Raw genomic sequence first — 72,089 nt, forward strand, 5'->3', positions numbered from 1 at the left:
AAAGGAAAAAAATCATTTCAATACATTCAGAAAAAAATATATTTGACAGAATAGAGCATCCATTCATGAAATAAACCCTCAACAAAGTACATTTAAAGGGAACATATCTCAACATAATAAAGACCTTATATGAAAAACCCACACTGAGCATAATACTCAATGGTGAAAAACTGAGAGCTTTTTCCCTGATATCAGGAACAAGACAAGGATGACTACTCTTACCACTTTGATACAACATAGTTCTGGAAGTCCTAGCAACAGCAATCAGACAAGAAAAAGAAATAAGGTATCCAGATTAGAAAGGAAGAAGTAAAACTTTCACTCTTTGCAGATGACATGATACTGTATACAGAAAACCTCAAGACTGACCAAAAAACTATTAGAATTGATAAAAGAATTCAGTAAGGTTGCAGGATACAAAATCAATATACAGAAATCTGCTAGAAGAACAAATATGGTTAAAATGTCCAGCACAATCTACAGATTTAATGTGATCCTTGTCAATATACCAATAGTATTTTTCATAGAACTAGAGCAAATAATCCTGAACTTTGTAGGGACCCACAAAAGATCCCAAGTAGCCAAAGCAATCTTGAAAAAGGAAAACAAACTGGATGTATCACCCTCCCAGATTTTAAGATATACTACAAAGCTATACAAAATCGTATGGTACTGGCACAAAAATAGACACATAGACCAGTGGAACAGAACAGAGAGCCCAGAAATAAACCCGCACCTATCTGGCCGATTAACCTGTATGGCTGATTAATCTTCAAAAAAGGAGGCAAGAATGTGCAATGGATAAAAAACAATCTTTTCAACAAATGGTGTTGGGAAAACTGGACAACTACATGCAAAATAATGGAACTGGACCCGTTTCTTACACTATACACAAAAATGGATTAATGACCTAAACATGAGACCTGGAACCATAAAAATCCTAGAAGAGAGCAAAGGCAGTAATTTCTTAGACATTGACCATAGCCACATTTTTCTTTATTTTTTTTTTTAATTTAAAAAAATTATTTATTTTTGAGACAGAGAGAGAGCACAATCAGGGGAGGGGCAGAGAGAGAGGAAGACAAAGAATCTGAAGCAGGTTCCAGGCTCTGAGCTGTCAGCACAGAGCCTGACGCAGGGCTTGAACCCACCAACCGTGAGATCATGACCTGAGCCGAAGTCAGACACCCAATCGACTAAGCCAGCCAAGCACACCTTCATAGCCACATGTTTCCACATCTGCCTCCTGAGGCAACGGAAACAAAAGCAAAAATAAATTATTGGGATGACATAAAATAAAAAGCTTCTGCACAGTAAACAATCAACAAAACTAAAAAATGAAACTGAATGGGAGATCTTTGCAAATTATATATCTAATAAAGGGTTACTGTCAAAAATGTATAAAGAACTTATACAAGTGAACACCAAAAAACCAAAAACCAAAAAAAAACAAAAAAAATCTGATTGACAAATGGGCAGAAGGGGCACCTGGGTGGCTCAGTGGATTGAGCATCCAATATCACCTCAGGTCATGATCTCACGGTTCGTGAGTTTGAGCCTCATGTCGGGTTCTGTGCTGACAGTTTGGAGCCTGGAGCCTGCTTCAGATTCTGTGTCCCGCCCCACCCCCCGCCCCTCCCCCACTCACACCCTCTCTTTCTCTCAAAAATAAGTAAACATGATTTTTTTTTTAATGAGCAGAAGACATGAACACACATTTCTCCAAAGAAGACATCCAGCTGACCAGCAGACACATAAAAAGATGCCCCACATCACTCATCATTAGGGAAATGCAAATCAAAACCACAATGAGCTATCACCTCACACCTGTCAAAATAGCTAAAGTCAAAAACACAAGAAACAAGTGTTAGCAAGGATATAGAGAAAAAGGAACCCTCATGCACTGCAAATGGGAATGCAAACTGGTGCAGCCATTGTGGAAAACTGTATGGAGTTTCCTTAAAAAATGAAAAACAGAATTACCATATGATCTAGTAATTCCACTACTTGGTATTTATCCAAAGAATATGAAAACACTAATTCAAAAAGAGATCTGTATCCCTATGTTTATGGCAGCAGTATTTACAGGAGCCAAGACATGGAAACAACCTAAGTGTCCATGACTAGATGAATGGACAAAGAAGATGAGCGATATATATACACATAGATAGATCTCATATCTTCTTTATATATACATATCATATATAATCGAATATTACTGAGCCATAAAATGAATTAAATCTTACCATTTGCAACAACATGGATGGCTCTAGAGGGTATAATGCAAGGTGAAATAAGTCAGTCAAAGACAAATACCATATGATTTTACTCATATGTGGAATTTAAGAAACAAACAAAGGAATGAAGAGAAACAAACCAAAAAACAGACTCTTAACTATGGAGAACAAACTGCTGGTTACAAAAGGGGAGATGGGTGGGGGGATGGGTGAAATAGGTGGAGGGGGTTAAGAGCACACTTGTCATGATGGGCATTATGTATAGAATTGTTGGGGCACCTGGTTAAGTGTCTGACTTCAGCTCAGGTCATGATCTCGCAATTCATGAGTTCGAGTCCCACATCAGCTCAGAGCCAGAAGCCTGCTTCAGATTCTGTCTCCTTCTCTCTCTGCCCCTCCCCTGCTCATCCTGTGTCTCTCTCCCAAAAATAAATTTAAAAAACATTTAAAAAAAAGAAAGAATTGTTAAATTACTATATTGTACTCCTGAAACTAATATAACACTGTATGTTAACTATATTGGATTAAAAATTTTTTAAAAAAGTCTTTCATAAATGATGGGCGTATGAGTATTTAAAGAAATTATATGGAATTTTCAGCATATTCCATAATTTATTCATATTTTTTAATGCAAAATAAAGTTTTAATGACTCTCCAGTTTAAAAAAAATTGTGACATAACCATTTTTGGAGGCTGAGAAATGGGAAAAAAAAAATCTATGTATAAGAGCCAAAACCTCCTCTACTATAATGGTAATGAAAAATGTCTAAAATGGATAAATCATGAAATGGTAATATAAGTGATTTATTTAGACATATAACGATCAATACCGATGACAACAGATGAATGGTTCAAATATGTGTAAGTGAAAAAGCTGGGGGTGAGGTGAGACAAAGTATAATTCTTTTTTGCATTTTAATCCTCTCAGTAGTATTTAAATTCTTAAATCATGTCCACACGTCCATGTAGCAATTTTATGATAATAAAAATGAATTCAGAAAAAAATAAAATAAAAATGTTCTCTATCCGAGAAGCAAAAAAATATATTGCTATAAAATTTGGTTATTAAACTAGGGTTTCCTTCAGCCTGCTCAAACTACACGAGCCATGGATTATGTGCACAGAAGCAATGACTTCAAAGGCCATTGAACATTTCAGGGTTTAAATAAATCTTCCACAATCAGAACCTCCGTACAGTGGGAAGTAAGTTGGTAAAGATTATTGGGATGAAAAACCTGAACTTTCTTTAAAAAAAATATTTATTTATTTAATTTTAGGAGGGAGGGAGGGGCAGAGGGGGAAGGAGAGAATCCCAAGCAGGTTCCACCCTGCCAGTGCAGAGCCTGATGCAAGGCTCGAACCCACGAACCATGAAATCATGACCTGAGCTGAAATCAAGAGGCAGACACTTAACTGACTGAGTCACCCAGGCATCCCAAACCTGAACTTTCTAATTGTTGCTGTTCATCTTGGGTACATGCCAGACTAGTTTCTCCCTTTTTAATTATTTATTTTGATTTTTCGAAAATCAGAAGACAATTAAATTTTCAAAGTAATGATAATGCCATTTTGAAATAAAGCAACAACCTGGAAGGAATCCAAGAAAATGCTTTTCTATGTATAAACCTGGAAGACAGGACAGTAAAGGATATTAACAATTACTGAGTGCTTACTACGTACTAGGCTTCTCCAAGCAACTCATTCTCTCTTCTCAACAGCTTTGTGAGACAAATCACCATCTTGTTTTTAGGGATGAAGAAACTGACCAACAGAGAGGTTAATAACCTTCACGACAACACAGTGGTGTGCCTCAAATGGGCTACTGATGTGAGAGGATATTGACCTCCTCAGTTCTCAGGGGAGGTGGAGCCCATGCCCTTTACTCAAGTGTTTCTTTCAGTTAAGTGTCATTATCTAATGACTGTCACTATCTATCTATGGACAAGGTTGGAAACACTGCTTGAATCAGAAGTAAATCAGCCCTCTTAGTCTTCAAATTTCAAGATCTCTCTACTCTGAAAAAATCATTGTCATGGGCAGGTAACAGTTTATTGAAATAAAACATTTTGATTTAAGGCAGGACACATGTATGAACCATTTCAATATCCTCACTCTTCAGGCAAGGACATGGGTCCAGACAAGTAAGATGACCTAACCTAGAGAGGGCTCATTCGTCTGCTCTTCACCGATCCTGGGGAACAGGAAAGCAGGGATGCTTAGGACTGTGCTCTGTTCTGCCCTATTATGGCTCTGACCAGATGGCATCACAATGGACACTTGCTAGTTCATCTTGTCCCTTAGCTAGGGAGATCTATTATGTATGTTTGTGTGCCCAACACTAGAACATTGTTTGGTATACAGCAGGCACTCAATATTTGTTAAATGGCTAAGTGACTAATTAAAACTTGTGTTCACAGGATGCCAGTTCAAGCTCTATCTCCCCAGCTTGTTAGCTTTCTGACCTCAGGCAAGTCATTTATATTGGTAAATGGGCATGAAAGGTGTTAGGTGATTGTGAATATTACATAGGATAATGATAAAAATGACAAGACACTAATATCAGCTAATAGTGAACATTTACTATGTGCCAGGCAAAGTCACAAGTGCTTTGAAAGTATTAACTCATTTATTTTAAAATACATTTTTAAATTGCAAATTGTTTGGCTACGTGAACAATCATTAGAGCTCCTTGTGTAGTGAGTATATTTCCCACTGGATTAAGATCTCAGTGTGGGGAATACTTTGTTTCGATTTGTAGTACTCCTCTGGAAGCAGATGCAAAGGTACAGATGACTTAGGCCAAGACTAAGAGTCAGAGCTCTTATCTCACCACTCTGTGAAAATGGCACTGGGCAATAGAGGAAGGGGTGGGGATCACATTTCTTATAATGGGTGGCTCTCTCTGCCTTAAGAGAGAAAATTAGTATTCTCCTAATAGACAGAATGTCACAGAAAAGTTCAACCTTCTTCATAATACTGTAATTAGTATTTCATATACTATAATTTTAGTCTTGATGAGATAAGCACTTTCTGAAGAAATTTCAATATCTATATTGCTAGTGCTAGCAAAAAAAGCAATTTAAAATGACACATTTTAATACATAATAGCTGCCCCAACCTTTTGATGTAGCAGCATGAATATCAAATTCTCTGAGAGAGAATGAGGTTTGAGGTGCCTTCAAGGGGTTGGTGCCTTTATAACGAACGCGACATGTGTCTGCTGAATGGCACCAACCTCAGCCCCCTGGGTCTTTTGCTGATCAGGCTGGTGAGGAAGTTCCCGTAAGCTAGTCTTGTCATAATTCAAGAAGACTCAACCACAGGATGTGGTACGAACCCGGTGGCATCACTTGTAGGTTAGCAGAAGGCAGAACACTAATAACATTGAATCACCTACCATGTGCTAAGGATTATGTGTTACAAACACTGTATCATCAGTCCTCATGCTATAGATGAGAAAACCGATACTCAAAAAAGCAAACTCACTACTTCATATGTAACACTCGTAGGTATTTGAACCCAGATCTATCTAATTAGAAAATCCATGCTCTGAATATTGCAATAGGCCGCCTCACTGGAAACAGGTTATTTATCAAATAATTCTTTGTTGGGTGATCAGATCCTTTACGTTACACACACTGAAGGGAAAAAAATGGATACCAAAACTTTCCAATATATTTAAATAGCATTGATAGGAATACATAAAATACTTGAGCTGCTATGACAGCTAGGAGCTGGAATAAAGAAATGCTATCATCTGGCTTGCTAGGCTTTCTGTGGCCACCGGGTTAAGACTGCCTGCAATTGTCATGACAGAGTGTTTTGTGATTACAAAAGCTCATAAACATCTAATGCATACCTTCTCTGAAAGGGGAAATACAGTGGTTTTGCTTTGGCATTGTGCTGTCTTCCTGTGAGTTATTTCAACAGGCAACTTTGATCATTTTCCAAAGAACTGTGAGAGATGTACAGATTGAGCCATCTACTGGGAACTGCAGGTGGGGGGTAATTAAATTGGGTTCCTTCCATTTGGACGGTGCTCCTGACCAGTGTTAATGATTACCATCACTGCAGGGACAGCACAAATGTCACTACTATTATCACTCATAGTATGAGGGGAAAGAAAAGACATGAGAAGAGGAGGAAGGACTAGCAGAAGGAGAACAAGGGAGAGAATAAGACAAGGATCTTTATATGTCATAGATTATATATAAATATGTGTATAGATATTTGTAATGTACTGTTGGAACCCAGAGGATAGAGACATTCTAATGGTAAGACTCAGAAAATAATCCACAGTAAAGATAACATTGAAACTAGAATTGAACTATATGATGTTATGAACTGAATTGTGTCCCCCAAATTCACAGGTTTAACCCATAACCCCCAATGTGACTATATTTGGATACAAGGCGTTTAAGAAGGTAAAAAAGGTTAAATGAGGGATATATTTTTATATCTTCTTTATTTATGTGCCCCACCATGTAGCCCAGTTGCTGGCAAATAACTAATCCTCAATAAAGAATTATTGAATGCGTGGAAGGATTTATGGATTGATGAACAGATTACTAAAAACTAAGAAATACTCACATATCTTAGTCTGCTAGAGTTGCCCTAACAAATACCACAGTCTAGATGGCTTCAACAACAGACATTTATTTTGCCACAGTTCTGAAAGCTGGATGTCCAAAATCAAGGGGCTGGTTGGGTTGATTCCTCCTGAGGCCACTTTCCTTGGCTTGCAGGGTGTTGTCTGTCTGCTCACTGTGTCCTCACATGGCCTCTTTCTCTGTGCATGCACATCCCTGGTGTCTTTTGCTTTTCAAATAAGGACAGTTCTACTGGATTAGGGCCCCACTGCATGACTTTACCTAATTTATTTACCTTCTTAAAAGTCCTATCACCAGGGGCACCTGGGTGGCTCAGTCAGTTAAGCATCTGACCTTTGATTTCGGCTCACGTCATGATCTCACAGTTCGTGGGTTTGACACCCTCATCCAGCTCTGTGCTGACAGTGTGGAGCCTGCTTGGAATTCTCTCTCTCTCTCTCTCTCTCTCTGCCCCTTCCCCACTTGCTTATGCTCTCACTCTCAAAATAAATGAATTAAAAAAAAAGCCTATATTCAAATATGGTCACATTCAACTTATGAATTTGGAGGGACACAATTCAGTTCATAACATCATGTAATTCAATTCTAGATTGAATGTTATCTTTATTGTGGATTAGTCCCTAATTCTTACCATTAGAATTCATGTCTCTCTCCTTTGGGCTCCACTGCACTTTACAAATATCTATGCTTAGAACCTATCAGATTGCTCTTTTCTTGGACATGGAAATCTCCTGGCTGGTCTCTGCCATTGGTCTTACTTTCAATCTGTCTTTCTCAATTTGTAAACCTACTAAAATGTTCATGGAACCTTGTTACTTCCTAGCTTTAAACTTACCAACGGGTCTGTGAATATAAGTAGAACTCTTCAGCATGAGTTTAAATTCTTTGCACAATCTGAGACCCTGCCTATGTAATGAACCTCAGCTTCCAAATCTCTTATCATCCATCACCCTTTAGCCACTCTATCCCACTGGAATCTCCACTGTTTCAGATGTCCTGGCTATAAGAATGTTGTCCTTGCCACAGGCAGATCCCTAGCCCAGAGCTCTATGCATCTCACTGTAGTGACCCATGGCTCTGCACAGACACATACTGCTCTACCCTCTCCAGGGCTATGGACATCCCCGGACTCCTCTACTTTAACTCCTCTTATTCTTTCCTCGTGTTTTTAGTGTTTAAAATTTTTCTTCAAAATGTGCCTACATGGGAATCATAATAAGATGTACCTAGAAATAATCACACACATTAAAACAATGGCAGGGACAACTCCCACTGCTGATAATCAAGGAGTAGCTCCTATCAGATAAATATTATTACATAATAACTATAAACTCTGGAAAAAAATACCCTGAAAGTACATGAGAGCAACCAAAAGGACTCAGAAAAGGAGTGGGTGTTTATTTTTGAGCCATTTTTAAATGACTTTTTGTCTAAGAGCAGGCCATAGTCAGCGCCACAGCAGGTAGGTAAAATTCAGTTGGAAAACATGTAGTTTGGTGGCTTGAAGACTCAGTGGAGAGATGTTATTGTCGTGACAGAAGTGGAAAAATGAGGGAAGAAATCCAAGAAAGGAAAAAAGGCAAAGAAGCAGACTGCTAAATTCTGCATAGAAAGTCTGTCCAAATTTCCGGCTGCCCTCCAAACTTTGCTGGCATAGGGTAGGTCCCAGTTCCCAAATAAGGTAAAAGAAGCAAACAGAGATTTCAGTGCATGGATACCAGAGGAAAGCCAGAATTTGGAGTTTGGGTCCAGTCAAGGTAAACTGTCAGTTAAAGAAATAAACACATGCCGAAGGAACATAACAGAATCTAGAGTTTCTACAATGCGTGAGCCACAATGTTCAAGGCACAATACTTACGGAGGGGGGGAACCAAGAACCTATTATCGAGAAAACAATAATATCCTCTTCAAAATGAGGCTGAAAATAGACAACAGATAAATGCAAACTGACAGGATTTGCTATCAGCATACCTGTGTCACAGGAAATATTGAAGGGTATTCTTCAAGATTGAAGGGATATTATGACAGTTGGAAAACTGTGAAAGGAATAAAGAGCACTGGAAATGGTAAATATGTAGATAAATACAAAGACTATATGTCCTCTGAAATACATATGACTGTTCAAAAGGGGGAAAAAACAAAACATAGCACTGGATTGTGGATTTTATAACATACATAGATGCAATACATATGATGACTCTATCATAGAGGAAATTAAGTTGTTAAATGGAATTACATAGTTACATGGCCTTTACATAATGTGGAACAATTTTAACTCTAAGTAGACTATGAAATGTTTAGGATGCATATTTTAATTCCTAGAACAACCACTAAAATATAAAAAGGTATAGCTTATAAATAAAAAAAATTAAAATGAAATTCTAAAATATAATTTTAGTTAACAAAACATTAGGTAGAAGGGACAGAAGAAGAAACAAAAAAAATAGATGAGACAAACAGAAAACAAATAATAAAGTGGTAGCCATATTCATATTACTTTAAATTTAAATGGACTAAACATTCTAACAAAAAGGCCCTGCTCACCTGAATAGAAAAAAGAACATGACACAACTCTATGCATTTTAAAAGTGATTGCCTTTAGATATAAATCCCATAGTCTTTATCCCTTTCATATGACTTCATAAATGGGCCTAAGACTCCAAATTACTCAAATTCTTAGAATATTAGGAAAAACAATTAAAAATATAAAACCCCAACAAAAGTTATGATTACATGGATAAGTTACCTCTTTCTGATAGGGTGCGTGGCACAAATATCTATGAGTCTATTTCACACAGGATCCAAGAACAATCCTGAAAGCTAAGCTTCAGAGTCTCCATCTTCCTAACCACAGTCTGAGTAAGGTTCCAAATAGGAAGTTGGAAGCAATACCTCCATCGTTGATACAGCTAGTACATGGACTCCTTCCTCAGCTTACATCCAGAGGGAGGAAGAATGAGGCAAACGTTCTCTTTTCCCTCCTTTATATCACATCCCTTTCAGTCCCTAGAGCAATAGAGCTCCTGGCCTTGTCACAGGTGAAAAGAGGGCTCACTATGGTGGACTCCAAGTGGGTCCCCTACACTCAGCTTTTGCTATGTTAAAGAAAAAATAATTTATAAAATATCTACTCTCAAAAGGCTTAGATCCTATTTTTCACACCCGAGGCTAAAATTTTGATCATTCTGTTTTCCTCATTCTTTTTTTTTTTCAAACTTCTTCCATTAGGAATTCTAAATTTTGACTAGAAAAATATATCTCTTTCAACCAGCATAAATATCATGTATTCAGAAATGAAAAAAAAGCACAATAATAATCTTAAAAATATTCCTCCCAGTAGAGAAGCGTACTATAGGTGCCAAATGAATATAATAAAACACTAAATATGCAAGTATTTAAGTTTCACAAAGAAAAAGTCAAAACTGTAAATTAAAAAATCTGTAGCATTTTATACATTTTAATGAGCATTATAAAATTAATTTGTATTTAGTACTCATGATGTCTAGAAATATTTCAGGATCATCTACAATTATTACAAGGCAATTATAATTTAACTTTTATTTTTTGTAGGCTATTTGTATCCAGTGGGACAACTGTGTGTGTGTGTGTGTGTGTGTGTGTGTGTGTGTACACATCAATGCCCAGTCCTCTGTATAGATACTGAATGATTTTCTGGTCTTATAAATCAGAATCTTTATGTCATGTAGAGCTATTTATGAATCATGTCTGTTTAATTAGAAATTCTTGTTATAGTAGAAATTTTGAAAAACACAATAAAAGCAATAATTTATAATTGCCTTTTAGTATGTGCTAGATAGTGTGATACACAGACATGTATTTGTTTGCTCTGACAGCTGACAGGGCCCAGAAGCAAGGATATCCTACCAACAATCTACAAAACTAGCACCTAGATCTTAGTTTCTAACACCATTATCCAATAAAAGGAACCAGAGCTCCTTGGAGAAATGGCTGATTCTAGGACTAGGGTAGGAAATACACAAGATGAGACTGGAGCATCTTACAGTGCAAGAAAGTACAGAAGTACTCAAAGCTCACATGTACACACACACACACACACACACGCACACACCTGCACACACACATACCCCAAACAAATCTCAATATTGAGTGAATGTCAAAATCTCAACATTGAACACAAGAGCCACATGGAAGAATTCCTAATGGTCAAAGCTGGAACACTTTGAACAACAAAATAAATAAAGTGAGTATTGGATTGTAACCCAACGTACAAAGTAAATATCCATGAGTCCATAGTGATTTAAATAAATGATTGAATAAATAAATGGGAGTAGGCAAATATTACATGCAGAAGGATTCCAAATAATTTACGTAGATACCTATGTCTTACAGAGATGGAACACAATTCCTCCCTCTGTAAGTGTGCACTACACACAGTGACTTTCTTTTAAAGAGTAAAAGGCAGAAAGGGGAAGAAAAATAACTTTACATTAGTTAAGCCTGGAAAATACTATCTGGTGACACATGATCAAGACTAACAACAGTGGTAAGTAATACTGATAGTATGTACCTTTGATAAGATGGGATGTAAATAGTTTTTTACTTTGTGGTCCTCTTTTCCAAAAACCATTAACTGACTTTAATTATGAAAAAAATATATATATATATACATATAGATAGATAGATAGATAGATCCCACTTGAGAAGTTTTCTACAAAATCCCTGACCAGTAATCCTTGAAATTGTCAAAGTTATTAACACCAAGGAGTCGGAGAAACTGTCACAATCAAGAGGAGCCTGGGAGGTATGACTTCTAAATGTAAAGTGGTATCTCATATGGGATCCTATGACAGCAAAAGGACATTCAGGAAAAATGAGGAAATTGCAATAAAGAATGGATGTCAGTTAAAAATAATATATCAAGATCAGTTCATGATTTGTGACAAATATACCATAGAGATATAAGATATTAATAGTGGAAGAAACTGGGTGTAGAGGGTGTGAGATACATGGGCAATCTGTGTCATCTTCACAGTAATTCTGTGAAAATAAAAGTGTTCTCAAATTTTAAAAAGTTTATTTAAAACATGTTTCTCCTCTATTACCAAATATACCACTTGTATTTACAAGCTTAGATAAATATACATTCCCAGAAGGTAGAATTTCATCCCCCCTCATTATTCATTCATTGAGAAGGCTGGCTGTAGAAGAAAGGGTATTTGTGTCTGGGGATGAGGTCCATTTCTGCACTGGTCTCTTCTCTAGGGCATTGTGGCCCCACAACTCACTGGAGTCATGTAGATGCTAAAAGAAAAGGTCCATTAGATCAATTTCATTTGCTATAAGACCCAGCACTGCCAAGAGAGTAAGGGTTGTGCCATGTAAACCAGCATGGTCTTAAGTACCCAATATGACCCTTGTCCCCATGTAGTTCTACCCGGTTACCATATGTGTGTCCGCATGCTTTCCCAGCATTGCACTAGGCCCATCACTGGGGGGCAGAAGTCTGAACATGGCCATAAAAGCCTCTGCTGCCCTTCTTATCTATAGGTCAATGTCATCATTCAGAGGCCCCTTTCTGAACCCTGTGGCTTAATTCATGGACACTTATTGCTGTTGCTATCATTAGTTCATCTTTTATCACTTTCTAATTAGTCCATAAACCTTTTGCTCTAGAATTAGACTCTCTTGTTTTTCCTACAAATGTCCCCTTTTTTCTCATACAAGAAACCCTATCAAAAACCTTGTGATATGGATTATGGGGAATAAAAGGCAAGGTTGGGGAGTTAGGTATAACGAAATTAGGTGGATGCAAAGGCCCAAAATGGGATTTTGTGTATGATTAAATGAAGAATCATACTCTAAGATCATCTACTGACTTTTAAGATACCCCATTTCCCCTAAATGCAGAAAAGAAGCTGCCATGTTGGACTAGAATAAATGTTATTTTTGTCTTGTCTTATTTCTGTTTGGGGGAAGGATCCACACTTGCACAGTGTTATTTTAAAAATGCAATATTAATGTATTGTTACTCAAATGAATGCTTCCATCTAGTTCTTGGCAAGAAAAAGAAATCATATGTTAATATGTGAGTTGGCTCCTCCATGGAAACATACAGTATATAACAGGTTTTTTTTTTTACTAATAAGATTTGAGGAGTGGTAAGTTTTCTTCCCTCAATTTCTTATTTTTCATGGTGAGACCCACTGACATTTACCTTTTATTTAGGGTTGTGTTTAAGCACAAGATATTACACTGTAAGATGTCAGAGAAGACAGAAAAGGCTTAGATAGAGATTGCATTTGCCAGTGGGTCACAGATGGGCTCTTAAATGCTTATTCTTTTCTTCTAACTGTAGCCGAGTACCAAAGGATAGATCCTAGTCCAACTATTAGACATATTCTCTGCTCTTCAGATGTGGTGTGGGCCAAATTTTTTCACAACGAATCTGCCAAAATGTAAAGTAACAATACCACCTACTCTTACTTAAACACATGGGAATAAATTGTCCTTTTGCCAAAATGATGCATTTTATATTGGGTTTATTATGTTTGCTATGTGAAGATGAATTCCCAGTATTTAGTTGGCCATGGGTTGGCCTCCCTAAGCGCTTCCTCTTACATGGCCAGGAACCCAACTTCCAGAGTTCAGGCAGAAATGGAAATCAAGGCTGGTTGTCTACCAGGTAGTGACATGTATTCCTGTATTCTGACATCAGGGATCATACTGTTTTTTTTTTTTTTTCTTTTCCCTCTGTAGATGAGTTTTATAGTTTCTACAGATCTAAGATCTGGCATGGAAAACAGCCAAGGGCCACCCACTATCACCGAGTCTCAGATTTCCTCCTTCCTTCCTTCCTTCCTTCCTTCCTTCCTTCCTTCCTTCCTCCCCTTCCTTCTTTCTTTCTTTCTTTCTTTCTTTCTTTCTTTCTTTCTTTCTTCTTCCTTTCTTTCATCCAAGTTAGTTAACATATAGTGTAGTAATGGTTTCAGGAGTAGAATTTAGTGATTCATCACTTACATATAACACCCAGTGCTCATCCCAACAAGTGTCCTTTTTAATGCCATCACCCATTTAGACCATCCCTCCACCCAATTCCCCTCCAGGAATCCTCAGTTGGTTCTCTGTATTTAAGGGTCTCTGTTTCTAGAGAGGGAAGCAAATCATAAGAGACTCTTAAATACAGAGAACAAACTGAGAGTTGGTGGAGGTGAGAGGTTGGGGGCGGGGAATGGGTGATGGGCATTGAGGAGGGCACTTGTTGGGATGAGTACTGGGTGTTGCATGTAAGTGATGAACCACAGGAATCTAATCCTGAAGCCAAGACTATACTGTATACACTGTATACACTCTTATGTTAGCTAACTTGACAATTTATTATAAAACAAGAGTCTCTGTTTCTTATGGTTTCCTCCCTCTCTGTTTTAATCTCATTTTTTCTTCTCTTTCCCTATATTTATCTGTTTTGTTTCTTAAATTCCACATATGAGTGAAATCGTATTATAGTTTTCTTTCTCTGACTGACTTATTTCACTTAGCATAATACACTCTATTTCCATTCACATTGTTACAAATGGCAAATTTCATTCTTTTTGGTTGCTGAGTAATATTCCAGTGTGTGTGTGTGTGTGTGTGTGTGTGTGTGTGTGTGTGTATCACATCTTTATCCATTCTCATATATTTTTCTATAGTTTCCTTTAAACTTTAGAAATGAAGATGTAGAGGGAATGGGGGCTAAAATCAGGATTGTCTGAACTTCAGAGACCTGGGAAGTCTAGGGTTAGCACTGCAACTGCAACCCTGAATGGTTTCACAAAGACAGGAAGTAAACAAAGGTGAGACTGATCATAAGCATCAGGAGTCCTCGGACACTATGTCACCATCTTCTTCTTTGTAAGAATTCTCTGCTAAACTAGTTGTCCAATCAAGTCCCTTTCCTGGTTAAGAACGGAGAAAGAGAGAGAGAGAGAAAGACAGAGGAAAAGAGAGGGAGACAGAGAGCAGGGAGAGAGAGATAAAGAAAGGGGAGAGAGACAGGAAGGAGGAGAAGAGAGGGAGGGGAGTAAAAGGAAGGAGGTAATGGGCTGGATGTTCCTTGGGATTACTGCAGGGAATATATAGAAAGGTAAATCTTCTAAATTTTGTACTTATTTGACATGATAATGAGCTGTCTGACATTAATAGCCAACAAAAGAGGAAGAGGTAGTAATGCTTAGGAAACTGGAGAAATAGGGAAACAGGTATCTATAGGGCTTATTATATAACAGACCTGAGGCTGGACACTATATAAATTAGTCTGTAATCCTCAGAACGACACTGTAAGGTAGGTATTATCCCAATTAACTGATGAGGACAGTAAAGTGCAGGAAATCCAAAGTAATTTTCCCATAGTCTCATAATTAACAAGTGATAGAGATAGGATTTAAACTCTTATCTGTCTAAAGAAAAATGCTAAAATATTTCCAAGCTCTACAGTAACTATTTGGTACTATATTTAAAAACAAATAAAGTGATTTTTAAAAATCCTTAAAGTTTCCATTTTAATAATAATTTTTGGAAGATCTCTACAGCATGCACACCATTCAGAAAACTTGAGACTCAAACCCAGGAGTGCTGGTCCAATGTGACACTCTTATAGAGCTGGGACTTGGTTAATTCAGCAGGTAAGACCAGAATTGGATGGCCAGTAGGGGAGAAGGACACTTGGAAAACTTTTAAAAGAGTTGAGGTTATTGTTGCTTTCCTTCTCAGTTACTCTGAAGGCTAATTTCCCCCGGACCAAAATCAATACCTCATCTTCTCCTCCGCGGTCACTCCTCTCTTAACTCTTTCACTGTTGGATATTCCATTAAACAGGAGGAGGCAGAACAGGTTAACTAGATCGTTTTATGCTGAGGAAATACATAAGCAATCACCCATGCTTTATAATATATAAACATTCTATTCAAATAATTTGACTAATAGAAAAATATCATGATTTTGTTAAAGTTTCATAGAAGTCCCCAAAGTTTAACACCCTTCCTTCTTTCCCTGTCTGTTCTTCCTCTCCCCCTTTACTGGTGATTAACAAAGAGAGAATACTGGCCTGGCCAGTCATGTCTGAGATATCCTGGTGATAAGAGGATGACAGGTATCACACTCAAGTGACTCTCACATGTCCCCCTTATTCTTTACAGACAGATTTTCTGTGCTGTCATACCTTCAGCCTGCAAAATGACTACCCAAGGAAATTCTTGGTTTCCTGGACAGTTAAGAAAATCATTATGACTTGACTTTAATAAAACAAAAAATTGGGGAAACAACATGTTCGCCTTTGGTTGAGTATCTGCTCAAAACCAGTGTGGTGTTGGTGGGCCACAAGTCCAGCATGGTATATAACAACTATTCTACACACAGGTGGTTCTAGGGCTTCATAAAAATGAAGGCTTGGCTAAATTCATGTTAAGTGTTTCTCGTTTAATTTTTTAAAAATTTTTAAAGGGAAGGAACTTTGAAATGATTCTTTCTTTTTTTTATTTTTAGTACTTTCTACACCCAATACGGTGCTCAAACTCACCACCATGAGATCAAGAGTCACATGTTCTTCCGACTGAGCCAGTCAGGTGCCCCAAATGTTTCCTTTTTAAAAACAACTTTATTGAGATATAACTGATACACAAAGGACTGAACATACCTAATGTGGACATTTGGATGAGTTTGAACATATGCAAATTTCCATGAGACCATCACTTATAATCAAGGTAATGGGCGTATCCAACACTCCCAGAATCTTCTTGGGTCCCTTTGTTTTGTTTATTTGTGGTAGGAAAACCCAGCATGAGTCACATGTAAATGTTTCTTTATTGCAAAACAATTCATTTTGTAGTTTTGATGGTGCTAATATGCGTATCAGTAAATTATTTGACTGCTTACCTTTTATATTTTTTATTTCACTTAATGTTAATGGAACATATGACTGGACTAGTGTTCCTAGAGCACACTAAGTGCTAGAGTAAGAAATGCTGCCTTGGGGTGCCTGGGTGGCTCAGTCAGTTAAGTGTCTGACTTCAGCTCAGGGCATGATCTTGAGGTTCATGAGTTAGAGCCCCTGTGCTGACAGCTCAGAGCCTGGAACTTGCTTCAGATTCAGAGTCTCCCTCTGTCTCTGTCCCTGTCCCACTCACATTCTGTCTGTCTCTCTCTCAAAAATAAAAACTAAGCATTAAATTTTTTTTTAAAAAATTGTCTTAAGATTCCTTACCATCCATCTTTGTTTTCTGGAGATTTGTGCCAACCATAAGTTGTAGGCTGAAGAAAGGAAGGAACTTACTCAGCTATTGAGAGGAGATGTTAAAAAATAGAGTGGCAGAATAAATTGCATTGTGTTAGATATTTAACATTTTTGCAACCCTCCTGATTATTACTAGTGGGTTTCATCTTCACAATTACCTGAGGAAGAGGAAAAGGAAGGTATCTCTATTGCTTCTGTCACTAGTAACACTTATCATTAATTGAGCATTTACTATATGCCAGATACTTATTTTGCTTTTGAGAATAACTTTCAAAAACCACTATGATCTACTATGCTAATGAATAAAACAGAGGCTCTGAAAAGTATAGTGATTTCTGCCTACATCCTCAGTCCACTAGAAGGGTTCAAAATTTTGAGGTCTAAGAAAGTCCCGGGACTTGTTTAAAGTTAAGGAATTGTACTCAGCACAGAAGAGTTCTTCCTCTTGACTTGACACACTTTATTATGTGATTGTCTTTCTTTACTCTCTATCCCTACCCCAATAAAGGGTCTAATGAAAGTGCATTGATCCATATAACAGACCAAGCATTGAATATAGTTAAGGGCTATAAAAAATGAAAAGTATCATGGTTGGAAAATAACTCCACTAGGATTTAAACCCCAAATGGTCTCATAGAATGTGGTAGTCTAAGAAGTGGGAAGATCCAGATTCTCATCCTGGTTCTGCTGTATAATATGCAATATAACCTTAGTTTTCTTAACTGTACAACGGGGAGAATAACTCACTTGGGATGCTGATAAAATTAGATAAGCACATGTTACTAACAGGGCATTATTAACTGAGTGGGATTTTTGCAGTTTGAACTGTTTGAATTGTGTGGGCATGTTGCTTTGGAGTGAGTCAAACATTTCTACAGAGAAGAGTTACACAAAAATGACTTGTCTAGAGCACTCTGCCCATTGAGAAATGGTCCTGTGTAAAAATATGAGTCTATATTATCCCAGCCTTGGGCAAGCTGGCCAAATGTTTTTAGAATTCTCGGTTTCTTTTTTAATAAATGACTTTAAAAGTATCTACAAATATATTTTTTAGAAACAAACTAAATTACATATATCGAGAAAGGAATTGAATATACATTTCTTGAATTCTTCCTAAGCCTATTGTATTATAAATTTCACTGCAAAATACACTTATGAGACAAATATACTTTTTAAGACAGTAAAACAAAGGCTTATCAACTCTAAATATCTGGGCCAGTGAAACTGAGAACAGTTGTCGCCAGCATCTGAGCTTAGGTTGCCTAAAGTCAAAGCCCAAGCTTTGTCCTGCTGTCCTACACTACTCAAATTCTCTCCCCTTCTCCTTCTCTTTAATGAAACTTCTTTCCAATAGTCCTTTATCTGGCTGTGCCTCTGTATTTAGGAATATTTGCCAATGTGCCTATATACAGTCAAACCCTGTGTGCGTATGACTTTCTAGAATGGATTATGGGATCCCTAAAAACTAAATTATGTCAAGGTGTCTTATCTGGCACACAGGTGTTAAGACAGCCCCCACCAGCCTGTTGAGACATTCACAACTACCCTATAATTTAACTTTAAATACCTGCAGGAGTCTGGGAATTACAAATAATATGCAAATAAAATTCCCATGAAAACCCACACTGCCTGCCATTGTAATGATTCCATTACTTATGATAATGGCAGTTGTATGTCTGTGAGCTCTAGTCAAACCTTCTAGCATCTTGTAGAAACATGTGGCTTCTGGATTGAGATGAGACATAATCCAAAGTAGACCTAAAACATGAGATTTCCTTCCTTTTCTTTTCTCGTTTTATATGGACCTGGACAATATTATAAATTTATTTCCACGAATCAAAAGAATTTACCTTATCACTTTTGCCTTTGTTTAACTCTCCTTTTACCTGTTTAGATCTACTTGACACATAAAATTCATATTAACAGCATAAAATTACAACAATCCCTAATGAAAGGTGTCAGTTTACTGGCTTATCAGAGGTATTCTCTGGAGCAGGCCTTGGTGCAGGATTCCACGTGGTAAGGGCTGTAAAGCGCTGGTGTTTATTTTCCCCGCAGGCATCTTCCCCCTGGTCCCACACAGCTCTGTGAGAAGTCCACGGGAGGATTGGGACTTAAACACACCTTATTAAACAAACTGAGTTGCACACCAAATGGATTAGCGTTTGATATTCAATTCTTTTGTCTGACTGCAGTATGTTTGGAGGGGAAGAGTCAATCCTACCTTCACTCGCACACATCATTGCTTCTTAGGCTGAGCCATATCAGAACATCTCCATCTATAGCTTCTGCCCACCGCTCAGCATGGCGGGGTGCTGATGCCTACATTAAATGGTGATGGCTTCGTGCCTGCTGCAGTCCTTGTGATCTGGAGTATATATTAAGAAATTAGGCTGGGCTAGAGTGGATCTGAATTACAGAGTGTCATAGATAGAGTGCAGGCCTTGGATCTAGTAGCTGTGTGGAAGTCGGCAAATCTCCCAACTTTTCTTGATATTAGTTGATGCATTTCTTTATCAAATGGGCATACTTTATGGACCCTTTGAAGTATTTCTCAGCATTAAATAAGGAAATGCAGGTAAAAAGCTTATACCTGGTATCGTATAGTTACCCACCACATAATAAGTCCCTCTCACTGGATAGAAGAATTGACAAATGCTCCTTTATCTCTATTTTTGTTGTTCTTTCAATTTGTATCTATGATCCTATAAGTGCTGCCGACCTATGGGAAATCCAGTCTAGGGCTTCCTGCACATGCATTCTTTCAGCAAGGATGCTGCCATGCTCATGCAAGACTGCAATTAACCCAGGAGCTGTGCTTACAGGAAACTCAGAGTTTTATTTGATGGAAACAAGCAGTAATGTGATCTTTCAAAGAAAAGCAATATTAATACAGGGAGATCCTGATACAACATGATGTGAAATTGCTAACATAATAAAGCCATATGACATTTCTGCCTCAGTGTGAGTTCTGTCTGAGAGCCAACCTGCTAAGGAAAAGGATGCAGGTTAAGTGAATGAATAGGCTCCCCACCCCCTGCCATCTTGGAGAGGTTCGGTATAGAAGATGGCAATATCCTCTACGATTACAGCTGCCATATCAAACCCTGGCTCTATCCTTTATCAGGCAAGAGACTGAGGAAGACAAGGGGATATATTATCCATAAACTCAGGATGTTGCATCCTGAGAAATGCCTGAGAAATGGTGCAGTGTAGTGGCTAATAGTGCAGTTTCTGGGGCTGAATTATCAAGGTTCAAATTCTAGCTCTGCCACTTAGAAGCCATGTGAATTTGGGCCAGTCATTTTACTTCCCTCAGCCTCAGTTTCCTCACCTGTGAACCTGGAAAAGATAACAGTGCCCAATCTTTAGGGTTGCTCTGAAGTCCATACTATAAATCACTTTGAAAAGAGCTTGGCACATTGCAAGTGTTTAATAAATGTTGGCAATCATGTCTCAAACATGTTAGACTTCTATTCTTACACACAATAATAAAATTTGGCTCATCAAATTGGGTGTAATTCTTTTGGCATTAGCCAAATATGCACAACTGATCAATGTATGGGAAACCTGAAGAAATGCTCTTTTTATTATAGCACTTAATTGTGGTTTGTTTTTCTGCACATGCTTCTTTATTACAAGGTTGTGAATTTCTTGAGGACACCATCTGTATGGTTTTCTTTTTTTTTAAGTTTACTTACTTATTTTGAGAGAGAGAAAGAGTATGAGCGGGGGAGGGGAAGAGTGAGTGGGAGAGAATCCCAAGCAGGCTCCTCACTGTCAGCATGGAGCCTGACGTGGGGCTCAATCCCACAACCCTGGGAACAGGACCTGAGCTGAAATCAAGTGTCAGACGCTTAACCAACCAAGTGCCTAGGCAACCCTGTATGGTGTTCTTCTGTATTCAGAGTGCCTGCCATCAGGTTTGGCATAGCAGGTAGTCAATAAAATTTGTTTAAAAGGTTAAGTAAAGAAATTGACCAGGTAATTTCATGAATGAAGCAAAGGATGCCTGGAAGATTCTAAACCATTTGCAATGTATTCAAACCCTTCCTCTTTCCTTATGTTTCCATGTATGTGTGGCTTTCAGAGCTAATTCATTCTGTGTTGGTGGCTAATGATAAAAAGGGCTGTTATGAGAAGGGGCCTCCTCTTAAGCCCAGACACTTCTTTTCTCATCGCATCTGCCAGTGTTTATGTAAGCAAAAAAAAAAAAAAAAAAAAAAGCATGCATTATATTTTTATGAGCCTTGCGATTTATTCTGTTTTGTTGTCAGACCTTTGGGAATGCATTCTATAAACTTTATTGAGACAAAATATCTAGAGACGTTTGCATATGTCTGAACTCAGCACAATATTACTTTTTAATGCACTTTTGACTTTGCAGGCAGAGGATACAGTAAAAAATGTAAAACAGCGGTAGTTGGGGTTTTTTATTACCCACGTTTTGCCTTCCTGGTTTGAAAACAAACAAGTGCCTCATTCAAATGAGATAAACTAATACGCATTAGTTTGGCACAGTTACAAATGGGGTATTTCTGCTGTTGAGTCAGAGATAGAGTTCTACTCCATGACGACAGGTACAGGGCACAAGGTGGAGAGCATTCTTGTCAGCGGAGGTCAGTACCAGCTCCCTGTTCCCCATATACTAAGAGAACAACCGTGGAGGATGATTGCAAGAATAAACTCACAGATTCAGAGACGGAAAGACCTTACTTCCATCGTGGGAAAGAAACGGAGTCTCAGGGAGGTTTAGATGTACCAGGTCACATGTTCAGTGTTGTGTTGTTAGCACAAACTTCAGAGAGGTAATCACGGCTGAAATCAAAGTGTGAAGCCTGAGCTACAGGGCCAGGGCTGGGACAGTGAAACAGGACAGAAATGGAGTCAGATGTGGTCAAGCACAAAGAAAATACACTAAAATGATGACAAATTTGAGCAAAACCAGCATAAGGGCCAAAGCCTGCGTGTTTGTCTTGGGTCAAGCAAGATGGGTCTTAATAAGGAAATATAGCCTGAAACAGTCACCCTGGGAGACAAGTAGGTGAGAAATAATTAATTACTTTTAAGTTTTTTTTTTTTTTTTTTTTTTGAGAGAGAGAGAGAGAGAGAGAGAGAGAATGAGAGAGAATCCCAAGCAGGCTCCTCACTGTCAATGCAGAACCCGACATGGGGCTCAAACTCATGAACTATGAGATTATGACCTGAGCCAAAACCAAGAGTCAGAGGCTTAATCGACTGAGCCACCCAGGTGTCCTATAGGTGAGAAATAATTCGAGGTACAGGGGCTGCTGGTGCCCGGCCTGGCCTCATAAACTTGCCTCTCTGTGAGGCAACTCAATCCTAGCTAAGAGGAGGCAGCGTGGGGACAGCGGGGACCAGAGCTCGGATTCCAACAGTGATCTAGCCCTTTGCCTTTCTCCTCAAACCAGACCACCCAATACGATACGAGAAGTTATTTTTGTCTTTGTTGGAAATTACCCATAAGTGTGTGGCTAAATGCAGGTTAACTGACAAACCTGTCCAAACAAAAGCACTGCAGAAAAGTCACAGCGAAATTTTCACTTCCAGGCTGCTGATTATAAACAAATCCTGGGCCTCAAAGAAATGATCAATATTTGGGGCTCGGGTAGTTTTATGGTAAAGTGAAAGGAACTGAGATATTAAAATGAGGGCCTTTTAGGAATTTCAAGTAAAAGAGGGGGAAAAAATCTTCAATATTAATTTTTATTTCTTCATGTAAGGAACTTTAAAGTTTACAAAGTATTCCTCCTTCTTCACAACAGCCTTTGATAGGAATAAGGGAGGTTAATTGGCTTGCCCACAATTACAAAGCTGGGAAGCAGCACAGTTAGGATCTGAACCCAGGTGCCCTGCACTAATTTGGAGGCTTTTTCTTCTCATTCCCAACAACATGTGTGTTTCTACTAATGGGGTATGGGGGAATCTCATTGTTCATAAAAATAGATGTGATCTTCTCTTAAGTCAGATGCATAAATGTGTACCTCCATTTGAAAATCATTATTCCCGCAAATGTGGCAGAGATACACGTGGTTTGTGGACAGCAACAGCTAGCCCAGACCGCTGAAGATGAAGGCGGGATGGTAGAGAAGGGCACAATCACAACCATCCAAATAGTCTGGGTTTTAGAATTAGACCATCAAGGTGAGTATCTGGGCTCCACCTATTAACTGTGTGTTTCAGAGAGTTAACACCAGGAATCCGTTCTTGACCTCCCTATGCCTTCTTCCCCATCCCTGCCATGAGTGCGTAAGGAGGTCCCTCTTTCTGCCCATAAAGCATCCTATATTACTCTTGTCATATGATTTATCAAGTACCAGAAAGAGAGTTTCTTAAGGACAGGGGCTGGGAAGATTTGTGCTTATATCACCAAGGCCTAGCATCATGCTTAATGTATGGTAGGCTATTGGTCGGTGTTCTCCAGAGAAAGAAAATCCATCTCTCTCTTTGTATAGGGGGAGAGAGAAGGAGGAAGACAAAGAGGGAAAGAGGAAAGGAGGAAGGGAGCAAAGGGGAGAGAGATTAAGAGTGGTTTATGTGACTGTTGTGGCTAGAAAGTCCAAAATCAGCAGGGTAGGCTGGCAAGCTAGAAACCCAGGAAGAGCTGATATTGCAATCTTGATCCTGAAGGTAGTCTGGAGGAAGAATTCCTTCTTTCTCCAGAGAAGTACTTTTCTCTTAGAACCTTCAACTGATTAAATGTGGCCCCCCATTTTATGGATTTTGATCTGTTTTACTCAAAGCCTACAAATTAAATGTTCCCATCATCTAAAAAAATACCTTCACAGCAATATGTAGATTGGAGTTTGACCAAACATCTGGGCAACAGAGCCTAGCCAAATTATATATAAAATTTACCATTACCATAGGCTCTCAATAAATACTGGTTTACATGTCTGATATCTTCTGTTTTCTTCTCAATTATATCCTTTCTAACCCTGGTGCTGTCCTAGGAAGCTCTCTTGTATGTTCTATATTAATAGGGCTCTTGTGCCTTCTAGCTTCCATTGGACTCAGCCAATGGGGAGCCCCAAGGGGAGAGAATAGTGGGAGGGAAGAAGGTGAGGTCAGAGTGTTTACTTTTCTGTTGCTCTCCCTGGAAGCACCTCTAGGACCATCTGTGTGCCTTAATTAAGAGTCACTGTACTTTTCAAGATAGGCTACTCTATGTGTCTCTCTTATTTAAGGCTCCAGTAACCTCTTCCCACCCCCCACTAATCCTTTCAAAACTAGGTATCAGCTTTCCTTCTGCTACACCTAGGTTTCTACACTGTCCTTTGTGGTCCTCTTATATTTTATCTATATTTTTACAATAAGTCACCTTAAAATTAAACCCTCTTTAATTAAAGTATGCATTCATTTATTGATTGATATCATTGACTAAATAAATTTAAATTGTTCTTCTTAACCTCTCCTTAGTTATGATTTCCTCATGTATAAAATGGGAATCGGATGCCTTAAAACATAGGGCTATTGGATGATTAAACCAAATAATTCAGGTACCATGCTTATTGGACACATGGCAAGTTCTTCACATAAAATAAACAGTTAACAAGTATTCAATCATAAAAGTAGTAATAACAGTAATAAAAAGGATAGCTGATTTGATACAGTCACCCAACCTAATTACAAAGATACATGATAAAATGAGAGCTGACAGGCTGAGAGCTTAAAATGCATCATTAGTCCATTCATTCACTTATCAAACATTTCCTGAGCATGCTACCGATAATAAGTGCTGGGAACACAAGGGTCAACAAGATGGATTCTGGGTACCCTCCTTACCATCGCATTAGCCAGAGTCTCTGTCACCCTACCTTGACAATGGTAACACCCTCGTACCTTGTCTCCCTGCTTCCACTTTGCCAAACTCCTATGCCTCATCTGTCATCCACCTAGGGAGGGGTCACGTCCCTCTCTTGCTTAAGACTCTGCCATGGCTTCTCAGTGTTCTTGGAATCAGGACTACAATGTGGAAGCCCCACATAAGTTAGTCCCTGGTCATCTCTGTGCCCATCTCGAGACACTCTGAGTTACTTGCTGAACTACAGCCACAGTGGTCTTGCTTTGGTTCTTAAAACCACCAAGTTGTTGCTTCACCTGTCATTCCTTATGTTTGAGCACTCATTTTTCCCTAGCCCATTTACTTCCCAATCTTTCCAGCTAGTCAGGATCCCTGTCACAGCCATAGAGTACATGTTCCTCTTTGCAATGGAATTCTTGTCATTTATTGATTAATGTGTTTCCCCCACTCTTTTTTTATATTTATTTATCTATTTATTTTAATGTTTATTTATTTTTAAGAGAAATACAAGCACAAGTGGTGGGGGAGGGGCAGAGGGAGAAGGGGACAGGGGATCTGAAGCAGGCTCTGTGCTGAGAGCAGAGAGCCCAATGTGGGGCTTGAACTCACGAACCATGAGATCATGACCTGAGCCCAAGTCAGACGCTCAACCAGCTGAGCCACCAAGGTGCCCTTCCCCACTCTTAAAGAGTAAGTCTTATGATGGCAAGAACAGGGACATTTTGTTCACCACCATATCCTCTATCACCACATAAGTGTTCAGTGCCCAAGACAAGGTCCTGACCTCAATCAAGTTCATCATTTTGTTCTAGTGGTTTGATTCCTGTAAGAAATGGGAAGAAGTGAGGATTCTGCTCTATTTCTTGCTTTTAAGTAGGAAGTTCCATGAAATGTATTGAACCTAAGACACGGTGTGAGGATGCTGAAGGGATACGACATCCAGAATTAGATCACACAAATTTAAACCCAGCTCATCATCCTTAAGACAAAGACAACATAGGCAAGTGACTTAACCTTGGAGAACCTCAGATTCTGCCCTTAAAATGAAAATAGGGGGTGCCTTTGTGGCTCAGTTGGTTAAGCATCCAACTCTTGATTTCAGCTCAGGTCATGATCTCATGGTCAGGAGATGGAGTCCCGCATTAGGCTGTGTGCTGACAGCATGGATCCTACTTGGGATCCTCTCTCTCCCTCTGCCCCTTCCCTGCTCATGCTCTCTCTCTCTCTCTCTCTCTCAAAATAAATAAATAAACTTTAAAAAATGAAAATAGTAATTACTGCTTCACAAATTTCAGGAGGATTGAGTGACATAAAATACTAAAAGCACGTAGTGCAGTGCCTGGCACAGAGTAGTTCAATAACTTTTATATTTTTATTTGTTATGATCACTAGTATTATCATCCTTACCACAATAATCCCTTTATTCTGTGAAATGAAGAGCCTGTGGAAATGTGTATAAAAATAAGTGGATGAGATAGTTATAAATGAGGCAACCACCCACTATATATCTCAGTGAAATGTCAAAAGCAAAACATAAGAAGTTATATAGTATGGTTAGAAATCAGCTTTTCAGAAATTTTTCAGAGTCTTCCAGCATTAATCGAGGGAGTAAATTTAGAATTGGATATAGAGTCGATAACTCTTACAGTAGGAATGTATACGGTGTCTGTATGTGGGGGGGCGGGGTGCAGTGTGGAGTCAGAGCCGGATGGAGAGGCGGCTATGAAAGAAGTAAATTATGGGGAACATTAGGCCTTTGAGGTGGAGGAACCTTCAGTGATGCCAAGCTGTGGTGTGGCCCACAGCAGGTGGTTAAAGAAGGGCCTGAGCTACAGAAATGTTATATGTGTGTATATGTATATATATGGACATACGCATATTTACACATGTGCATATATATACATACATAATTTTTTTCCAAGTATTCCCTCTAAAGCCAGTATTCCTATAAATGAAAACCACCATCTAAAGGACTTCATTCTGGCGGTGCCTCCCTGGACTTGTCAATGACATTCAGGAGAGAAAGCAGCAACCCTGAGACCACCTCATAGAAGCCAAGAGATACTAGTCTCTGAGCCATTTATCCAGTTCCAGCAGTAATCATGCAACCAGTACGGAATGGTTGATCGCCTTTCCATAGCCGAGAACCGGGAGGGGGCTCAGAGTGGGGTTTCTGCTGTTAGACTGATGCTGTAACATTCCTCATTGTGAAAATTCATCCACATATGAATACAATCTAAGTCCTCAGGTATTGAAAATCATTCAAACATCCAAGTAGGTATCAACAATACAAGGAAAACACATGGTGAATTTTATATTCCAAAGAGCCTCTTTTTATGCTCCCCTTCTGTCACGTTGTCCTCCCCAATGTAGGACCCACTTGTTTACACTGTTCTCAGTGTGCTGGTAAAGAGAAGGGCCTTCAGAGGCTGTCAGAGCTGGGCATGGAACCCAAGCCTACTTTTAACTAAAAGGCCACCTCCCTGGTCTCGGTATTGGTCAATGTTTCTGTGACATTGTATTTAGTCTTATCATTCGTCTCAAATCTTTAGTGGACTGAGACAGAGAAAAAACAGTATTTATTATATGACCTTGGCTTATTTTCTTAACTTCTCTGGGCCTAAGTTTTCTCATATGCAAAGTGGAGATAATAGTACATTCCTCAGTGGATTACATATTAATACCCTGTCTTATTACAGAAAGAATTCAGGAAACAGAGGCACTTTGGGGATGAAAAAATAAAACAAAGAATGCAAACTGCCTATCAAAGTATCTGCAATGAGATACACAATCACTTCCTGTTAATCCTCTTTGCTCATTTTATTTTCCTTTTCTAGTGAGAAAAAGAAAAATTAACTTCCTCTCTTCATCTCCCCTCCGTTCCTTGCCTCTTATAGCTTTGTACTGAAATGAATGTGTTGAGCCACCATTGTACACAGAGACCAGTGCTGAACCCTGGGGACATAAACATGAAGAGAGGAAGGCAGATCCCTAACCTGAAGACTCTCAGACCAATGGCTAGGAACAAATGTGAATGCACACCGTTGTGTTTTGAGGTTAATTAAAATAGGGGTATTGCAAAGGAAAGCTTCCCTGGGGAAGTGACATGTGAGCTGGCCTGATGTCCCTTCTGCTCCAAGATAGTGTCATCCCGGGCTGCTTCTTTTCAGTTTGGGGCACCTATATTTGCATGCTGGAGAGAGGACCCATCTAAAGCCGATTTGATTCTGGACACAACCTATCTTCTTAAAGGATGACCAACTCCACCTGAGAAGTAAATGTTTGGAGATTTGTCTTCAACTTGGCAAAAGGAAGACTTGGATGGCCCTCCAGGGAAAGTGGCCCTGCAATTCTATTGCTGTTAAGTGGCCCTGCAATTCTATTGCCAGCCCGGCCAGCCTGCCCTGTCCCATGGAGGAGCAGGCATAGCAGGGAAACAGTTCATCCTCACACTAGCCCCTTCTTGTCTCTCTTTTGTTGTGTTCAGAGCTTTCTTAGCAACCAGAGAGGAAGTTAGCTCTGAAGATACTGCAATCTGCAATATTTGGGAAAAAAAATATCAGGTCATTGTTATTTATTGGAACAGCTCTTCCGTGTAAGTCTCAGTGATACCTGGATAATGAAAGTTCTACTGCTTGCATATCCACATCTATTCAAAAGAGTTCTTGCCAGCCACTGGCCCTTTTGAAAAAAAGTCTCATATTAGATTCTAACATCTTTATTGACACTCATATTGAGTGGCTTGGAAACATATAGTCACTAAGTCTATAGTTTGGCTTCACTCTTTTTGGCCTTTTCCAAGCAAAATCTTATCCAAGAATCTAGCTGAGTATAATTTACATAGAAATGATCTACACCAATATCTATGTCTATACCTTCCTCAGGATGATAACATCATACTTCTTGGGGAAAAAAAAAAACGCTCCTTGTGTCTGCTATTACTGCATAGTCCTAGTGGGAAGAGTAGATCTCAGAGCTCTGCCTCCTTGACATGAGTGTGAGCATGTGATCCAATTTGGGCCAATCACAAACCTTCCCAAGGAAATTTTAAGTTGGAAATAAGGGAAAAAATCTCTTTCTACATGGTGTCTAACTTGGCAAGATGGGAGCAACAGATATTTTTTGCCTCTCCACTGGCTGAGATGAAGTTCAGCTAGAAAGGAAAGGAGGGAGGGGAGATGGAGAGAGAAACTTCTTGGAGCTCCAGACCCTGGTTCCTGTCATATTAGGGGCCCCCCTAACTCCCTGTTTTTCTTCCATTTGGTGATAGGAGTCAATAAATTCCCCCTCCTAGATATTCTAGTTTAAGTGGAATGTCTTCAACTTGCGACCAGAATCATCCTGAAATATTTCCCTCTATTACGCTTACCTCTTTTCAGGAGGAAGTTGGCGGGGGCCAGGGGGGGTGGTGTCTGTGTGTGTGGCATTTTTGAAAGTCCAAAGTGAAAGTTAAAAGATCACCCTTATATCCTAGGACAAACAATGGTACAATCATGGAATAGAAAGAGGTTTAAGGAAAAGAGTATGGACTTTAGAGCTGCCATAACAAAGTTGCACAAGCTGGGTGGTTTGAAACAACAGCCATTTGTCCTCTGAGTTCTCCAGGCCAAAAAATAAAAAACCAAGTTGTCAGCCTGGCAACAATTCCTCTGGAGGCTCCAAGAGAAACACCTTCCTTATCCCTTCCAGCTTCTGGTAGTTCCTAGTGGTTTTTGGCTTATGACAGCATAGCTCCAGTCTCTGCCTCTGTCTTTACATGGCCTTCTTCCCTTTGTGTCTTTCTGAGTTATCTTTCTGACTCTTATTCTCATTGGATTTCAAGCCCACCTTAATCCAGTATGACCTCATCTCAACCTTTTTTATTTTATTTTATTATTGTTTTTAAAGTTTATTTATTTTTGAGAGAAACAGGAAAGACAGAGCGTGAGCAGGGGAGGGGCAGAGAGAGAGGGAGACACAGAATCTGAAGCAGGCTCCAGGGCCAAGATGTCAACACAGAGCCTGACATGGGGCTCAAACTCACAAACCGTGAGATCATGACCTGAGCCGAAGTCAGATGCTTAACCGACTGAGCCACCCAGGTGCCCCTCAACCTTTATTTTATCTTCAAAATCATTATTTTCAAATAAGGTCCCATTGTAAGGTCCCAAGTGGACATGAATTTTGGGAGGACACTATTCAAAACGCTGTAACATCCAAACTGAATTAAGGTTGAGGCCTGCATCTTACAAGACACTATTAAGTATGTAAATCTAGATAAAAATCATTTAAACTCTGAACCTCAGTTTCTTTTTCTATAAATGGATGCAATATTAACTATCTCTAAAGAATTTCTGTCAACATTAAGGGAAATGTAGGAACCTTATCTTTCCTAGTACGTGACACAAAGTAGGTGCTTAAAAGTTAAATTTCTAAAACTACTTTACTTCACTAATGATTGCCATTAATTATATAAAAAGGAAGAATTAAATACATGTTTAAGTTCATTAAACAGAGGTAAAAGCAGTCTACTGTGGGAGTTTCACCGAGGAGATCGAGGAAGGCTTGTGGTTCAGGTGCCATGTTTAACTGGATTTTAAAAATGAATAATTTCATTAACTGGCAATGTTATGGGTGCACAATTAAAGTCAATTCAGGAGAGGGTCTCTGCAGATAATGGTCAACATGAAGTATAGCCCTCTAGTGGTCCAATTCACTCCACATGATTCCTTTAGGAGTGGACAGATATCACACACTTTAGACAAAACATCAGTTTGATAATTTGGGCTTTTATAATTTCAGTAGGAGTAATTTCAAGATGGCAATCTATGATGATAATCTGTGAAATAGATATTCTATATTATAAAAAACAAATTAGGGGGAGTAGAGTTTCATATTTTGAAAATAAGTGCATGATCAGGTCAACGTTTTACAATGAATACTGAGAAACCAAAATTCTAACACTACCCCATTTGGAATGTATGCTGAAATGTACATGTTATATGTCTTGTTCCCCAGCTAGATGGTAAGCTCCCTGAAAACAGAGGTTGTGGCTGCCCATCACAGTGACTCTCGTGCTGGAGTATGATAGGGTCTTGCTCCTATTTGGTAAACAAGTAAATGAAATTACGTCACATATCGTATCCCATATGAAAAATTGGTCAATGTGCAATCCCGAGTCATGTGCTTTCATTCTCATTATTATATTTTTTTGCCATAACTTTGCTAATGAGATCAAGAGCCCCACAAGTGGAAATACATTAGGATGAAATGTGGACAACTGATCTTCCAGCTTTCACCTTTGCACCCTCCACTCCGCAATTTGTTATGTATTTAGTGGTCACAGTGAGCCTTTTAAAACGTTAGACCCTGTGGCTGCCTTGCTCACATTCTCCACAGGTGTCTGTGGTAGATAAAGAAGACTGTACATTCTGGCTACCTCTCTCTTTGAAAGGTGAAGCCCAATTCTATTTATTTGTCCTCCCACTAAATTTTCTGGCCTCAGTAACTTACTTGACCAATGGAATGTGGTAGAACTTATTTTTCTTCACACTTGCCACTACTAATACCTTATGTATGTGTTTATTATCAGTCCCAGGCTCTCTCATAAGCTTCATGAAGGTATAGACTTTGTCTGTCTATTCATAGCTTTAGTTCTCAGTGCCTAGAACAGTTCCTGTCACATAGTAGGAACTCAATAAATACATGTGGAATAAATGAATCAAATGGGCCTTACAAATTTCAGTTGTTTACACTGCACTGGTGACAAAGTGGTGCTCTAAAAATGTTCCCTTTCCTTGGCAGGAGATAGGCTGACCAACTTAATTGTTATTTCCTCAGCTTGAATTTCTATGATTTAACTTAATCTTCCATCCTTGCCCTTCAAACCTATGTGTTCTTGATTTAATCAGCAGGATCAGAACTATTGCACTTCCCGTTGCCCTTCAGCCACTAACAGAAAAATGATTGACAGTTAATCATGTCTGAAGGAGATCTCTTCCTCTCTTTTGCCTTTTTCCATATTAGGGTTGAACTAGGTTACTCACTTGAATAAAATAACCCATATTAATACATATTTTCAGTCTTATTTCTCATAGTCTTCGTGTATGTGTTTTTGCTTCTCCAGGTTTTAAACCAAGTGGCAGTACTCAGTCAATTTTATAAGGAAAAAAATGCAATAGAAGAAAAAAAAAGAAGCAAATTGACATTGATTGAATATCTACTATATATTGGGCTCTGTACTTGAATTTTTCAGTTTATAAAATATCTGGCCCTTCATTCTGGTCTTGGAGCACTGGGGTCATTTCTGAAATTTGAATCTCTATCATTTTCATGCAGGCATAGGTCAACAGAGGTCATTGTCAACATTAAACAGAAAATATTGTCAATTTTCCAATGTTAGTGCAAATATATATGATCTTCTTCTTCTTCTTCTTCTTCTTCTTCTTCTTCTTCTTCTTCATATGCAAGTCAGGTAGGCTGGGAGATTTATATTTACAACAAATCCACCAAATCCCTAAATGCAAACTCCATGGAGGTAAGGGACTTAGCTTTGTCCATACTTTATCCCCTGTGCCAAGAATAGTGCCAGTTCCACAGTGAGTACCCAGTTGTTGTTGTGGAATGAACACTATTAATAGTTTATTGGTGGGTCTGCCTATCATTGCTGGTCGAATACAAACATTCAAACCTACACAGCATGTTTCTCTTTTTAATAAAAGAAACTTTCTCCCCAATGCCCTGAGATGTCTAACCCCATTGATTAAGCTCTACATGGCCTCATTTATCTAGACTTGATGTAGTACTTCCATGTGCCCTTCAAAGTATATTCTTTTTTTGTTTTGAAAAACTTTTAACGTTTATTTATTATTGAGAGACAGAGACAGACAGAGCATGAATATGGGAGGGGCAGAGAGAGGTGGAGACGCAGAATCTGAAGCAGGCTCCAGGCTTTTGAGTTGTCAGCACAGAGCCCGACACAGGGCTCAAACTCACAAACCAGGAGATCATGATCTGAGCCAAAGTCGGACACCCAGCCTACTGAGCCACCCAGGTGCCCCCAAAGTATATTCTTAATGTCTACAAGTGCTATTGCCAAATCTTATTATTTCCCTTCTTCTAGACCCTTAAATACAATGATCACCTACCAGAGATTATCAAAAGCTAATGAAGAGAAAACAACTCAGTTTCAACTACTCAAAAAGGATTGCCTTATTCTGTTTCCTTCTCCCAAGCTCTTAACTTTCTCCTATGATATGATCTTCTGGTTTGATCTTATATGATCTTTCCCAATTTGATGCCACCCTTTCCTCACACATACACATGTACACTTACAAGCAAGTACCACTGGACTCTAAGCTCTCCATCCTCTCTTGCTACTAGTGGGAGATGCAGCTCCTATAAGAGACCATGTCTTTATTCATTTGTGTATGAATATTTTTTCAGCAACTGCTATTGGTCAGGCATACCTATAGGTACTGTAACAGGGATGAACCTTAGCCTCTGTCCCTTAGAAGTCTAACTGTCTGAGCCAACCTACTTTTTATGCTATATATCAGCAACCGGGATTTCCCGCTGGAGCAAGTGGCTAAACAACGATAATCCTCAAAGGCACAAAAATTTTTATAAAATTTCTGTTTCTTTTTTTTTAAGCAAAGCGGTAATAGGTTGGAGCAAATATAAAAATCATGTACTATTTTTCCAGGACAAATAGTGTTAACATATAAATAGGTCATACATTATAAATGATTACTTTTAGATAATACAAAGAAAAAACACGGAAAACAATAGCAAATGTCTACAGTATTTTTTCTCAAGAAATTCTCCATTGTTAAGATGAAGCATATTTTTAAAATTCTCGATCACGCTTTGTTTGGATTTTCTTACACATCAGCTTTGGCTCTCTTTAAGGTTAATGCATGAGGTGGCAGTAGGAGATGCATGTATTAAAGGCATAAATCCATAATGACTCAACAACTATTTATTCAGCACCTACTCAGTTGTTGGTTGTTCCAGTACTAATGTAGACTCATATGATTAAATAGGATTATCCGGGAGATATTCATACACAAAGAGCAGTAAACAGAATTACACAGGAAGGAACAAGGTGCTGCACGCTGGGGGTTATTTTTCAGCTAGGACCTCAACCAAGAAGTTGTTCTTCCCACAATAAATTTACCCTGCTCACTTCTGGTACAGAAACTCAGGAGAAGTTGGCAGAGATGATAACAGGGCACAAAGTATTCAGAGCAGGGTGAGTGAGAGTATTGTAATGCTAGGAAAACAAAGAGATACAAGAGCCTACTGCTAGTTATGAGTAATTAGCATCAGGCATTTAGAGAATCTTAGAGACAGACCTTCATACACATTAATTTATAAAGATTTACAAATGAAGTCAACATAAACAATCATTATCAACAGAGACTGGAAATAAACTGCTAAAGACAACATCATGGCATAGATGTTCATAGTATCACATTCTCTGGCTACTTCCTGAATTTTTAGGTCACGTTCTCAAACTCTACCACTCTGATAATTCTTGGACCTCACAGAGACTTCTGTTCTTTGGCATTACAGTTTTCTAAACTATCCAACACCCTCCTCGTGTCCTTTCCCTCCTTAAACAGCTCTGATTCCTTTGCTCATTAACACAGAGTTGTGGTTTTCTATTTTTTATTGTGAGTCCTTCTTTGCTGTTTGGATTTCCTGACAGACTGTCTTCTACATCTACTTATGTCATGTGCTTAAGGAATAGGCTGAAATGGTTGCTGGAGTATTTACTCCACTCTATTTTCAGTGAGAATGAGGGTTAGGCCTTTTCCTCTACTTGTCTCCCTAAATAATTTCATTTGGTACCATGCCCTTAAGTATCATATATTGTTGTATGGATCCCAAATATATAAGTGCATCCTAGATCTTTTTCACTTCCAGACTTATTTATTCATGGCCTCTGACCACCTCCATTTTAATAGCTAGTCATTACCTAGAATTCAGAATGTTTGAAAAAGTGTTCAAAACAGAGCTTTTGACTCCCTAATACCATATAATTGTTTCCTGACTCTTTCTTGATAAACAGTACCACCATTCACTAGGTTGTTCAACACAAAAGCTAGCGGTAACCATTAGTTATTGTCTTTCCTTCCTTGATCTCCTCTTGCCCCATATTTGGTCTGATGTCAAGTCCTGTTCCAAGGCCATCAACTTCTTTTTGTCTTCCATAGCCACTACTACAGCTCACATTGTCTTCATCTCTTCCCTGTATTACTTTCAGACCTCTCTAACTTGTTTCCCTGTTTCTACTCTTACTTTCCTTTCATCCACTATGTGCCAAATAGCTGATTTATTTTATTTATTTCATTACAAAGTAGCTAATATTTCAAAAATATAATTTATATCTTATCACTGTGCCACATAAAACCCTTCTAGGACTTTCCTTTTGACCCTTAGAATAAAATTCAAACTCTACAGCATGATTTGAAGACCAGCATAAGCTGCTATCTGTGAACTGCCTACTGTAGTCCACTCTTCCTTTTGCTCACTTATGGTCCAACTAAACTGGCCTCCTTTCTGTCCATCAATTAATTTAGTATATGACTGAGCAGCTCCTAAATGCCACTCTTCCCCAAAAGTAAACAAAAAGGGTCCCTGCTCACAGGAGCTTACCTTTTAGGGAACAGACAGTATTTACTCCAGCAGGTATAGATAGGATAACTGTTGTGAATTAATAATAAGATAAGAAAATAGAATAAAGAATGATTGAGGCTACTATATTTAGGTAGAGTGGTACAGGGCAGAGATCTAAAGAAAAGGTATGAGTCAAGAGGATTCTCATGAATGACTAATTCAAAGCAGAGGGAACAGAAAGGGTGAACATTTTGAAATGAGAACTCGTGTGTTTTTGAAGAACAACAAAAAAGCCAGTGCAGCTGGGACAGGATGAATGACAGAAAGAGGTATCAACGTTCCAGGCTGTGTTTTTCTTTGTAAACACTTCAGCTTTCACAGTCAGTGAGATAGAGAGCCCCTAAAAGAGGTTGAGCAGAGGAGCATCTGACTCAGTCTAGTCCCTGGAAGATGAGGAAGTTCAGATGAGAACTTCAGTTCATGTGAGAAATGGTGATGACTTAGATGAGAGAGGAAGTAGTAGCAGTGGAGAGAAGTAATGGATTTGAACGTGTGTTTTGAAAATAATACTGAGACAACTTAGTGTAGGGTTGGATGTGGATTATGGGTAAGAGAGAAGGATCAAGAATGATTACAAGTTCTTGCATTGTTGGCCAACTGGATGAACGGGTGATGAGCTAGAAAGTCAACAGTGTCCTGGGTCCTAATAAGAGTCCATAAACAAATAATGTATTCCACAGACAGTTATTAGGATGTCTGTTGTATGTCAGGTATAGTGCTGGACATAGAGTGTACTAAAATGACTCAAATTCTGATCCTGTCCCTGAAGTATTCACAGGAGAACATGAGACAGATGCACACAATAAGTGTATAGCTCTCATACATCCGTCAGCTGAACACAATTCAAAGGACACACAGCATTAATAACTCCAACCTCAGGTAGAAACCCTGGAGTTCTTTCCAACATTTCTCACCAAATCCTTTTGTGTCCTGTGGCAGTTTGCAATTTCATTTCTTCTTTTAATTTTCTATAATAGCTACAAATCAGAAATATAATTATTTAGTGACCACATAAATGGCATACCATTTCTCATTTAAAAATGATTTACCACTCCAATGTGAGTTCAATGTCTTTATCAGGAATAGGAAACTGCAGGCTAAGAATACATTGATCTAAATATCTACTCAGTGGCTAAAAGGAACACAAATAGATTCATAAGTAATGAGATGATTGACCTTACGCCACTAACAGTAAACACTTTCAACTAGAGATTTCCCTGTAATTGTTGTAATTAAGGACACCTTTCTGGATCTATACTTTTTGGGTGTTTGGAAGTCACGAATGTGCCATGAACTCAGATCAATGGACATTTGCCAAGCTCCATCAACACAGCCTTTCTGGGCTTCTTGTTCCAATCACAGTGGCTATGGCCAACTTCTTAAAAAAGGGAACATTCTGTGCTTTTGAAATATGAGTGGATATAAAAGACAGCAGGTGGCTGAAATTGGATGGAATGTTCAAATTTTAATTAAACCATCAACACAATTGCTAATGATAGGAATATCAACAGTTTGCTGAAGGAATAATGACTGAAGCTAGTGAGAAAGTGGAATAAGTTAACAGATTTTTGAGACTATGTTAGCTAACTCACTTAGAGTTATAAAAATTTAAACTTAAGTCAGTCATCTTTTTCTTGATTAAGTCTTTCCCCTTCTCTTAGGTATGGTTACATGCCCCTTTGGGGTGCTCTCATAACACTCTGCCCATACCTCTATTTTATGTCCTCCTATTAACTATGAACATTGTGTTCAAATGGGAGAGCAGCCCTGAGACTTTATGGAAACTTAATACTTGGAGTGTATAGGCCATTTTTAAAGGTCTCTGGTAATCCTTTCAGTGATGTGATCATTAAAAAGATATAGTAATAGTATTTTTCAGGAGCCTCCTCTGTATTAGACATGTTTAGGGCTACAAGTACATTATTGCATCTAATCTGCATAACAGATTTCCAAGGTAGGTATTATCATTTTTTTAAATAGAAAACTGGGGGTCAGAAATGTGAAGACCTTGTCCAAGGTCACTCAGCCAAAAGATGGTGGCACTAGGTTTCAAACTTAGGCTTATATATATTTGAAAACATTCAACATTGGTCTTGAGCTCCTTGAGGCCAGAAATAAATCAGTGTAAGCATGACATTAGGCTTCTCCAGGGGTGGTTATACATAGTCTTAGAAACAGAGTCATTGATAAAATATTTTCTCTTAAGCCTATGTTAGTGTTTCTTAAATTTGGCATTACTGACATGTGGGGTTGGGTAGTTCTTTGTTTTGAGGGGGCTTTTCTGTGCATTGTTGGACATCTAGCACCATCACGGGTCACTATTCATTGGATACCAGCAGCACCTCCTGAATTCGAACAGCCTAAAATGTCTTCAGACATTGCTCCATGTCTCTTGTCTCACCTTAAGAACCACTGGTCTACACATAGAATACTAATTCTGTCTCATGTTTCTTCCAAGCAGTGTGTGTGTGTGTGTGTGTGTGTGTGAATGAGAATAAATTTATTACAGGACTCCCTCAAGCTTGACTATAATGAACTCCACCTGCAAGTGAAGTGAGAAAAAAAAAAAGACTTAATGAGTTGCTAAAATGTTCTAAAGTTAATATTTAACTCAAATGGGATCAGCACTTTCTTGGAACAAAATGTGTAACTGAAAGACAAAAACAAAAGTCTTTGCAAAGGCGCTTCTCTGTTGTGTGAATCAGGCCCTGGAGTCCTACTCCACTAAACTTTACAGCACACATTTTCTTAACGGCAACTAGGGAAACTAGACACTAATACTGCCCACCCACCACTCCCCCCATACACAAAATTCCAGATCCTTTAACAATGCAGAAAGGAGTCATTGTGGGCCTCACACCAGTGTAAATTATACTATAAATATTCATTAAAACCCAAGTCTGGAAACGCATGCTACTTTTACAGATGATGAGGCAGAAAGTAGTCAGAGGGACTATTTAGATGAGGTCAGGGGGAGCACACCATACTGAGGAGGAAGTGGAGATAAATCTCCTGCGGGGAGGGAGGAGCATGGGAGTAAGGAGCTGTATTTACTGAGTTCCTGTATGTCAGACGGGCATGTAGTAGGTACTCAAGAAATAGTAATCCCAGTCCTGCTACATTTAAAGAAACTACAGTTTTTACTGATCGATTATTGGCACTGACTGTACAGACCACTCCGTGTTAAAAAAATAGCATTTAGTCCTTGTCTGTCTATACATGCAATGTTTTCTGGCTTATTACACGCTTTATCTCATTTATGATTATCATAACCCCCAAAGTCAGTATAATATTTCTTATTTTACGGATGAGAAAGGCAAGGCAGAATGAATTGCCCAAGGCCATAAAACTAATAAAAAGGGGCCAAAATTTGAATGTAGGTCTGTGAACTCCAAAGTGAATGTTCTATTAGTTACATTACAGTATAGAGAATATAAAATGTAATATATTTGATGGTGGTTCACATTAGCTTTATTGATGTTCAAAATAATTCTTTTCTATAATAAGGAGGACAAGTTAGATTCTCTAATTACAATGAGCAAACTGAGCCTTATTCCTCATTCAACCCCCTCCCCCAGGGATATTACTGAACTTAAAAGTAGAAGCAAAGAGAATCACTACCATTCCTAAGGCTCATTTTGCCTGGGTCACTGTGGCTGGGGCAGAATCCCGGCCTCACTAGTTTCAGCTGTGTGAACATACAGACGACTTAACTTACGTGTATCTCATTTCATTTCTCTGAAAAAATGGCAGCAATAAAAGTGCCTAGTTCACAGTGTGAAAGTGAAAACAGAATGAGATTACACATACAGAGTTTAGAAGAATGAACGAATACATAAAGGATCAATAAATGTTAGTTACTTTTATTATTTTTATTCTTTTAGCAAACATTGACTGAAGACCTGTTGTATGCAAGACGGCTAGCTAGTTAGCATGGGGAATTCGGCAATTGTTTACTGAGCACCAACTATGTGCTAGACACTATTTCAAGCGCGTGGGTTACATCAACGAACTGAACAGACGAACATGACGTTATCGTTGTTCTTCCTGTGCCCCCTACAGTGTAACACATTTACTAATATTGGAGTCTTGCCTGGTGGATCACAAGTCGGCTGTCACTGCCCAATCTCTTCCCACCACCTTTCCTGTTATCATTCTTTCATCCCTTCTAAGCATGCTGAGTGTCCAAGCAAGGGAAGACATACAAATGGTATTAAACACACACACGTAAACACACATGTTTGATATTCAACCTATGCAGGCACTGTTAATATGCTCACGCATGATCTCATTTCATCCATTTAATCCTCCAACAACTGTATGAAATATTTTCCTTTATTAGTGGTCACTTAACAGATGAGAAAAAAAATGAGTCTCAGAGAGGCTAAGTAACTTGCCTGAAGTTGTACAGCCAGTGAATAACTTGTCTGTTACTGGAAATAAGTTCTCTGCCCTCAGGGCCCTCCCATAGGACCTTCTGATATTTACCTTCTTGATGGAGTCAGGCACCTGAACATCCATACTCTTTCTTGGGAAACAGTAATCCTTCAGGGAATGAAAACAGGCTCTCTTTTCAAAGGTAGGGGAGCCCTCTTTGGAAGTGGAAGCTTGTTGCTCGCATAGGATCACAAACGAAAAAGTTGAAAAACCATAATTTGAGTCCAGATTTGACACAAAATATTTCCAGGTGTATTTTGCTCTGTGATCTTTCTTAGCAGTGGTGGGATTTAAGGTCAGATGGAAAATTTGGTGTGAGCTGTTTCTTTACAAACGATCCCCCAATGAAGCCTTTTTGATGTTCTCTCTAAATAAGGTTAGACAGCCAGATGCAGGGATACACTGGATGTATTGAAGGGGGAAAAAAAACATTTAACATGTGTTCTACTATCAAAATACACTGCCTCTGGCATACTATGAATAAGAATTTTTACAAATCCTATAATTATTCTTGGAACACATTTCCATTTTTATGTTAAATGTGTTCATTCATGAAATGTAAACACTTAAAAAAACACATCACTCATTTTATAACCCTATTTTGACATTTTTGAGGCTTAAAAATACAAATTTTTAGAGGACGGTCCATTAGTGAGGAATGAGGCTGGGGGAGAATTGTTAGTTTGTTCTAGTCACAGATCAGGTCACAAAACTGGGACCAGAGATGCATGGGACATAGTGGGAAGAGGATGGTGAGGGCAGGTATGACACTTGCCTTCTTAAATTTGGAGGAAAGTGAGAGAAGGGCGAGAGAACCAGTGGCAGCAAGAAAGGAGGAGGAAGAGGGAAAAAAAACCCTGTGGGGAGGGTTGCAAGGTATGAAATGTGAGAAAGGAGAAGAATGAGGGGGAAAAATCTGCAAGCCTTGCCATTGGCTAAATTGAATCTCATTTAATGTCTCTTACAGATGCCAGTAAAATTAGAATGGTAAACTTTTTGTTTTCTTTTCTTTTTAGTAATGTACTGCCACAATTAGCCTGAACCACATGGGATCTCTAAATTTGCAACTGTTGTATAAATAATCCTTGAATGGAGTCTAATTAGGAGTAACAACACCATGGAAGTAATAGATAATCTAAATATATTCGATATCCGTTTAAATCAGTTCTAGTCAACAAGCATTTATTGTGCACATACTATGGACTAGATACTGCCTTTCAGAGTTCAAAGATACAACTGACTCATTTCCTTCCTTCAAAGAACTCAGAGACTGTTTTGAAAGAAAGAAAAAAAAAGTACCATGCACATTACAAGACAGGGTGCTAGTACATATATTTAAAGCATATAAAATATACAGAAGGTGATAGAAAAGGTTTCAGATAAGTTGGTAGACTTCAGAAAAGGGTTAGACATTTGTCCGGCAAACAAGCAAGAGAAACAGTCATGATCAAATGCCCAGAAATATGAAGTAGCACAGACTACTTGCAGACATTCTAGTGCATTCTCTCTTACGTGAAGATGCCTCTTAAAATGACTTGTAGGTATGTTACAAGGTGGAGACTCCGGGTCTCTCCCTTGATCTCTGCATTAGGATGAGAGTGTGTGTATTTTCAGATATCTTCCAAATGAATCTGATATATACTCCTTTTTAAGAGCCAATTATTTGAGTTTTCCAGTAGATAGGATGTAAATTCTGAAGCAGGTGCCAGAGACAAAAGTTATTATAGAATAGCAACATAAATGCAGACATTAAATACAGAGATCCCTGGACTTTTTGTTTTTTCTGCTTTGAAATGCTCTGACTATGCAGTTCCATTTCCATGTGTGTTACATATCTTATAGTAATTCCATCCAGAGCTTTCAAGCTTCTACTATAAAGAAATTCCACTAGTAAGTAGAATTTTACATTCTTCGCTATTTTATTATGAACTGCAATAATATTCTTTGTGGAGTTCACAGCCTCATTTTAACCCAGAAATGGTGTACTTGTTTGGAAGTGACAGCCAAGTATATGAATAATCCCCAAACAACCCCACTAACCTAAGGATTCTCCCTACCTATATGAGGCTTCGCTTTCCCTGTCTCTCTCATAAGTACTATTTGGACAATTAACCTTCAACCTTGTATATCCTTCTTTCAAGTATAGTTCTCTAGGAGAATGGGAGCAAGGGACAAATAAACATGAGAACAGTTTTTACATAATTATGCTAGACTGGCTTTAAGAATGTGTGGAGAAAATGATAGGGATTCATTTTCCATAATCTTTGTTTGGGTGTGCAGCATTTTCAAGTTGACAGTCTGTTGAAACTGAAAATAAGTCCCCTGGCTGATGGAGGTGACATAATTTTAATAGATATTAAATGTCATATGCAAAAAGTTGACAAGTCTAATTGAGTTTTCTCTGATATTAATCAAATTAACTGCCATGGAAAGTTTCTAAGCCTAATGAACATAGGCTGCTGTCCAAACCAGTTACCATCCAAATACAGGCAAAGATGGACAGAACTAATTGTGCTTTATGAGCTGGGCGTTTGGATACTTGGAAAGAAGGTTCAGTTGAAAGGAAGACCTTGGAGCTTTGTGTGTTGTAGTCTATCCCTTGAACGTCTTTCTCTGCAAACATAATGAGTTCACAGACTGCACAGATTCTCTTTTACATACCCCTGCCATCTAGGGTCCTCAGGGCCTGCATCTGCCCGTCAAAGAGGAGGCCTTCAGAGAAGGTCTGATGAAAGAACAGATAAATGAAATAAATTCCTTACAGCATTCTCAGGGTTGGGAACTCCTTTGTAGCTTTCTTATCTCCAAACTCTCCCCTGACTGTAGCTTCCTCCAGGGTGGAAACGATTCCATCCCTTTGGGTTTCCAGCTCATCCATGGGCTTTAAATAAAGGATCTGTGACATCTTTGATTGCCCTTGCAGATCCCCTTGCTATCCCTTACTACTCTGTCCTTTGTCAGCTACATCAGGTCTCCCTAAAGCTCTGTTTTCTGGCTCGTTTGGCCAAATGATGCCCCAGCAGGAGTTGAGAGGGATGATGGGAAGAGCGTGAATTTGTGGTACCTATTCTCAGGCTCCCTTCCTGCATAGGCACCTCACACAGGCTTTAGCCCTCTACCAATATTACTGACTCTCAAAGAAACCAGCTTGACAGTTCTCTTTCCTCCCTGCTTCCAGTAACGTCTCCTTCCTCCTCACTCCAGGCTTAAGGATGGTGTATCTTGTGGTCTTTAGTATTGTGTTGCTCTGCAGTCTTGTCCACACCATTTTAAATAGTCTCCTTATGGAGCCTACCTTGAATTATCTAGCTTTTTTAAGTGGAGGAGCAGAGAGGAGAGACAGAATCTCAAGCAGGTTCCATACCATCAGTGCACAGCCCGATACAGAGCTTGAACTCATGAACTGTGAGATCATGACCTGAGCCAAGATCAAGAGTCAGATGCTCAACTGACTGTGCAACCCAGGCACCCTGAATTATTTTGTTTTAACATGACAATTGTTTCCTGTTGGGGCTGTAACTGATGCAAATGATCAGATCTGGGGGCCACGGTGGGGCATACATTGGAAGAGTTGGAGTTCTATGTGAGGAGGGCAGGTAGGGGCTTCTATCCCAATTCCAGAAAGAGAGGCAGATGGCCTGCACAGTGCAGTGCTACTGAGCCTCTTACGCTATGTTTTGCAAGTACATTATCCCCTGGAGCCTCTACGCAGCTCCTTACACATAAGAACTCTGCCTTCCGTATGCAGTCTAACACTATCCACTTCCCTCCCCAGCACTGCACTTGCCCCAACCCTACCCACCCAGGTACATGGGAGGGCTTCCTGGCACAGGTCCACTTTGGAAAACAATGAAACCCTACAATCATGCAAACTTGGATACAACAAGATTAATGCTTCACTTCTATCCTCTAAGCCTGACTTACTTGGCCCTATCATTAACCTTGTAATACTAATACAATTCTGCATTTTGTGAGGCGGATTTAGGTTTGCTGAAGAAACAAAGGAATGACTGAAGATTGAGGACTGGGTGGAGATAGTGTGACCTTCAAAAGTGTCAATGAAACTGCATCAGCTAAAAAATAAGCAACTTAATGTTCTTTTTTTCTATTTTTATTTTTTTTTTATTTTTATTTTAGAGAAAGAGGGAGTGCAAGCAGGGGAGACAGAGGGAGAGAGAGAGAATCTTAAGCTGGCCCCATGCTCAGCACAGAGCCCAACATGGAACCCAGTCCCACAAACTGTGAGATCATGACCTGAGCCGAAATCAAGAGTCAGAGGCTCAACTGACTGAGCCACCCACACGCCCCTTATTTGTTCTCAACTTAAAGTTTGAGTTCTTCAAGAAAGAAACTAAGACTCAAATCCAGGACTTCTGACTCCCCGTCTTTCCAAATACTCAGGAGGCCCCTCTTTCCAAATAGCCTTGACTCGAAACATTATAGTCTGCTAAACTAAATTGCAAACATTGGAAATGGTGGCCCTTTGGATGATTAATCAACTTAGTACTCCACAGGAAGGCAACCTGAATTAATGCCATCATCAAGCCATTAAAAGAAACAACATATTAACATCAATACCTCAGATTAAAAGCTTACATTTAATAGTCTTGCATTTAACAAGCTTCACTCACTTAAATTGAATCTTTTCTTCTTCCAGTTCTGGAGAGTGAGGAGCTGTCTTTGACATAGTGAAAAAAGTGCTCCTTGGGAGTAGGGTGGGGAGAGGGTGGGTAGGGAGAGAGGGCAGAGACCTGACAGGCAGTATCTGTAATATTATATGCAATATTGGTTTATTTGTTTGTTTTAGCACTATGAGGATGTACATAGGATACAGATGGGGCCAAATTCTTGTTTTATTGTGTACAAGCTAGGTAACCTCTCTGAGACTCAGTTTCCTCATTTGTAAAATGGAAATAATAATGCTCCTTTCATAGGAGTGTTGTAACGATTAAACAAAATAGCATGGGAAATTTCTTAATTCAGTGCTATGCCTATGGTGTACTCTTCAGCACCTTGAAGTGCCCTGAAATTGTCTCATACATCACACCTCCACAAAATGCATGCAAAGTTCCACAACGGTGGGTGAGTTGGAGGAATTCTTCTAGCATTCCCTGTGAACACTCAGGACCCTCCTTGCTCCTGTTCCATTCCAGTCTCTGTCTAGTTCTTGGCACTTAACCTTGTCTTTTATGCATGAACATACATCCCCATTTAGAATATATCCTTGGCATTTCTTTTGCCCGAATGGGGCCCACAAAGCTCTTTAAGACTGACGTCCCGGCCGTTCCTGCTTCTAGCTGCTTCAGGTGGACCAACACGACCCCATTTGTCAGGTTTTCAAAACTCAATTCTCTATGACATTTTTCTTTAAGCTGGACCATTCCCTGGAGTTAAGAGGACATGCAGATTTCTAATGGATACTTTGTGATGGTTGAATTTGAAAATAGACTTACATATTAAGTTATCGTGAGCTCCTTCTGAATTTACTTGGTACATCCATCAATAACATCCCCATTTTACTGTCTATGCTGTCTCCAACGTCACTGCTCCCCAGTGTTTTTTGAGTGTCCAGAGCTCAGGAAACTTATGAACTCAGTCATGGAGGGGAGATTGTGTTGCTGTAGTGGGAGCCTTCCAGATACACACTTAATACCACCCTGAAGTCACTGTTTTTTCTCCTCTGCCCAGAGATAACTTTAATGCTCTTTGGAGATGGTCTTAGCTGTACTGAATGTGACCTTTAAGTGTAAGAGCTTGGTCTAGTTTCTTCATCCACCTGGACTCTGTTTATGCATAAAGTGGGAGAAATAAAATCTGCCCCGGAGTTATTATGAAGACTAAACAAGTCATGTGTTCATACAGTAAAGTTTATTGCACCACTTCCATGTGCCTCTCAGCCTGGTGATGGAAACACAAGGATAAGTAGGACCTGGTTCCAGCCTGGCAGCATCTCAAAGTCTGGAGAGGGAGAAAGACAAATAACAGGACTCTCGGGAAGCCCGAGACGAGCGCTGTGGTGGGCAAAGAGCTGCTCTGTGGAGACCTGGGAAGGTCAGGAGGTGCTTCCTGAGGAAAAGACTCCTGCCAGGAATGGGAGCTGAAGACGAAAAGTTCTTCAGGCACTGCTAGGTCCATGTGTGCTTCGAGGAGTCATTAAGAGGTCATTGCAAGTGGAGGGAGGAGACTTTGTGAAGATATGGAGGCTGAACAGTTTGGAAGTTGAGGGCAGTTGGAGCACACAGTGGGAGAAGCATGGTGAGGAGGACGAGGGGTAGCACTAGCAGAGTTAGAGGACCAAACAGAAGGAGGAGGCACTTCTTTGCCCATCCCTTCACCTGCGGCCCTGATTTACACCCTATTTTCTCTTCATGGGCATTTGTGACTGTCTTCTGAAGGTCTTCTGGCTTCTAAGCTTGACCTTTATGGACTTCTGTAAGAGTTACTATCATAACTCTGATGCTGACGTTCTGCTGTTAGAACCATTTACTAATATTCTTTCTTTTCAGGAGCTGTCCCATAAAGGCATTCTGGGAATCATCTGTCCTGAGAATGCTCTGGAGTTCAGACTGGAGAGGGGTAATGGAGTAGTGAGCATGAAGGTTTCCATGGGGAACATGTCGGGAAGTATTCCATTTCATTCCATCCTTTTAGGCAACATATCATGAAATTTAAAGCTCTGAGATGTCTTGGTAAAGGAACACCTTTCCATTTAACATGGAATTTCATACAGTTATATTAATCATTGAAGTCTCTTTCTTTCTTTCTTTCTTTCTTTCTCTCTCTCTCTCTCTCTCTCTTTCTTTCTTTCTCTTTTCTTCCTTCCTTCTTCTTTCTTTCTCTTTCTCTCTCTCTCTTTTGTTCTTTCTTTCCCTTCCTTCCTTCCTTCCTTCCTTCCTTCCTTCCTTCCTTCCTCCTTTTTTTTCTCCCTATAGCATCCATTACCATGTCCCTGCAGGCAGGAGTTGTTTACAGAGCCCAGCATGGGTAATGCTGGCATGTGAGATTAAGTACAGACTTCTGAGAAGGACACACACTTATAAACTGGCTCCACACATCTTCAGTCTCATCTTCCATGCTTTCTGTTCTCACCATATCTCTACTCCCTTGGAATAACTTGAGGCTCCCCAAACTTACCATGCTGTTGTGAGGATCTGAGGTGCCTCCTGGAGAGAACTCGGCTAAAAGGGAGAAGAATTCAGATACAATAAACTTGACTAAGGATCAAGACTGCAGTCTTTGGAGGAAGTTAGAAGTTGTGAGTGTTGCAAAATAGCGACACTTGACAGACCATTCCCAGTGCCCCATGTATACACAGATTCTGGTGTCAGCCTGCTGGCCAGGAGTGAAAGCCATGTGCTGTGTGCCTTTGCTCAGTTATTTACCTTCCTAAACCTAGTTTCCTCAGCTATAAAGGTGAGATAACAATGATTCCTGCCTCAAGGTCTACTGAAGGGATTAAACATGAAATGTCTGGTATACTAGTTGGCACGTGGCAAAGTACTCAATAATCTAGCTAGCACTATTTATGCATAGTCATTACTAATTAATGATAACATTAATAATAGCTGATATATATAGTGCTTACTATGTGTCAGGTACTATTCTCAACATTTTACACAAACTTATTCTTTACTATAACACTAGTAATTACTATTATCCTCACTGTGCTGATGAATGAGTGATTTTATTTATCACACAACCAATAAGTACTGTAGCCAGGATGTGATTTTAGGAAGTTTGTTTCCAACACCTATATTCTTAACTACTACCCTAAATGAAAACAAGCAAAATAATAGAATATCCGTTTCACAAAAAATTTTGTATGTGGTTTGGGAGCACACAGAAACATCCCTGTTTTATGCTCTTGCCAATAGAAGGGAACACACACACACACACACACACACACACAAGAAAGAGAAAGGCAAGTTCCCTCATCCCACAAGATACCCCTGTGCAGGTTTGGCCATTAGTAGCAGTACTGAATAAAGAATAGCAGTGGTCTGCTAGATTCGAATTGCTAAATAGAACACAGTAGTCTAGAAACTTCCAGAAATCCAGAGTGTTTTGCAGGAAATGGGACTTTCTGTGCCAGTAGACTGGAACAAACACTAGCAGATAACTGCGAACCCACCTATAACTATGAGTCAATAGCTTGGGTGTGTTCCAGCTTCTCTGTTTTGGTGCACATCCTCTTGACTGTTAGTGATTCTTTCCTTGGTGGGCACTCTGAGAGAATACACCCTAAGTGGATTCTTTTACAGGTACCCTCATGTCTTACTGCTTTGGGCCCTAACCATAAGGGCTGCTCAATAAATGCATTTTAAATTAAATTATACTGAAAAACCAAAGAAAAGTCCAAGTTTATAACTATGAAATGCTTGTAACAACTGGCCATCCGATACCCACAGGGTGCTTATTTGATCTTATAAAAAGCTGTCGTGGAACAAATAGAATTTGCTTCTAAAATAATTCTATGCAGTTTGGAAGTGACACAAGCCAACTTGCAAAGTACGAGCAGTTTGAAATTAATGTTCATCTTTCAGCTTTTTATTAAGTTGGCTAAAAACCAATCTAATTCCATTTTTTTAAAAAAAAATAATGTTTCTTCTCTATAAAGCTGAGGAAAATGGTGAAACCATTGGATCTTTTTGAAAGTGGCAAGAGCCAAGCGCTGGACCTTTTAGGCTTAGAGACAAATGAAGTAATGCCTCTATTTGGGGTAGGTTTGGCACCTATCCATCATTGCTCCTGCTAAGTTCTGACTTATGAGTTGATTTGGGCTGGGAAAGCAGTCTGGGACAGGGAAGTGCTGCATCCTGCTGGTGGGATTTTGAATGCCACATTTTTGCTCTTTACTTCTCACCAGGGGGGTGACTGTTCACCTCAGCCAGCAAGTGGCTCTCTGCAGCCTCCGTGTTCTAGGCAATGTGGATACAGCAGCGAACAAAGCTGACCTGGTCTGGTCTCTGTCCTTGTGTAGTCCACAGTCTGGTAGACTACAACAACTAGCCAACTTCTCAAAGTCTCACTTTCCTTTATAGGAAAACCAGTAAAAGTCTAGTATTGGAGACAGTGTTAAGGGATCTGGCATACTGCACACCATGCTCCATGTGAACCTCATTTACCACTCCCGTTCTTGCCTCCGTGTGGCCCTATGTCTACAAAACTGCTATGTCCTCTTCAGTCTCACTGCTTGATGCACTTTGGACACCCAGATCTGGAGGTTTAAACCATCCTTAGGTCTGCATTCCTCCCGACCTCAGTTTCTCCCTGGAGCCAGCCTCCCCTCAGTGGCCCAGTGCACTCACACGTTATCATTTTCTGACTAGCCTTGGGCTCCTGGCTTTCCTTCCAGAACAAGTCCCAGTGGCTCTCATGCACCACAGGCCTGACTTTGCCTGGATGCCCTCCCCCACACCCTGTGTCAAGTCTTGGCACAAGGGCTACAATACAGTTTCCTCCCGAAGGACTTTGGCTGAGCAACTTTTTCCTCCTCCTCTTATGTAAGGCTGGGAGGATTCACACCACAGGTATCTAGCTTTTACACTCTGAGGTCTCAGAGGAAACTCAGTTCCTCAAGGCTCTTGGCTCTGAAGTTTTCAGACCATGGAAGCGAGAAGCACCTATAGATATGAGTATTTAGCCCCAAATCATGAATGATGGGGATCTTAGGAAGCAGTTATGTGGTTAGTTAGGAAAAGCACAGGGTCACACTGAAACTCTTTGGATCTGTGAAACTGCCCAGAAAATTTCAAAGGATAAAGGAGTCTAGGCTGAATGTATGTTGCTTACTGGCCTGTACCCAGGACTCTCAAAGTCCAAAGCACACATTGTAAGGAAGGGAAAAACTGTATGCTCTGTGTTCAGTCATAAGAGCACCTCCACAGTGTGTGTATTCATTCATTCATTAACAAATATGCATCGAGTTTCTACTCTACTTGCCTTGGTCTAGAGAGATTCTGGGAAGGCCGACCTAATCCTGCCTCTCATGATGGTTACATCTGCATCAGAGAAACAGACAATATCTATGTGAACAAATGCATAAGATAATATCAGTGAGTCTGATCATGGAATAGTGACCAGGAAGTGCTATTTAAACTAGGATGGGCAGGAAAACATTGCTTACTTATAATTTGCCGGGTACCCTAGCATTGGGGCTAGAGGAGGATTTCTCAACCTCGGTACTATTGACATGTGGGCTGCATAATTCTTTGTTTTGGGGGACAGTTCTATGCTTTGTAGAATGTTTAGCAACACTCCAGATCCCAGTAGCTTCCCCTTTCCTGCAGTTGTGACAATCAAAAATGTCTCCAGGCATTGACAAATATTCCCTGAGCACCATGGATGCTAATGGATTTGGGGCTGTTTTTTTTTTTTTTTTTCCTTTGTGTCATTCCCAGCTTGAAGCACCAAATGCAGAAAGATAAAGTCTTTTTGGTTCAATCATCACAGTAATGAGATTCCATCAGATCTGGTCCCAGAAGAGAAAAAGCTGAAAGCCTAAGGTATAATAACTTAGGTATAAAGCACAGATTTGGATACACCTACCCTTTTATCAGAAGGAAGTTAGGACAGAATAATGGACTGACAATGGGCTTCCCATAGGAAGGGAGAGTGGGAACTCCATACTATCTGTGTGACAATTAGCAGGTTACAAGGCTTGCTGCTCTTCCATTTCCTTATTTGTAAATGGGTTGTATAATGTCCTCCTCTCAGGTCACAACTGCAGAAGACTTTGCTGTGAGGCTTAAATGAGAGGATATATGCAAAGTACGTGGATCAGTAAACAATAGTTCTTATGATGGTTATTGCCTTTTTGATTAATAACTGGGAGCCTATATTTAAATTTTTTCCCGAGTTTGAACTCAGTCTGAGTGCTGTTGGATTCTGGATTAACAAAACAAAGTTGTTTAATTGTCTTCATTTACACATTTTGATTTTTTTCTCAACTAGCTTAAAATCTTCAGTAATCCTTAGAACCCCAGTTCTTGTGAAGAGGCCCTAATTTTTCCTCATCTCTGGTACAGTGGATGCTACTGGTCTTTTGAAGTCTGTGGCTCAGAGCACACCATGGCTTAGGTCACAGGTTGAGCTAGGTGAATTCCAGTGCACCAAACAGACCTCAGGTGAGGTGTCTGAAGCCTAAGAACAGTGGTGTGGCCTTGTGGAATAAATCCTGGATGAAGCCCAGAAAGTCCTGGGCCTAAATCCTAACACTGCTGATCGCTCTCCAAGTTGCCCTGTGTAATCACCATGTTCTCAGGTCTTGGTGTCAGCAAAAGTGACATGTTGGTGACTCTCAGTGCATGCTTGGGGCTTGAGAAAATGCAGTCACTGATATACTGGTGCTCCTAGAATATTCTGTGCCTCCATTTGCTCTTTTAGTGTCATTGAGACTTTGTAGTCCAAAAATGTTTTATAAAACAAGGCAGGAGCAAAAGAAAATGTTACAAAATACGGGAAACTGTTGAATTCTGATGACCGTAACTCCATTCTGAGAATTTGGCTGACTCTCAAAAGCATGCCTCCCGGAGGAACAGCAGCCAGCTGGTAGAAAGGAGATCACAAGTTTGATAAAATCCCTTCTTACAGAGCCGTTCTATATGGCGACAATTTCTAATTTAGAATCATAGACTGGAAAAACCTCAAGTATCCTTAGACATTACCCATTTGTTGTATTTGCAAATGCTTTTAGTGGTAGAACCTTTTACCTGCAACAAACCTTTTAACTTGTAAGTGAGACTGACCTTTGATATGTAAGTGAGACTAAAGCAAAGAGGTGGGTTGTGGGGAGGTGCCAAACAGCAAACAGGTAGGTGAAGAAAATAAGATGGAGGTGGTTTTGCCCATTAAGTCAAGGCAAAGCATAGGCTAACACCTGCTTTAATTTGGATGGGCCAGGCTGCATCCCATGGTCTTCAAATCTGTGTTTCTGCATCTCAGATGTAATTAATCCTCACTAAAACATGCTTGCAAGAAGAAAATACCATCACTATCAACCTTACAGAGGATACTAGATTGGAGACAATCTTAAATAAACTCCTTTTACATGCCTCACTTAACTTCACCATATCTCACTTCCTAAGTAGAAGAAAGCCTTCCCAGTTTCCTTCAAGTAGCCTCTCCAAGTGCAAATACCTCTCCTCTTCACCAGGGCACTTGGGCTTCGAGAAAAGGGAAAGAGTAATCTATTCAGTTTCTTTTCCACATCCATTCCCTTCTTCAACCATCTTTTCCCACTTAAAAGAAACTGGGAAACCCAGAGATTTTTCTTTCTGAGTAATGTGCTCACCAGTGGTCCCTCAGACAAAGCCTAAGCATTTGCTAACACCTATCAGCCCACAAGTATCTCCTTTTCCCTGAATTCTAAGTGTCGTTGCAAAATGCTTGATAAATAAGTGTGAATAAGATAATTACCTACTCCCATTTCCAAAAAGGCTTGATTGCAGGTGGAGTTAGTAAAACAGAGCTCTCACATTCAATAACAACTTTGTAAATACTGTTTTCTCCTGTTTAGATGGAATAACAAATAATTTCTAGTTTTCAGATAAATGTTATCCAGAGGGTATTAATGGGCATGAGGATGTCTTACCATTTACTGTTCTAAGAGTAAAATTTTTAAATAACCAAATCAAGCAAGAAGCATTTCAAGAAGAGTCCTACTGCAGGTGTCATCCTGAATTTGGGGACTTCAGGAACTGACACGTCCCTCAGCCTTGCACAGACAAGGTGAGGCATCACCTTTGTGAAGATAAAGATGCTGCTGGATCCTCACCTAGCTTGCCTCCTTCTCAGAATTAAGGCTACGTCTCTATATCACCTTTCTAATCCTGCCTCAGCAGAGACTGTCAGCTGAGCTGTAATTCACAGGTGTCCTGGCTTCTCTCTGGTCTTTCCATTTTCTGGGGTGCTCATTAATGTCCAGCGATATTGTTTGGCTTAACACAGAGAAGTGAGTCTTGCAGTGGGGATGAAGTCCAGGGCCATTACTTGTATTCCCTAAAATAAAGACTGATGTCGGTGAAGAGGAAGACCCAGAAGGGAGGTCACCTGGTCGCTCTGGAAGATTATCTCACATTTTTTTGCTTGTTTGTTTTTGTTTTAATATTAGTTTCCAGAAAGGAAATACATTTATATTTCCATATTAACTGAATTATTTAGAAATAACAGTGTTTCTAAGATACTAGATGATTCACATGGCCTCTACACCAAAAAAAAAAAAAAAAAAAAAAAAAAGCTGCATATCATGTTCACTCTACCCCAGATTTGAGGTACAGTCAAATTTTGCTGTTTTATTGCTGTGGTTGTTGTTTTTAGTGTATTTGTTCATTTGTTTATTGGCTTGCTTTATTTTGTTTTATTCAAGATGTTCCTGACTGGAACATAACAGGGCTCAGTGAATATTTGTGGAGTCAATCAATCAATGGATGACATTTGTGATGATCTTTGCAATGTGCATGAGCCTGAGATGGCAAACTAAATAGATAAGGGGAGGAAAAGTCAATTGAAATTGGAAGTGGAAGGTAGGGAGTAGACATTTTTGATAATGAAAAGGCAGCACAGTTGGTAGTTTAGGGCTGAGGCTCTTAAAATATGCAGAAAATACCTTATTTTAATTTCTCTCTCCTTACTCCCTCCCACCCCCAAAATAAAACAAAACAAAAAATTAGTGATCTTGCTTAGACCAAGGCACAACTAACAGAATTTTGGAAGACAGGAGTAAATCTCACATGAATATGTGTTTGTAATGAAGGATGGTTACTAAATGGCTGTTAATTTTAATCACTACAATCCAATGGACTCATGTATATTAGGCTATTTGAGAAAACTACGGTTAACTATTTATTTATTTTATTTTATTTTATTTTTTTAAAAAAAATTTTTTTTTCAACGTTTTTTATTTATTTTTGGGACAGAGAGAGACAGAGCATGAACGAGGGAGGGGCAGAGAGAGAGGGAGACACAGAATCGGAAACAGGCTCCAGGCTCCGAGCCATCAGCCCAGAGCCTGACGCGGGGCTCGAACTCACAGACCGCGAGATCGTGACCTGGCTGAAGTCGGACGCTTAACCGACTGCGCCACCCAGGCGCCCCATACGGTTAACTATTTAAACTTCCCACTTTACAAGTGAAAATACTGAGACTCAATTTTACATGAATGGTGAGTCCTGGAATGCGAATTTTTTTCCAATGTCTACACGGATCTGTAATCCCACACTTTACTCTATTACAACGCACTTTACCACGTTGCCTCTTCTCAGAAGAAAGGGTAAGAAGAGAAATGAAGAACAGGTAAGATTCAGCTTGAAGATGGAAATGAGAAAACCTGGAGGCATGGGATCTGGACAGCCCCTATCTCCCCAAGAAGTGAGAAGAAGCCATCTGTTTAGACTAGAGGGTGCAAAATAAGGGAATGCTGGTCGGGAGTGGGGACAGAGGAGAGCAACTGGACTTTAGAACAGTTGTTGATGAGAATGTGAGAAGGAGTTAACATGAGGTGAGTGATGGCCAATCTTATCTGGAACTTCCTTTGTGGTCTCTTCAGAAGCATTTTTCTCCCCCTGAAATAGCACTCCTTCCTGAAAAGGGCATATTTCCCAGTTGTGCTCAACCTGACTTGAATAAGTGAAAGGCCACAGCTCAGCAATGGTTGTAGGAACCAGAAGGGCAGACGTTCCATGGACTGGGCTTCTTACCAGGGGGAAGACTGCAAGCCATGGGCCGACTATCCCAGCAGATCTCATCACATGTTCTGAACCTTAGCCCTGATCAGGTCAAACCTCACTGCTGAAGTCACCTTTGTCATCTGCCATCTTTCCCTTTGAGTCTTGGGAAGGTGTAAGAAAATAGTTTGATGTCTATTTGCATATTTCTTCATTTATTCAATGGACATGTATTTAACAATAACTACTTACTAAATGTTTTTACATACCATCCCATTTTGATCTCAAACCAGGACTATGGGATTGATTTTCTTCACATTTCACAGGTTAAGCAATTGGTTCAGAGAAGTAAAGTAGCATGGTCACAGCAGTGAGTGGTGTCAAAGCTGATTCGAGCCCAAGCTTTTCTGCCTGCCTCCCCTGCCTGTGCTCTGGGCACTACACTGTGAAGGGCTGCTCTGCCTAGACATACTGGTTCTACAGGTCTTGTTCTTAGAGGGCAGAGAACCACACTGCAGATTCTACAGGCCTACCTGGACCATTCATATTATTCTGCAACTTTGGCTTCCATCTTTGAATTTTGCCTCACGGCCAAGATACTTCCAAGTTCTGAGCCCTGTGGGAACCTCTAGGACACAGACTTGACTGATTGCTAACCCTGAGAGCTATTACAGTAATTAATTAATTACTACCCCATTAATTTGGCATTAATTTACCGTTGCGGCCATTTACCATTGCATAACTTGCTGTGGGGCTTTTGGGTGAGCTTTAACATTAGGATATGTGACTCTATCCACAAGGCAATTTTGCTTTTGCACTGAATAAAAAATGCTACATGCGTGGGAAATAAGAAAGCAAGACTGAAAAAGCAGCCTCCTTTAATTCTTCTTTTCTAAGTCTATTATTTTTCCCTTGACTAAGTTTAGAGCTACTTCAGAAATTGCTATCACCAAAGTTTTGGCTATTTTTAGAATGAGGAACTCAGAATTACTTGAGTAATTCTTAAGTATTACTTAAGAGAGAAACTGACTTTTCCAGGTTACCTGGACTCCTTTACAGTTAAGTCCTAATTGTGTGTGTGTGTGTGTGTGTGTGTATTAGGGGAGTCAGAATGGGCCAAAAATGATATTGGGAACATTAGGGTGAGAGGAAAAGGAGTAAAGACTCTGTCCTTTCTTACATTATTCTAAGCTAAAGAATGATTTTTTTTAATATAAATATTACTAGTCATGCTCCTCCCCGATTTCATGGTTCTCGATTGCCTGTTGATAAAAGTCCAGACTCCCACACGTGACAAGTCAGTCCCTTCTAAATCTAACACCTCTATCTGCTTACTCCTCCTGTCACACCTGTAGCCCTTTCTCCCTGCCACCCTGTATTTCAACTAAACCAAAGGGCCTGCACCCTTGCCAGGAGAGGCATGCATAACCTTGCACAAGAGGGATCTCTTGTCTCCTGTCATCTGTCTGGCAAGCTCTGATGCATCCCTCAAGCCTCTTGTCAAACACTGACCCTCTGTAAAGCTCCCCTTGATTCCTTCAGTCAGTCTTTTGCCTTCTTCTATAAATCATTGATATACATCTGCATTCTTGACAGAGCTTCATGTAACATCACACATGTCTGCATGCCTTTCTGTTTTCCCCCACTATACTGTGAACCACAGAAGATAGGATCTTGTTTCTATTTGTTTTGTGTCATCACTCTTAGAATAGTATCTAGAATAAAAAGGTATCCATTAACTTTTCAAAGATGTGCAGAAGGAAGGAAGGAAGTATGAATGGATGAACGGATGGAAGGAAATAAGGAAGGAAAGAAGAAAAGGGAGGGAAGGAGAGAAGGAAGGAAGGTAGGAGGGATGGAACAAAACAGGGGAGGAAGGGAAGGGGGAAGGAAGAGAGGGATTGAGGAAAGGCAGACAAATGAGTGAGAGTCACTTTTTCACCAGTGGTCCCATCTATGTATAGGCAGTGAGCTAGGTGCATTCAAGGTGACATCTTCTTCAGTCCTCACAAGAGCCCTGCAACATGTGTCTTATTACTCTTATCTCGGGTGAGGAAACAGATGCTCACATAGGGAGAGCACTTTGCCAGTGGTCATCATGGGAAATTTCGGAGTCGGGATCAGAGCCTGATCTGTCTGGATCCAAGGTGTTATTTAATTCTATTGATCTGACTTGCCTCTTAAATCCATTCTCCTCCCTCAGGCTTTACAACTCAGGCCATAGTTGATCGGAAGTGTTCTTGGAACCCTGAAACCAACACAATCATTCTGCAACTCTGTTAACACTCTATACTGAATATTTTCAGGGTAAAACTGAAAGAATAGGAAAAAAACAGATTTTACTGTTCTCCTCATCTATTCAAGAGTAACAATACAAGCTAATATTTATTGAGCACTGTAATGGTTAATTTTGTGTCAATTTGGCTGGGCTACACTACCCAGATATTTGAGCAAACATTATTCCGGATGTTTCTGTGAAAATATTTTTTTGGATGAGATGAACTTTTAAATTGGTGGATTTTGAGTAAAGTAGATTACCTCCATAGAGTGGGTGGGTCATATTCAATCAGTTAGATGCCTTAATAAAATACTGACCTCTCACAAGCAAGAAGGAATTCTACTAGCACATTGTCTTTGAACTCAAACTTCAGCTCTTTCTTAGGTCTCTAGCCTGCCAGCCCGCCCTGCAAATTTAGGCTTGAATTACACAATCATGTGAGCCAATTCCTTAAAATCTCTCTTTTCTCTTTCTCTCTCTCTAAAAGATATGAATCCTTGGGTTCTTGTTAAAATGAAGGTTCTGATTCATTCCATCTGGGGTGGGTATTGAGATTCTTCATCTTCCACAAGCTCTCAGGTGATATCCAAACTGTTGCTCAGGGAACCTCCCCTTGTTCCCCATCCCCCACCCCCACCCCACTGTGTTTATGGCATAACTTTAGGGCACTGATTATTGGATCAATACACATGAATTTAACTCTGACACTGGAATGTTAACCTCTTTGTTTTTCAGTATCCACTTCTACAAAACTAAGATGACAAGACAACCCACTTTATCATCAAGTTGCTCTGGAGATGAAATGATAGGGTCACATAAAGCTCTCAGAATAGTGTCTGACATACCATAAACACGCAACAAACAAAATGTGTAATGAATTTATATTGTTATTGTCATCTTTAAATTTTTTTTTAATTTATTTTTGAGAGACAGAGAGAGAGCACGAGTGGGGGAGGGGGAGAGAGAGAGGAAGACACAGAATCCGAAGCAGGCTCCAGTCTCAGAGCTATCTGCACAGAGCCCGCCACCAGGATGGAACCCGTGAAGCTGCAAGATCATAACCTGAGCCAAAGTCAGACGCTTAACCGACTGAGCCACCCAGGCGTCCCTGTTAGTGTCATCTTTAAAATGTCAGTGGTTCTCACTAGAGGTTTTCAGGTAGAGATGGGCCATGATTTTGTCCTCCAGAGGATATTTGACAAAATCTAGAATCATTTTTGGTTGACATGAATGAATAGTTGGAAAGTGCTCTTGGCATGTAGTGAGTAGAGGCCAGGGATCCTGCTATGCATCCTACAAATGATCATCTGGCCCAAAATATCAATAGTGCTGAGGTTGAGTAACCTTCCTGAAACTTAGGAATTGTCACTCCCAGTTTCGAGATGAAGGCACAGAGATCTAAGAATATGGCTAAGTGCACACATTTAGCCAGTTATGTATGACCAATGTGAAACATAGACCAATGTAAAAATACACACCAGAAGCAGATACTTTTCAAGATTCCTGAGTCAATATGTATGGGCAACACACCTGTATCTTCATGTAGTTAGACTCCCTTTTTAACTTCTAGGGTTAAAAACAAGTTTTGAGCCAGTATTATTCTTGAATTTCAATCAGAAGTGGAGTCCCAGAGGTGGCCATTCAGTCATGAACTATTCTTTGCAGAACAGTGGAGTCAGATACCATTTGTGCAATTCAAATCCCCTCAGACAAAGGCAGGACGATTATTGTTTTTTGAGAAAATGAAAATCCATATGGATTAGAGTGTGGGCTTCAATGCATGTTTCCAACTTTGTACAAATGAACAACAGGAGTTTATTATTATTATTTTCCAATCACAGCATGGCATTGTAACACCCTCTGCAACCCACTTCTCTTTTCTCTTTTAATTCTATAAATACTTCTAAACTGTCACTGTCTCTCTAAAGAAATCATCTGGCTAGAAAATTTGTAGAGATAAAACCCCAAACCTTTATATTGGTTCACTCAATTCAAACTAACCAGCCAATCAACCAAATAAATAAAATCATAAATAAAAATCAACCTGTAACAAAACTGTATGATTTTTTTTTTTATCGTGATGCAAGAGGTTGGGTTTTTTCTTAAGGCAGGACTGGCTCTACCACTAACCATATGGCTTCCCTTCAGAGTTGAGCATTGGTATATATAAAACACAGATGCTAGAATTGCCATGGTAAACTATAGGGGAAGGGCTCAAAAGGTGGCCTTGCTACAATGTATTTACTATGTAGAATTTGAAAACCTACCATCTAGTTATGTTATTCATGAGAGCCAAAAGGGCACTGTACCAAAGTACAAATGATTGCTCTGATTATGGGGACACCAGTATTGTTGAGACACTCAATGATAGTTCTTCTCTGAAGTCTTGGGATAATAGTAATAGATGCAGCTATAGAACTGGACTCCCCAGTTGAATTGGTAGGCCAAGTCATATCATTTAACTTCCAGAAGCAAGTGAGTGTATTCATTGTAAGGGGAAGCAAGGGAAGAATGTCTGCCAGGGGAACTAAACTTGAAGAGACCTATAGAGCCTGATGTTTCTAGAGGTAAGAAATGGGCAACCAGCAAAGATTGTCCCTTAATATATATATTATATGTATGTATATATATGTGTGTGTGTGTGTGTGTGTGTATATATATATATATATATATATATATATGTCTTGCCAAGTTTCTGGATGTGCTCTAGTTTTTAGACCCAGTTTCTATCAATGAGATAGGAGTTAATGTACCTGTGTGAAGAGCCCTACAGCACCATAGCAAATATATACAACAGTGACCCCCTATTCCTTCCCCAAAGGAACTTGTAGCTACTTAATAGGTGAGTTTAAACCATGAAAAACAAATATCCGTATCTTTTTCAAAATTGTTGGATACAGGGTTCAACCTGATGGTGACATCTGGGGATTCAAAGTGCTATCATGGCCTCTGTTATGGCAGAGGCATAGTGGAATCAAATAATAAATGGAGTCCTGATGCAGGTTTATTTCACAGTGGACCCATCTATCCTGTGATCCTTTCTCTACTTCCATGATTATATAATTGAAAAGGACATCTGTAGAAGTTGGCAGAATGTTCATTGATATTAGTTGTTAGAGTAAGAGCTATGGTAGTAGGAAAGACCAAGTAGAAACTCCTGAAATTATTAGACTTACTCCTACCTTACCCAAGAGAGTAAGTAAAGAATGATATTGTAGATACTTTTCCTGAACTTAAGAATCTTTAGAAGTTTTTGGAAGTAGCTCCTATATGATCAGGAAGACTCATCCCTGAAGTTAACAGGAGCCTTGGCCAGAGGTTTAAAGGCACATCAGACCAACTTTATCATGCAAGAGCCCTGCTAAATCACAACTAGACTTTGGTAATGATGGAAGAGTGAATGGTCATGTGAGAACCTACAAATAACAACCATAAACACTGGATACAAAAAAAAAGTCTGTACGTATGCAAAAACAGACTAGACAGTTAATTTTGAAAAAAAGAAAAAAAAACAAAACCTTGAAGTGGTAAACATTGTGAATTTGTGGCTTTGTGGCTCTGGGACACTTCAACAAATGCAGCTTTTGCTGTAGAAAACCAAGGTAAGAAAACCTGCAGTTCAGAAATGGGAAAGCGACTGGAAATTTAAAGAGAAAATTCTGGCAGGAAAAAGGAAAAAGAAAAAAAAAACTTAGAACGGATGAGACTCAATCTGAACCAATAAACTGCTTAAATTGCTAGTTGGTAGCTGAACTATGCACATGTAGAAGAAAACAGGGAAGGAAGGAAGGAAGGAAGGAAGGAAGGAAGGAAGGAAGGCAGGCCCAGCAGAAATCTACTCATGGCATAAGAGGTCTGTAGAATCAGGTATGTGAATTTGATGCTTCCTTTACTAGGTGTATTCTTCAACCTGGAGAATTTCAGCTAGCAAAAGTCTGAAGCTGGACATTCTTGAAGAATAAATAAGAAAGAAATAAAAAAGACAAAAGCTGGCAGAGCAGCTGAGAATTATGAGAAATCCCTAGAAGAAAGGAAACCATAGAAAGAGTGAAGACCACCTTTTCCCAAATCCTAGCCTGATCTCAAAAATTCTCAAGCACCAGGAAGATATACAAACAGTCAGACTAAAAGATCAGAAGTAGAGGGTAAAAGGGACAGCATCAGCAGCTGTATACGTTTGAAATTTGAATCCAAGTAAGTTAGCCACCCAATATAACCCCACTAATCATCAGGAGAACATGACAAAATCCTGAGCCAATGGGGTATTATCTATAATGTCCAGCTTTCAGCCAAAAATTATTAAATAGGCAAAGAAACAAAAAAACTATAACTCCTATTTAGAAAAACAGTAGTCAAAAGAAGCTGAATTTGTGTGAGATAAGATGCTGACTTTAAAAGAAAAAGTTTTCAAAGCACATACACATACATTTAAGGAATTAAAAGAACATATGTTGAAGTAAATAATATGCTAAAATAAATGAAGAGGGGAAAAAAATCTCAAAAGAAAAATATAAACTATTTAAAAATAGAAAATCTAAAGCAGAACAATGAAATAGTTGAAATAAAAGATTATGTCAATGGGCTCAACAATAGATTAGACATGGAAAAAGAAAGAAGCATTAAATCTAAAAGTTTAACAAAATAAATTACCTAATCCAAAGAATGCGGGGGGGTGGTATTTGGAAGAACAATAAGTAGACTCCCAAATACTTCTGAAAAAATGAAAAGTAACCTGACATATATTTAGTTGGAATCCCAAAAGGAAATAAAAGTAATTTGAAGAAACAATATCTGAAAACCAAATTTGAAACTGATTCCTAAATTTGGCTGGGGTGCCTGGGTGGCTCAGTTGATTAAGCATCCAACTTCATTCAGCTCAGGTCATGATTTCACAGTTCATGAGTTTGAGTCCCCACATCAGGCTCTGTGCTGCCAATGCAGAGTCCGCTTTGGATCCTCTATCTCCCTCTCTCTCTGACCCTCCCCTGTTCATTCTCATTTTCTCTCTCTCTCTCAAAAATAAAGAAACATTAAAAAAATAATAATAACTACATTTAGTTGAAAATATTAATTTTGATAAAATAAATAGTAAAATACAGAAAAACTGAAAACTGTCAATGAACCATCAGTAGTCTAAACACAAGAAAATCACCTTTAGACATATTAAAGTCAAACTACTAAAAGATAGCAATATAAAGAAAACCTTAAAAGAACAGTCCCTGCTAACAAACAAACAAAATACGCTATGTGCATGAGATGAGAAAGTTGACTGACTTCTTATAAAAATTACCAAAGCTAGAAGACATTGAAAAATACTTCCTAATTCCAGGGGGTGATGGCAAACAAACAAAATCGAAACCAACTCCTGATAATGGAAATTTCTGTATCTGGCAAATCTATCCTTCAAAATGAAGGAAGGTAGAGACATTTTCAGATACACAAAAATGAAAATAATTTATTGTTCCCAATATTGGTGGCAATAAATTATTTATATAAATGCTAATGTAAGTTCTTAAATCCAAAGGACATGATATTAGATGGCAACTCACACCAACTGAAAGGAATCAAGAACACCTAAACATGTGGGTAAATATTAAAACCGTGTGCACTCTCTCTCTTGCTCTCTCTCTCTCTCTCATGTGCACATGTGAACATGCACACACACACAATCAGTCTTGCTGTTAATTTCTTTAAAGTATATATGACTATTTAAAGAAAAAAAAATGGAAGAGTTAAAGATATACACAGATACAAGATTCTTATATTTTAACTGAAGTCATTAAATATTAACTAATTATATTGGTATAAGTTTAAGATTTATATGGAATCTCTAAAAGTAAGCACTAAAATTATGAAAGAGATATAGCTAAAGAGCCAATAAAGAAACTAAAATGGAATACTGAAATATATTGAATTAATGCAAACAGGCAAAAAGCAGGAACAGAAAGACAAAAGAAACGAATTGCACAAATTTAAAAAGAGCAAAATAGTAGGCCTAAATACAATCATAATAAAATTACATTACATATTAAATGGACCAAACTCTCCATTTAAAAAACAAAGATTGCCAGATGAAATAAAAAAGTAAGAATCTAAGATTTCATGTCTGTAAAAGACTTTAAATACAAAGGCACAATTAGACTAGAAGTAAAATAAAAAGATATACTATAATGGCAAGCATAAGATAGTCAGAATGACTATATTAGTATCAGACAAAATAGACTCCAAGTCAAAGAGTTTTTACTAGAGATGAGCAGCAACTCTTCATAATGAGAAAAAGGTCAATACACCAGGAAAGAATGAAATTATAAATACAAACTCATGTAAAACAGAACTTCAAAATACATGACACCAAAACTTATATAACCAAGCAATGGTTGGGATTTTTAACACCATATTTCAGTAACTGATAGAATAATTAGACAAAATATAGAAGATCAATCCCCTTAACCAAATTGGCATTTATAGAACATGCTAGCAACAAATGCAGAATACACTTTCAAGTGCACATAGAATTTTCAGCAATATACACTATAATCTAGGTCATAAAACAATTACCAATAGGTCTTTTAAAAATGTTTACTTATTTAAAGAGACAGAGATAGAGAGTGGGTAGGGGAGGGGCAGAGAGTGAGAGGGAGACAGAAAATCCCAGGCAGGCTCTGCACTGTCAGAGGGACTCGAACTCAGGAACCCTGACATCATGACATGAGCTGAAATCAAGAGTCAGATGCTCAACCACCTGAGCCACCCAGGTGCTCTCCCCGTTTTTTAAAAACAATTACCAACAGATTTAAAAAAAATTTTTTATGTTTATTTATTTTTGAGAGAGGGGTAGGAGCAGAGAGAGAGAGGGAGACACAGAATCTGAGGCAGGCTCCAGGCTCTGAGCTGTCAGTACAGAGCCCAACACGGAGCTCAAACCCATGAACCGTGAAATTATGACCTGAGCCAAAGTTAGACGCTTAACCGACTGAGCCACCCAGGTGACCCTCAATAATTTTTTAAAGACTGAAATAATGTAGAGTATGTCCTCTGGTACCAATTGAATTAAATTACAAATTTAAAAAATTCATAAAATACCTAGAAAAGCCACCAAATCTGGAAATTACAAGCCACTTATTTGAGGGAGTAGACTGACTGTAAACGGATATGAGGGAACACACTAGTTGTTGTGGTTAAATAATCATATATATTTGTCACAACTCATTGTACACCTAAAATTGATGAATTTAGCTGTATGTAAGCCACAACCCAATTAAAAAAAAAATCAACATTGTGTCTTGAATAAATGACAGTGACTTGAAGGATACAATACAAAGTTGGTAGTCTTTCTCTTCTTTCCCATTTAATTTAACCCATGCACAAAATCTAATGGAAACCTGTAGATTATAGTAAACTACTTCAAACTTAACCAAGATTTAGCAGCATTTTAGCTGGTATTTATTTTTTTAAATTTTTTTTTTTAGCGCTTTTATTTTTGAGACAGGGAGAGACACAGCATGAACAGGGGAGGGTCAGAGAGAGGGAGACACAGAATCTGAAACAGGCTCCAGGCTCTGAGCTGTCAGCACACAGCCCGACACGGGGCTCGAACTCACGGACCACGAGATCATGACCGGAGCCGAAGTCAGCTGCTTAACCGACTGAGCCACCCAGGCACCCCATTAGCTGGTATTTAAATGTCGATCTTAACTAGAGAAACAAAGCCTTTGGCTCATGGTATACAACTCCTGATCCCATGAACCTTTCTTCAATAGCCATTATTAAGGATGATTAGTAATAGTTAACATTCACATGGCTACAACAACCAACAGTATACATCCATGATCTTGTCCTTTACATTCATGATTCTCTGGCTTTCTAAAGCAGTATAATTTAAAGAGACCAGGATCATTTAGAAATTCTGAGGAGCATTCCACGGGTCTGTTATACTTTGGAGATTTTAAATATATCTGATGAAAAAGTACTCTGGATGCCTTGGTAAGTCACATGTGCTCCAGAGGGAGGGGAATAAAACATACAAAGATTCAGAGTCTGATATATCAATACAGTTCTTAGGGGTCCATATTGATAGTGATGCACTGTTCCAAAGGACAACTATTCTACGTTGCTCCCACCTTTAAGAAAGAAGCCCTATGCTTGTAGGCATCTTTGGATTTTTAAGGTTACCTATTCTGCAACTGAAAATACTGTTTTAACTCATTTATTGAATGGTGCAGAAGCCTGATAGGCACCTGGCAATACAGGATTCTTCAAAAAGTATGGCTGCATTTGAAACATCCATGCTGCTTGGAATGATATGATTCAGCAAGTTCTGTGGTACTAGAACTATCTATTGTGGAGACAGATGCTATATAAAGCCTCTGTTAAACCCCAATAGGAGAGATACAGCACAGATCCTGTACTTCTGGAGTAAGGTCATGCCATTAGCAGCAGAGAGAATTCTACATCATTTGAACTGGAGCATTTGGGATGCTACTGAGCTCTGCTGGAGACTGAGTATCTCACTTATAGAATATCAAGAGGCATGTGGCCAGAATGGCCCATTGTGATCTGGGTACCACAAGACTGGTCAGCCAGCTGGGTTGAAAACCAGTGGGACCAAGATCATCAATGTTTTGGATAGATTTTTAGTCTAGATGCAAGTTGAGACCCCTTTGGAGATGCTCATCAGGACAGTGAAGGAAGCCAAGGAAAAGACTAAAGAGAAGAAGCTACCAATTGCAGAGATTGTCAAGGGTATTGAACAAGGCAGCAGAAACAGCAGCAGCAGCATCTCATGTAGCAACCTGGGCCTTCCAACCCACTGCTTCCCCTCATCAGTCAGTCTAGCCTGGATTCTCCCACCCTAAGCTGAGATTGAACTTTATCACTAAAATCTATTTCCAGGCCTATTTACTGCCAACAGGAGTACTATTTACTCAATCCCAATGTACCAGGAAACTCTAAACAAGGCTGTTGTTCCACACTGAGCAGCTGAGGAAACTGAAGAAGAGAGAGAGAGGCAAGGTGACTTGTGTGGTATCACAGACAATCTATCATGGAGCCAGGACTCAGGTCTGTTGCTCAAACCAGCAGATATTCAGGGGGTATAATATAGCCAGTAGGTATAATGGTAATAAGAAGAAATACCAAGAACTCCTCAAGGGCAGGGATTTTTGTTTTGGGGGTTAATGATGTTATTCCAAGGGTCTCCAACAAGGCTAGTCATATAGTAGGTACTTAATAAATATTCACTGAATTGGTATTTATCTTCTAAATATTGTATTAGAGTCATAATATGATACTCACTGTTGCTCTTGGTAAGTATATGAACTTGACATGAGATCTGGCTCCGCCACCATTGGGACTCCTCAGAGTCTTGCATTTTTAATAATCTATAAAAAGGAAATAATAAAACCTACTATCCAGAGGAGTGTGAAGTATATGAATGTAGAGACATTCATGATAAAAATGAATGTGACACATGATAAAGATTATTTTCATTCTTGTCCAAACCTTCTTCTAGCAGCTTCTAGTCAGGACTGCCATGTATAAGTATGCAGGTTGTACACACATGGCTCCAGAGGTCATTTACACTGTAGTCTCTGTAAATAGTGACTCTTGAAGTTGTCCAGGGAACAACCTGTAGGGCTTTATAGAGCAGTTCTGTATCTGGCCTAGTAACGAGCATAATGAGAAGACAGCATAAAGTTTTCAAGTGAACCATCCATTATTCAATGAATTAAAAACCTACGTATCGGGGCGCCTGGGTGGCGCAGTCGGTTAAGCGTCCGACTTCAGCCAGGTCACGATCTCGCGGTCCGTGAGTTCGAGCCCCGCGTCAGGCTCTGGGCTGATGGCTCGGAGCCTGGAGCCTGTTTCTGATTCTGTGCCTCCCTCTCTCTCTGACCCTCCCCCGTTCATGCTCTGTCTCTCTCTGTCCCAAAAATAAATAAAAAACGTTGAAAAAAAAATTAAAAAAAAAAAAAAACAACCTACGTATCAAGATAGATCTATTTGATCCTAAAATTTGACCCATGCCAGAAACAGTTTTAAACAGTTTTTTTTAAACACTTACTGTAGTAAGTGGTAAGAGCCCATTCAACCAATCCTCAATCAAGTATGTTCCCAGCCTTGTTCCTGGCAACAAAGAAAGCCGAAATGGGGTTAAAAACAGGGCTCTCATTCACCACTCCTAGAAACTTCCTCTGCTACGTCCACCAGGAACTTCCATGACAGCATACTGATTAATCACTTCTCTGTTCTGATTTTACTTGGCCTCTCAACAGCATTACACAGTCTTTTCTTAGCAAGCCCTCCCTTTTTTCCTCTTGAATTCTGTGGGTTTTCTCCATCCTCAGAGATGACTGTTTCTTAGTCTTCTTTGGTGACTCCTTCTTCTATCATGGACTCTAAATGTTGGAAGAGGCGCATAACTCAGTTGTTGAATCTCTTCTGTCTACACTTTCTCCCTAAGTCAGTGGTTCACATCCTTGGCTGGATAGGAATATACAGGGAGCTTTTAATAATACAGATGCTCAGGCTGCACCTGAGACCAATTACATAAGAATCTCTGATGGTTACTGAAGCATCAGAATTTTTTAAAGGCTCTCCAGATGGTTCCCATGTGCAGTCAACGTTGAGAACCAGTGGCTAGGGGATCTATTCATTCTACAGCTTTAAACGCCATCCATATGCTGTTGATTCCCAAATTTATTATTCCAGTCCTCAGTCAGATTCCTAAGTCTTATTCCAGCACTGATATCTGTCCCTGACTCACTTCACACATTTCTGATTTGTTTTGGCTTTAGTAACTGCACAAACTTTTTGCAACTGTCATGAGAACTCCCTGGACCCCACAGATTACCACCCAGGCACTGGCTCAGCTTCTCATTGCCACTCACTTCTCTACAAACATGCCTCAGGGAAGACATTAAGATAGGCTGTGCATATTATAGTAGAGGCCCACTTGTATTACATGTCTACCATGTGACAACTGCTGTGCACGGGATTTTATATATTTTATCTCATTTAAATCCTCATGACAACCTATCCAGTCTTAAAAAGTTGAACAGATTTATGTGAAATTACATGACCAGTAAGTAGAGGGGCAAGGACTGAAGCCCAGGTCAATTTTACTCCACATTACATACATAATTATTAAACGCCCTGCTGCCTGAGTCCCTTGACTTTCAGTCTAATGAACCACACTCCCCTCTGAGAACATATTCATGTTTCTGATCACTACATGACATAAAATCTTTGGAATTCTAGAAAGTTATGTTTTGATGGGGCTGGAGAGATATTAGAATTCGATTCTCTCATTTTACAAATGAAGATATCAAGGTCTTGAGAGTGAAAGTTACTTTCTCAAGGTCAAATAATTAATTAGCGGCCAGACAAGGATGTAAATTAGGTTTTCTATGAACTCCATGTTCATCCCAGAACATAATGTTGATTCCTGCTAAAATGGAGTGTTTCCAATAATTTATTTTTCCCTTCAACTTAGTCAAGGACCCTTCATAAAACAAGCTGTGTGTTGTTCGGCTGCATAAAATAATTATTTATTACTTTTGCTGCACTCTTTTTACCTTTAATTTCATTCAATTCAAATAGCCATTGCTCGCCAAGCTACTTTAACCACAGAGCCCTTATGAGGTTTATTTGTCGCTGAAGTCTTATTTTCTGAGGTAAATTAATGATGTGTTATTCCCAGAGACTTTATGGTGCTTATCACCATATTAACTCACATCTAAAAAATCACAGGGAGCTATTTTTCAAACCCTGACAAAAACAGCCTAGAGAAATCCTAGTAAATTGGGGGCTTTGAAATATAAACGCACATATGGATTGCATATTTCTCATAAAGAAAATGTTTTCATTTCACATTAGGTAAAAGCTTTCTTTAAAAAGTTGTCACTTAGCATAGGAAAAGATTCATTCCTCCTCAGTACTGGTTTCTAAGAGCAGAGGGACCAGTAGTTCCTTTGCAAGCAAGAATTATGAATTGTAAGTGGTGGTATGGTGTGGAGTCGGAGACCACAGTTTGAATTTCTCATCTTCTGAGTCCTAGCTCTGTTTCCTTAAGTATGTCATCTAAATTCTCAGTGCTTCAGTTCTTCGTCTGCCGAACGGGCATGAAAATCCTACATCAAAGCTTAGAGAATTAGGTGAAATAATTGATTCATTTAATAATTAAGTGAAATAAAATACCCTAATTGTTCTTGGACCATAAATGAGTTGAATAATTGTCATTTCTCTTCCCTGCAAAGATTAAGTTTTCTCTTACTACCTTACAGAAATCTAGTCACTTTTCCCAACCATTCCAGGTAGGTTCTGTCCTTTTCCTTTGATGCCATTCATTTACTCACTAAACACCTCTTAATTATGTGCCAGCTATGTCAACCACTATGCAAGAAGCCCAGAATCCTACCTCCTACTAGCTTGGAATCGAGTGTGGAAAAAATACCAGGAAACAGCAAATTATACGAAAGCTCCTAAGAAGTCTGATGGGTAAGTATCATATTGCTCCTAAGGCACTGCACTGCCCCAAGTGCATCTGTAACTAGGTCTTCTTATGGACAAAGATTTCTTGGAGGGAGTAATATCTAAACTGTGCATCCAATACCACTTCATCAGCTCTCGGACGGACTGACCTACTCAACTGGTTTCTTTGGGGCTACGGCAGGCAGACAGAACAAGTAGCAAGTAAGAGATACTGTTTATATGAAACATACCACTACGTGCATTTGAGAAACTTCTACTGAAGCAAGACTCCAATTAAAAAGCATCAGTCAAGGAAGCAGAGAGGGGAGTAGAAACTCCTTACAGAGGGATGTGGGCCGGGAGATGGAGGCTATCCACTCTTACCTGGTAGCCAATTCCAAAGGGTCAGGAACTCTGCCTGGCATTGTTCTTCTCTGCCCTGGCCTCTCATTTGCTCTCTCATTTTCCCTTGCTCTTTTTCTTTTTAAAAATTTAATTACCATATATGATCCTCATTTTACATAGAGGAAAAAACAAAAACAAAACCTAAGTCCCAGGAAGTTCACGTTACCTTGCCTGAGGCCATACACTAGTAAGTGGCCAGGGTGGAAAGTTGGATTCACTTGGGCTGTCTGCACAGGCTGTGGTCCTTCCACCTTCACTGAGTCGGGCTGAGCCAAGAGTATCAGCTAAGCGGGCTGGTGTTGGCCCAGCAGGCCACACAGTCCAGCATTGCTCCGTCACATCAAGCAGGGAGACACAAACCAACGGTTGGCCCAACACAACAAATCACATGAATAGCAAGACTAAGTCAAGACTCTGCCTTCTGCTCAGTAGCAGGGTCTTCACAAGGGCCAGGCAGGTCATCGTTGGCTTAGGAACAGGGGTGTGTGGGGTGGGCAGAGACTGGCCTCGCCCCGTGTTGGGGAATGCTGAAGAGACATGGCAGAGGGCCTGATGTAACATCCTGGAGGCCCCGTAGGACAACCTGACTCAAACTGGCAGTGAGTCATCAGTAGTAAGACAGAGTAAAAGGGTTCTTCCTTATTTAAAAGGGGAGGGTAAAGTTGCTGACCAAGATATGCTGTGGATAATGAGAACGGGCTCTAGAATAAAGAAAAAGAATGGAGTTGGGACGGAGAAGGTGGTGAGCTGCTGAATCAGCTCTCTGACAGAAAATGGAAATAAAGAGTTTTCTTTCTCTTTCTGACAGAATGGATGTTGAGGCTTTCTTTTTCTTTTTTTTCTCCCTGATTCATCTAAAAGGTTTTCTTTAGAAGCAATGCATTGGAAACGCAAAACAGAAAATCCTGCCACAAACTATTGACAGGATGAAAGGTGGCGGGCGGGGGTAGTCACTGACACTGAAGTTGGTCCAGAGGGATGAAAAGGGTCCTCCTCACACTAAGAAGGAGATATTTTCCAATTCCTAGTGCCAAGGATGTTTTAGTTCCCTTGTAAAATGAAAGAGAGGGAAAGAAGGGAAAGAAACACACTAACATTTGCTGAGTGTTAACCATGGGTCAGCAAGCAGCATGGTAATATACAACATTGTGTCATTTAATCCTTATAAAACCCCTACTGGGTTATATGGAATTGTACCTATTTTGCTAAGAAGGAAAAGCAGGCAAAGAGAGGTTGCCCAAGATCACCTGCCAATAGGTGGCAGACCTGGGGTGCACATTCAGGGCAGTCCAGCTCCAGAGTATAGGTTCTTGTCAGTATACCTCATCAGCAGATTTCTTCCCTTCCTACCCCTGCAGTGCATTGCAGACATATCAGAACTTAAATAGTAGGTCACCTTCAGGTTTCTATCTAATCCACAGAGTCAGTAACTTTAGTTTTGTTCCATACTCATGAAGAAGGCATTTGGAGGGGTGCCTTGGTGACCCAGTCAGTTAAGCATCAGACTCATGATTTTGGCTTAGGTCATGATCTCGCAGTTCATGAGATCAAGCCCCACTTCAGGCTCCATGCTGACAGTGTGAAGCCTGCTTGGGATCCTCTCTTTCCCTCTCTCTCCGCCCCTCCCTTCCTCACTTGCTCTCTCGCTCTCAAAATAAATAAAATAAACATTAACAATAATTTTAAAAAGGGGCACCTGGGTGGCTTAGTCATTTAAGCGTCTGACTTCAGCTCAGGTCATGATCTCGCAGTTCATGAGATGGAGCCCCGCATAGGACTCTGTGCTGACAGCTCAGAGCCTGGAGCCTGCTTCGGATTCTGTGTCTCCCTCTCTCTGCCCCTGCCCCACTTGTACTGTTTCTATCTCTCTCTCAAAAATAAATAAAACATTGAAAAAAATTTTTTTTAATTTAAAAAAAAGAAGGCATTTTGAGGAGAGAGTGAAGAGGCTTGAAATGGAATCTGAGCTCCCTTAGTTAGCTTATCTTACTCTGTTTCTGCAATCAGCTGTCTTTATATTTCTCCCTAAAGTCAAACCTGAAGGTGGTTAGTCCTTCCCCATCCATTCACTTCTTCATTTATTCATCAGACAAATATTACACATCTACTAAGTAACTGATTTCATCCTAAGTAAGGGTAAATGTTCCTTCTTTCTCTGGTGGAAACTCACTTTAGAGAAGGTAGGGGGAGCAGTGAAGGGCACCCCCAATAGTATAATGGAGCATAAAGTGATGACATATGATAATGGAAGA

The sequence above is a fragment of the Panthera uncia genome, chromosome D1 (genome assembly GCF_023721935.1).
Source record: "Panthera uncia isolate 11264 chromosome D1, Puncia_PCG_1.0, whole genome shotgun sequence".
Taxonomy (NCBI): Eukaryota; Metazoa; Chordata; class Mammalia; order Carnivora; family Felidae; genus Panthera; species Panthera uncia.